The sequence below is a fragment of the Loxodonta africana genome, chromosome 22, assembly GCF_030014295.1.
Source record: "Loxodonta africana isolate mLoxAfr1 chromosome 22, mLoxAfr1.hap2, whole genome shotgun sequence".
In the NCBI taxonomy this organism is placed as follows: Eukaryota; Metazoa; Chordata; class Mammalia; order Proboscidea; family Elephantidae; genus Loxodonta; species Loxodonta africana.
The window spans coordinates 18,894,393-18,966,481 of NC_087363.1; positions in this window are offsets into that span (position 1 = coordinate 18,894,393).

Sequence of the window (72,089 nt, forward strand, 5' to 3'; positions counted from 1 at the left end):
CAATTCGTCCTTCCATTCATTGGTGAGAATTTAGTCAGAAGGCCCCACACAGATGCAAGAGGGCTGGGAAATACAGCTTAACTGTGTGACTAGGAAGAGGAAAGAGACATCAGTGGGCACCTGGCCAATCTCTGATACAAAGGCAAACCCGAACTTGTGTCTAATATACAGGCAGAGCTGCCCATTAGCTCTGCTCTGGTCGCACAAGCATTAAGTCAGGGCCAGCAGGGTCCTGAGAGGTGATCTGGCTCCACCCCCTGCTTGGACAGATGGGGAAGTGACAAAGGAAGAGCCTTTTCCAGATCATTCACTACAGCGTACAGTGGATTTTACTAAATGTCTCAAAAGAAATTCCTTCGTCCCGAGATCCCAGAAACATTTCCTTGTCCTGCCTCCACCATAGCCACCAAGGGGTCAAAGCTTGCTCTTACCCAAACCAAAAAAACCCAAGCATGGTATAATAGAAACATGGAAGGTTTCATGGTCAGATAGACCCGAGTTAAAATCCTATCTCCTTCTAAATTGGGCAAGCAGTTAGTTAGGCCCTTTGAGCATCAGTTTGTTTACTCATCTACCAGCCTAAAGTAAACACTCAACAAGCCTTAGATTCCTACGCTGTTATCATGACTTCCTACTGTAATACCAGCGATACCTAAAATTTTCCAGAAGTGACTGATAATCAACTACCTGAGGGTCCCAAGAATATATTTTCATGATTTTTTGGTGGTTAGGGCACCAAAATCAGTGAAAACTGTACAAGCTCTGAGGGTGTGGAAAGTGTCTCTTTTTAGAGATTAATTCACCTTCATATAGTAAACACTTTACTCCCAGAAAGTACTTTGCTGATTCACTAATCACGGCTCTTGCTAAAACTTGGCTAGCTAAGCTAAAAATGGAAAAATTAAGACAGACCAGCAACTCTCCAGGTCTCCAACAAAGATAATAGTTTCTTTCTAGGTTTTTTCTAGGAGGAAGTGGCTCCATTTTTGGAGGTGACTAAATTCCAGGTCCTTTGCCACCCCATGCTTGATGGACTGCCACCTAGTGGGAGACCTTGGCTTCGCCATTTGAACAAGTGAGACTTGGGCCCTTAAATGCTGTGCCTAAAGCATTAGGTAAAGTGTGTAACTCCAGGCTTCCTTTTCCTTTCAAAGAAAACTAGGCTGTTTGCAAAGACACAGCTGCGGCCAGTCCCACACCCCAAATGGTCTCTCCCATCAGCCTCAGCCTCTTCCTTTCTTTTCCTTATATTTGCCAAACTGGTTCCCACCTTAAGTTCTCTCCCTGGACCATTATTCTGTCTCCAGAGCTTCACATGGGTTTAAGGTCTCAGCTAAAATGTCCCCTCCTCAGAGAAGGCCCCCTCCTGTCACTCACTTCCCCAAACTCCTCTCTTAGGGTCCCCACAGTTTTGTCATTGACTGGAATGACCCTCTTCGTATATCAAATCCTAGTTTAACATCTGCCTCTCTTCCCTCCCCGGCCCCACCCCTGCCACCAAAATGTAAGTTCTACCGGGAGAGGGACCTTGCCTGTCTTGTTCACTCTGTATCTTAGTCATGTTGTTGTACGCTGTCAAGTGCATTCTGATGCATAGCAACCCTATAGGGCAGAGTAGAACTGCTCTATAGGGTTTTGTAGGCAATAATCGTTATGGAAGCAGATTGCCACACCTTTCTCCCAAGGAGAGGCTGGTGGGTTTGAACCACCAACCTTTCAGTTAGCAGCTGAGCTACTTAACCATTATGCCACCAGGGCTCCTTATCCCGGCCATGTCAAACCAAAACCTGTTGCCGTTGAGTAGATTCTGACTCATAGCAACCCTATAGGACAGAGCAGAACTGCCCCATAGGGTTTCCAAGGAGCACCTGGTGGATTCGAACTGCTGATCTCTTGGTTAGCAGCCGTAGTTCTTAACCACTACACCACCAAAACCAAAAACACCAAACCCATTGCCATCGAGTCAACTCCAACTCATAGCAGCCCACTAGGACAGAGCAGAACTGCCCCATAGGGTTTCCAGGGAGCACCGGGTGGACTCGAACTGCCGACCTGTTCGTTAGCAGCTGTGGCTGTTAACCTCCGCACCACCAGGGTTTCCCATAACCTAGCAATAGTAGCAGTTTAATACATATTTGTTGAATTAACTGTTAATTAAAATAACAATTGTATCATTTCTTTCACATTGTGTAATAAAACTACCAGGCTGGCTCCTGTTTAAAAAATATTTTAACTGATTCTCATGAAGACATCAGTAGAATGCCATTCGTTTTTCCCCTAGAGTTTATTTCTCTGGATTAAATTACTGTCATTCCTTTGAGCTTTCTCATCAGTCTTACTTTTATCCTCTTAATCACTTCCCAGGACCTTCCCTGGAGGTTCTCCAATCTCTCCTTGCCCTAATGAGAAGCTGAATAACCTTGCTTTTAGCTGGACCCACTGAACCTTCAGAGAAGGCAGAGCCATAATTCTGTTTGGCACAGGGGTTAAGAGTCTGGGTTTTCCAAACAGAAGTAGCTTCAGATCAGCCACTATCTTGGTGACTTTGGGTGAGCCACTTTCTCAGCCTTGCCTTTCTCCTCTGTAAAGCAGGGATGACAAAAAAATTCATAGGGGTGTGGTAAAACTTGGAGCCTTGGTGGTGCAGCGGTTAAGAGTTCGGCTGCTAACCAAAACGTCAGTAGTTCAAATCCACCAGCTGCTCCCAAGCGATTATGGCAATGGTGGTGGGATGTCACTTTGTGATTAGGTTACATCAGATAGTAACTGCCATCTTAGTGGCAGGCTCTCTTTCTTGCTAGCTTTGATGAAGCCAGCTGCCATGCTGTGAGCTTCCCTATGGAGAGGGCCACACGACAAGGAACTGTGGGCAGCCTCTGGCTGACAGCCGTAAGGAACTGAGGCCCTCAGTCAAAGAACCCACAAGGAACCAAATCCTGCCAACACCACATGAGCTTCAAAGTGGATCCTTCCCCAGTCAAGTCTCAGAGGAGTCCTCGCCCTGGCCAACACCTTGTTAGAAACCCTGAGGCAGAGGACCCAGCTAAGTTATGCCTGGATTCTTGACCCAAGAAACTGTGAGATATTAAATGTGAGGTGTTGCTGTGTTTAACTGCACATGTGTTATCTCAGTTAACCATTATTCATTTTAGATACTCTTTTTTAATTATTGTGGTAAAATATATATACAACATATAACTTTCCATTTTAACCATTTTTTAATGTACAATTGAGTGGCAATAATTACATTCACAGTGTTGTGCAACCATCGGTAGCATCTATTTTCAAAACTTTTTCATCACCCCAAACAGAAACTCTGTAGCCATTAAGAAATAACTCCGCTCTCTCTCTCCCTAGCCCCTGGTAACCTCTAATCTACTTTCGTGTCTATGAATTTGCCTGTTCTAGATAGTTCATGTAAGTGGAATAATTCAAAATTTGTCTTTTTGTATCTGGCTTATTTCACTCAGCATAATGTTTACAAGGTTCATCCATGCCATAGGGTATATTAGAATCCCATTTCTTTTTATGGCTGAATAACACCCAATTGTGTGTATACACCACGTTTTGTTTATTCATTCGTCTATCGATGGACACTTGGGTTGTTTCCACCCTTTGACTATTGTGAATAAAGCCGCAATGAATACTGGCCCACAAGTACCTGTTTGCGTCCTTGCTCTCAAATCTTTTGGATGTACTTAGCAGTAGAATTGCTGGGTCATGTGGTAATTCTATGTTGAACTTTTTGAGGAACTGCCAAACTATTTTCCACAGTGGCTGCACCATTTTACACTTCCAGCAGTGCACGAGGGTTCCAATTTCTCCAACACTTGTTATTTTCCGATTTTTTTTATAACATCCATTCTAGGGGGTTTGAAGTGGTATCTCATCGTGGTTTTAAATGTGTATTGTTTCAAATTCCTAAGTCTGTGATAATTTGCTATGCAGTGATAGATAATCAATACAAGTAGCAACAGTAATAACATGAGAGGTTGTACAGCGTGGTGGTTAAGAGCTCAAGGCTCAGAACCGGCTGCTGGATTCAAATCCTGCCTTCCTTAACCTCTCTGTGTTTAAGTTTCCTCATCTTTAGAATGAGGGTAGCATTAGTCCCACCTCATGGCCTCATAGTAAGAATTAAATGAGTTAATGAAGGTAAGGTGTTAGCACAATGTCTGACCCGTGATAAGAGTCTTAGTTATCTAGAGCTGTTACGACAGAAATACCACAAGTGGGTAGTATTTAATGAAGAGAAATTTATTTTCTCAGAGTTTAGGAGGCTAGAAGCCCAAATTCAAGGGTGGCAACTCTAGGGTAAGGCTTTCTATCTCTGCCCACTCTGGGGGAAGGTCCTGGTTTTTTCTCAGCTTCTATTCCTAAATTCCTTGGCAATCATAGGGCATTTATCTTCCCCATTTTTTCCACTTGCTTGTTTGCTTAATCAGTTCTTTTTCATCTCAAAAGAGATTGATTTAAGACACATCCTGCATTAATATTGACTCTAAGGCACTGGGCTGGGCATTTACATAACAAAGAAAACCCATGCCCAAATGGAATTGTAACCACAGGTATAAAACCAAAAACCAAACACGTTGCCATCCAGTGTTTCCAACTCATAGTGACCCTATAGGACAGAGTAGAACTGCCCCATAGGGTTTTCAAGGAGTGGCTGGTGGATTCCAACTGCTGACCTTTTGGTTAGCAGTTGCGCTCTTAACCACTGCACCACCAGGGAGACCCTGTACAGGTTAGGAATTACAACACGTATTTTGGGGGGACGCAATTCAAACCATAACAGAGTCCAATAAAGGCTAGTGATTGCTGGTCTGGGCCTGCTTGTGTTCACTCTTCACTCTAGCCTCCAAACTATTGAGACCAATTCTAAGGAGGATTACTGTGGGAATTGTAACTTTCTAAGTCATAAATTTCCATACTGCTTTGTTTTTTGTTTTTTTTTTTTCAATTTTGTATTTGGAAAAAAGCAATAAATATTTTTTTAAACATTCATATTAGCTTCCTGTTAGGCCCTTCTAAGGATAAGATCTATCTCTATTTCCTATAAATAAGGGAAATCCATGCAAACCAGCTCAGACAACGTGGGGCAAAGTTACAGGTGGACTTTGAGCTGTGGCACAGAATAGGAGGGTAGGATATGTCCAGAAGTTCGGCCTGGGGGCGGCGAGGGTGGTCAGATGCAGGCAGCCAAGGCCCTGGCCTCTTTGGCCAGATGTTCTCTATCTGTACCTCTCCTTTACCTGCCTTTGAGTTCTCTGATCCCATGGCGGAAGGTAGCAGGACACACCGTTAATATAGCCAGACATCCAGCAGAAAGTGACTAGTCCCTCCATGTTCCAATTTCAAATTCCCTGAGGAAAGAATCTGATTGGTCAAGTGAACACTCGTGGTCCCACCAGCAATGACTGGAGGGAGGGGAGGTAGGCAGGGCACCCTAGCATAAACTGGACTGCTGGGACTACCCCAGGTAGTAGCTGGACAGGTTGCAAAGAGGAAGAAAGAGAAAATACCCAAAGGGTATCTATTTCAAGCCTATTCCCCCTTTTTTTACCAAAGGACAAAGAGAATGAGAATAACGTCCAAGAAGATTTCAGAGGCTTTAAATGAAAGATCATGTCTCTCATGAACATGAAGCTCACTAGAAATCTCTCATTTAGAGAGAAATAGAGCAAGTTATTTTACTCAATTAGCTTCACCCTTTTCTCCTTGAGCTACACGGGGCTGCTGCTATCCTATTGGGTATAAAATACCAAAGGTGTAAGAGGATGGCTCTGCCCAGTCAATGCTCAGTGTGGCAAGTCTAACAAAGGTCCCCGGGGCCATAGGGATTGGTACTTGAGATGCCAGTTAGTGGGTGTATGTTATCTATAACATAACTCAGGTAAGAATGTGCCCATCCTTGCTTTGTTCTTATAAAAGTAGTAAAGTATAGGCCCAGGTCCAAGGCAGAATCTGTAATCTCATAAAGATTTTGATGCTAAAGATAAAAAATACTGTTCAACTTGCAATTATACCTAAAAAACCCTGGCGGCATAGTGGTTAACTGCTATGGCTGCTAACCAAGAGGTCGGCAGTTCAAATCTGCCCCGTGCTCCTTGGAAACTCTATGGGGCAGTTCTACTCTGTCCTATAGGGTCACTATGAGTCAGAATCGACTAGATGGCAGTGGGTTTGGTTTGGTTTTTGGTAGTAGAAACATTATCTCCAATTAGCATAATTATCTAATGAACATTCAAAGACGACAAACTAATTATTAGAATCATAGGCTCTCTGGGTTGGAAGGAACCTCACAGGTCAGGTGTAAATGCCTCTCCTCTTCCTCCATGCCAGCCCCCAGTTCTGGCTAACCACAGTTATCAGGAAACCTTGACTCAAGTAGGACTAAATATTTCTCTCATTTTTACCCATTGGCCCAACGTTGCCCAAATTTTGCCTCTGGAGCCTCATAAACAAACTTTCTTCTGTATAAGGAGCCTTCTCATATTTGAAAGATGTGGTTATATCTAGTGATAAGCATACTTGGTTGCCCAGCCAAGAGCTATTTCTTGTACTTTTTTGGGGCTGAGAGAATGCTGATTTTATTTCATTATGAGGTAGGCAGCAATGTGCTTGAGGGAAGTCCCCTTCCTTAGCCCCGGGGATGAGATCCAGTTAGTTTATGACATTGAAGAGCCAGAGGGATAGCCATATAATACAATCTGGCCAATGAGGTATAAGGGAAGCTTGCTAAGAAACTCCTGGAAATGTTTTTGCTTCCTGATAAAGGAGAAATACGTTTGAGAATAGCTTCCTGGCTCTGCCTCTCTCCACTTCTTTTTCTCTTAGGTGTGGTTGTGTAAGACGTTTGGACGATCTTTTTGGTACGATTAGATGACAAACTTAAGGATGAGAAACCAACGTGCCAAGGATAGAGAGCATAAATCTAGAAGAAGCCTGGGTGCTAGATGATCTCTTAAGCCACTGGTGCTCAATCTGGAATGTCTAGCTTAAGATGTCTTGTTCTATGAGATAATCACGTTTTTATCACCTAACCACTGCTAATTGAGTGTCCTAAAAGTTGTAATTGAACCATGTTTTAACCAATAACATGGCTCACTGGAGCTTCAGGCCTCTAGGTTCCCTCCACTAAGAATCATATGACACTTCAAGTCCCTACCTCAGCCCCACCATCGTGCTAATATAAACCCTTTTTATCAAGTGTGGTGAAGAAAACTCAGCACAGGTCCCCAGTGAGGGCTGCCCCAAACAAAGCTGTTTTCTCCTCATTCTAGCAACTTCCTAAAGTTCACACATTTCTTGGCAGCCATCTCACACCTTGAGGTTGCCGTTTACTACAACTCATGAATCTTTCCCAGACTCCAACTGAGTCTCCTACCTGCTATCCTTGTGCAACCAGCTGTTGGGACCCAAGTGCTGGACTTGGCATTTATCTCTGTTATGTTGCAGGTTGCTTGATTTGACCTGGATTTCCAGACTGTCAACACTGCTTTGGCTCATTATTCCTTCATCCAATCTACTGGCTCCACCTCTAACTCCATGGGAGCCTAGAAATATGATTAGTATGCCATCTATCCACACAGCTCTAAAAAGAAATAATAATAATACTGAATAAGATAGCAGCCAGAGGTTAAATTCAAACACAATACTAGCAGTTGATCTGACAGTGATAACAGCCCAACCAGTGTCTCCAAAAATATACCAAGTTGATACCCATTTAGACTGAAACGTCTCTGATATTAATACCAGCAGGAGAATAAGGCAGGATCCATCCCACAGGAGCTAAAGGTGCTGAGGAAAGAATGGTGAAGGGAGGCCAACATGTCTTGTGAGTGATTATTATGGCAGTTATTGGTCTCTCCATTCTGGGTGTCCTATAATTGCATTTTGTTAGGTCATGTGCAACAAAACACAAGTTGAAAAGAACTCCCAGAGATTTAAGAGCCTTGCTCTGAAAAGACTGCATTTTATAGGATGTAGACATTTGTTCCATAACAATGGAACATACTCATGATTTATAAAGCAAGCAAAGAAATAATGCCTGCCATTCTAATAATATGTTTTTATTCTAGACAAAATATGCAGACTCAAAGTAAAGAGAGCTCCTAGATGAAAGCAGATATCTGTGATACCAAGAATGTAGGAGATAAAGTGAGAAAAAATGAAAAGAACAAGGAAAAGAAAAATAAATTCTAGAAAAGTAACCAGAATAACTGCCTCTGAATTTCTTCAAACCTGATTTTTGTCCTATTCGCCATGTTCAGGCTCATCCTCAATACCTGCCACCATTTTTCCACACTGTCACTACTACTACCACTACCAATAACCCCATCACTGCCACTACCACCACCAACAGCAATTACATCACTGACACTATCACCACCACCATCAAAACCATCGCTGCCACTACTACAACTACTGACACTACCTTTGCCACTGTCGCCAAAAACCTCATCACTGCCACTTCTACCAACAACAACCCCATCACTGCTACTACTACCAACAACAACCCTGTGATGGTTAAGGTTATGTGTCAACTTGGCTGGACCATCATTCTCAGTGGTTTGGCAGCTATGTAATGTAATCACTTCCATAATGAGATCTGATATAATGTAATCACCTTCATGATGAGATCTGCTATGAGCAGCCAATCAGTTGGAAGGGAGTTTCCTTGGGAGTGTGGCCTGCATCCAGTATACGTAGACTTTATGGCAAAGCTCACTGGATTTTGCTTGCTCTGGATCCAGTAGCTGGCTCCTGTTCATCTGACCTCTGGTTCTTGAGACTTGAGCTAGGAGCTTACGTGCTAATCTTGGGATTTGTCAGCCTCTGCAGCCTGGGAGCCAGAGGCCTGCTGTCTGACCTGCTGATCTTGAATTCACCAGTCCCTGCAGCTATGTGAGTCAGGAGGAGCCTCCAGCCTAACCCATGGACTTGGGACTTTGCAGCCTCCTCAACTATGTGAGCCTTGGTACAAATCTCTCTCTCTCTCTCTCTGTCTCGCTCACTATGTATATATATATATATATATATGTATATATGTGTATATATATATATATATATATACTGCACTAGTTTTGCTTCTCGAAGAGAACCTAGCCTAAGACAAACCCATCACTGCCACTACTGCAACCACCAACCCCATTACTACCATTACTATCACCAACAAGTCCATCACTGCCACTACTACCACAAAATCCATCAGTGCTACAACCACCACCATCAGTACCATGACTACTGCTGTCATGACCAAAAACATTGTCACTGCCACCACCACCACCAACCCCATCACTCCACTATTACCAACAATGATAAAAGCATCATTGCCACTGCCTCCACCAACACCATCATTCCACTTACCACCAGCCCCATTGACAGAATTTATTATCTGTCTTGAGTATTGCTCCAGGTTCTCTAGAGGAGGACAAGCAGACCTGGGTTTTGGCTCTGCTAATTAATTGAACTGATGACCTTGGGCAAGTCGCTTTATCTCTTTGCTTCTCAGATCAATACATGCCGAATGAATGAATGAATATTACATGAACCTATTTTCATCTGTTCTTCTTAAGGTCAACAGCAATACAATAAAATTATACTCAAAGCTAATACTAGTATAGTGCTTAAGGTTTTCAAAGTTATTATTTCCCTCAGTGTACTGGGGTTTTGTGTTGTTTTTTGTTGGTTTGGTTGGTTGGTTTTCTAATCAAGAACCCGATCAAAGATCGCATATGGCAATTAGTTGCTTGCCTCTTTAGTCTGGAATAGTTCCCCCACTTTGTTTTTCATTGCTTCTCATGACATTGATTTTTAAAAGAATCCAAGCTAGCTGTTTTATAGAAATCCTTCAACTTGTATTCATCTGATTTATTCTTCACAATTAGATTTAGGTTAAAAAAAATTGGCAGGAAAATAGCATGAGTGATAGTGTGTCCTTCTCAGACTATAACATCCCATTTTTGGTGATGGCAAGTTTGATCACATGGTTAAAGTGGTGTCTGCCAGATCGTCTCCATCATGAAGTTCCTTTTTCTCTTCGTGATTAATAAGTAATATATGGGGTGTATAAGAGTAGTTTTTAAATACAAAGAGCTGAAGAAATCTGTGGGATGTATAAAAAAAAAAAAAAACTTTTTAAATATCAAGAGTCCAAGAAGTCATAAGTGTTCTAGAGGCAAGTTAGCAAAAGTATTCCATCTCTTCCCCCAGGGAACTAGAGGCTTTGGCTAAGCTGCGGCTCCCCACCCCCCCACCCCCCATTTCCACATGTCTCTAGCACAGGAATTCTTAACCAGGGGTCATGAAATCCCCTGAAGTTGTATGCTGGAAAGGGTGTGTCTCAGCAAAGAGCAGCCATAGTTTTTAGTCTATTCTGTAAGTAGTTCATGCTCCCAGCAAGACTAAGAACCACCCTTAAGTGCTTATGTTACTAATAAAGACCTAGAAGTCAGGTAGGGAAGTCAGACTAGGAGGAAAAATGAGTTTAATTTTTCACTGACAGTCTTAGAGAGGGCCATCTAGGTGGACTTGTCCCATCCAAAAAACCAAAGCCATTGCTTTTGAGTCAATTCCTACCCATAGTGACCCTTTAGAACAGACTAGAACTGCCCCATATGGTTTCCAAGGTCGTAATCATTATAGAAGCAGACTGCCACATCTTTCTCCTGCAGAACAGCTGGTCGGTTTGAACCACAGACCTTTCAGTTAGCAGCCAAGTGCTTAACCACTGTGCCACCAGGGCTCCTTCTTGTCCTATGGGTAGTTGGAAGTAGTCATTTCCTTCACGGTACTTGGTATTTTAAAGTCATTTTTTGTTTACTTGTTTAATGTCTGCCTTCCCCTTTCCCCTTAGAATGAGGTTCCTTGAAGACAAGACCTATTGATGAGTGTTTTCTTCACCCTTGTATCAACAGGACCTTGCACAGTACCTGACACACAAGAGGTTCTCCAGTAATATTTGACTGAATAAAAAAATGAGCAAATAGTTTCATCAATGAGAATGGTAGAAATCAGAACAGCTGGGAGCAGAAAAGGGAAATTTTTTAAGTTTAAAAAAGATTTGTTGAATGAATAAATGAATGAATACATATATTTTTCCAAAGAAGAAAATGGAACAGTTAATATGAATCAACTACATTAGGTGTAACCCTGAATTTCTGGAATTAATTTTTTACATATCTTGAACCTGAAATCAAAATGAAATTTTCTTATTCTCAGATACAACTAGAAATTTAAATTTTAAAAATGAGGGTAAAACTGAATGTAACCCAGTGCACGACAAGGCAGGAATTTTTGTAAAATGATCTCCATTGCTAAGAACATTCCCAACACTAGTGCTACAAGGTAAGCAAGGCCAGGCAGTACATGCCAAGTGAAAAAAAAACCCAAATCTAGCTGTTCCTCTCTGGCCAGGCTCCTTACTGTATGAGTGGGCTGCTACACCTGCTTTCATTCCCTCTCCCACAAAATGGAGAAGCCATACTTGATGGGAAGAGGACTAGTTTGGTATCTGAGGGTCAAGTACCTTCTCTGGCCCAAACCAGCCAAATGAGCTTGGACAAGCTACTGCCCTCTGTGGCCAGTGTCCTGCTGTGATAATGGAGGGCTGGTCAAGACCTCTGAGGCCCTGTCCAGAACCATTGTCTTCCAGCAGCCTCGATGAAAGGCCAAATAGCTGCCAAGCACCCCTCCTCTCTCTTTCCTCCTCTGGGCACCAATGCCAAGGACTAACCCTATACATTACATCAGGAAGCCCTTTAATGCTTGAATCATGGAAAGAGTCAGATTTGGCCTTAAGCAATGACCTTCCTTATTCAGGCCCCAAAATGGATTCTCTGGGGGGAAAAAATCTTTCTAAGCAAGGCTGGTGAAGGCTTCAGTACCACTCACACCAGACATTGATGGCTTCTCAAAGCCTTTACATAAAGTACTAATTCTACATTAAGTCAAATGTTAATGGACCCAGATTTGTGGAATACCTGAGTAACCAGTAGACAGTCAGTAAAAGGAGTGACTCTTGCCTGATATGGAAGGCCCTCTCCTGGACTAATGAAATCACCTCTCCCCATTTCACATGGCTGTTAGGATTGAAAGTCTTGAGAAATGATTGCCTTCTTAGAGATGCTCTTATCCCCTTTCTTTTCTCTCCATTAACCTGTATTCCCTACCAGGTTATTTTCAGTCATTCGGGAAGACTACAAAATCAAATCCTTATGCATTGTTCAGCAAACATGTATCACATGACAGACATTGCTCTGTATTAAACTCGTTTTCCTGAGGGAGGGAGGTATTGTTATCCTCAGGTGTATTTGAGAAAACTGGGGCCCAGGGAGGTCAGGAAGTCAATAGTCTGAGCGCTATAAACACACTGGTGAACAGCCCTGACTGAGACCCTAGCCTTGAGAAGCCAATGTTCTAGGGTGGAGTGTCAAAAATAAACAAGAGAATAAATAAGATAATTTCAGGAACAAATAAGAAGGATGAAGAAAACAAGTGGAGGAGACTTATCCAACCTTGTCCAAGGTCATGCAATATCTGGTAGGACCAGGACTGGGACTCAGACTCTCTGACTCCAGGGGTCAACCTCTGGGCACCCACATTGTTCTTCTCAAAGAAGGTGCTTGTCTGGCATTTCCAACATGACTCCTTTTGGGGAATTAAAGTGAATTATTACGTGCAAAACAATGCAGAAAAGAATTTATAAGGAGTTTATTTTTTAAAATCTTTCATCAAACAATAACTGTGAACTAAAACCCTCTTATCTAAATATTTACTTAGGATCTGTACTTCCTTAAGATATAGTTCTTAGAGCAGGATTTCTGGTTCAAAGGCTATATAAAAATCCCCTTTAAAAAAAATGAAAAAGTTACCCAAAATACAGATTCTTGGTGCCAACTGTTAAGTTATTCTCCAGAGACACTGTACCGATGCAAACTTCTGCCAACACCACTTATTAATCATTTATATAAATCATGACAATCTGAAGGGAGAAAAATTGGATCTTCTTGTTGCTTTGATTTGCATTTCTTTGATTATTAACATAATTTTTAAAATCCTTATTTTAAATAATTTCCCTTTGACTTTACCAGAGGATTTGTAAACTTGGTGAGCTGTGCATTTATGAAGGGAATAAGCACCACGTATTTCTAACTTAATTACTACACCATTAAAATGAGCTCTGAACAGTGTATCAGGAAATGGGCTTTGGTCTAAGAGACAGAGAAGGGTTTAAGATGGCTTTTTTTCCAAATCCAAGAGCTGAAGACCCAAGCAAAGCTATATGCTAGTAGCAGGCACTGACCTCCAGAAAATCATCCTGCATGTCAATCCCCACAGTCACAGCCCTGGGTGAAAAACACATCAAGCTGCTTTTCTCCAGCTCACAGGAATTACCATGCTAATTTTTTAAAGCACTGTAAACTTTTTAAAAGAGAGAAACAAGGACCATATCTTCAGTTCTCTCTGTGGCTAATATAAGCCATAGTCACACAGTAATACTTTTCACTTGAATAGCCTTTAAGATTAATTTTGAAAACAGCAGTAGCCACCTTGAGACATATTTATTGTGAGTTTTCAGCACTATACCAGTGGGGGTACAAAGAAAAATTCTAAAATAAGTACCTATAAACCTTAAATGAATTTAATTGTACTGCTAAAAATGAAAAAAAAAAAAACTAAATTATAAACCACTGAAGACATGATTAATTACATTTTTATTATACAGAAAGCACAGAAATGAAACCACCCCATGGTTTTTTCCTCCCAGATTCAGAGGTATATATTGTTGCCAGCAAGACAGCTCCCAGTGGAGGCAAACCTAGACCTGGTGTCTGCAATCAAACCAGTGAGTTTTAAACACAAAGGGCCCCTGCCTGTCTCTTCAGCCTCATCGCCATCAAGCCACCCCTCCTTCTTTAGGCTGTTGCCTGAGCCTGAAATCCCTTCCCCTCCTTGTTCCGTACTCAGATTCCCAGATGCCAAGCCTAGCCTCTCAGCATTCTCCACCTAGCCCTCTGGATGCAGGACACACCGCTGTCTTTGATCTGTCCTGCCTGACTGACACTGACACTATAGTTGGTGATCAATAAATATGCACTGAATGAATGAATGAACACAGGCAAAGTGAGCTCTCCAACATGTCAAGACCTCCATACCACATTAAGTGGAAAAAGCAGGCTATCAAACAATGGGTAGAGAGGATAATTCAATTTTTAATTTTATAAAAAGATGTGTTAATGAAAGGAAAAAAAATTCTGGAACAGTGCCCTCACACGTCAACATTCAAAGGTGGGAATTTGGGGATAGAGACAGACAAGACAATGGGAGAGAGGCTCACTCTCTTACTAGGTGAGAGTATTCCTTTCCTTTTTATTGGGGAAGAAAATGCATTACCAGAAACTTCCTGGCAGGCTTCTTCTGATTGGTCCTATGGGCATCCATAGCTGCAAGGAAAACTGAGATATTGAGACCCGGCATTCTCAGCCTCTATCACGGGAGGTATAACAGCACTGCTGGTTCAATGGTAGAATTCTCGCCTTCCATGTAGCAAACCCAGGTTCAATTTCTGGCCTGTGCACCTCAGCATAGCCACCACTTGTCTGTCAGTGGAGGCTTGCCTGCCTGTATGATGCTGACAGTTTCCAGTGGAGCTTTCAGACTAAAATGAACTAGGAAGAAATGCCTAGCAATCTACTTCCAAAGATCAGCCAATGAAAACCCTATGGATCACAATAGTCCAATCATAGCGATGGCTCAGGACTGTGCGGCATCTTGTTCTATTGTGCATGGAGTTGCCATGAGCTGAGGGCTGACTTGATGGCAGCTACCAACACAACATCACAGAAGGTGAACAAGGGAGAAAGTGGTTGGGAATAATCAACAACGTTTGTCTCATATATTCTCAGTCATGTGTTCGACAAATATTTATGGAGCCCCGCCTGTGTGCCAGGCACTGTTCTGAGTGACAAGGATATTTCACTGATCAAGACAGACAAAATTCTGCCCTCAAGGAGCTTACATTCTAGTAGAGACCAAACCCATTGCCATCAAGTCGATTCTGACCCATAGCAATCCTATATAGTGACCCTACAGGACAGAGTAGAACTGCTCCATAGGATTTCAAAGGCTGTAAAACTCGACGGCCCTGGGTAAATCATTATGAAAGCAGAATGCCACACCCTTCTCCCAAGGATCGGCTGGTGAGTTCACACTCAGCCAAGAACTTAACCACTTCGCAACCAGGGCTCCTTCTAGTAGAAGGGGCTAGACGATAAAGATAATGAAACAGTAAATCAAACAGCATGTTTGAAGGCAATGAGGACTATAGGTAAAACGATAAAGGGGAAATGTGGTGAGGAGTGCCAGGTGGGGATGGGGTTGTCATTCTAAATGAAATGACCAGGGAAGGCCTCCATAGCAAGATGGCTTGACAGACGTAAGGGAGCACACCAGGAGGGTACCTGGGGAAGGAGTTTCTCTGACAAAGCGAACAGCCAGTGCCAAGGCCCTGAAGTGGGAGTGTGCCTGGCATGTCTGGAGACCAGTGAAAAGCCTCTCTGGGAGGCTGGTGCGGAGTGAGAATCCAATGAATATCAGGCTACCTGGAGTCTTATAGGGCATCATGATGACATGGGTTTTACCCCAAGGAAATCGGGTAGCCTCTGGAGATTTCGGAGCAGAGCGGTGACAGGATTTGACAGGTTATGTTTAATAACTTTGTTATTTTTAATAACAATGATTGTGAGGATGGCGCAGGACCAGGCAGTGTTTCATTCTGTTGTACATAGGGTCGCTATGCATCAGAATTGACTCAATGGCACCTAACAATAACAACATGGAGATATAATACACATACCATACAATTCACCCATTTAAAGTACAAAATTCAATGGTTTTTAGTATATTCACAGGGTTGTACAACCAACACAACAATCTAATTTTAGAACATTTTGTTTCCCCAACCAAAAAAAAAAAACCCTGTACCCATTCATTAGCAGTCTCTCCCCCTTCCCTACTTCCTTCAAGTCCCTAGCAACCATTAATCTACTTTCTGTCTCTACGGATGTGCCTATTCTGGATATTTCATATAAATTGAACCCTATAATATGTGGCCTGTTGTGACTCTTTCACTTATGAAATATTTCCAAAGTTATGCCATGTATGAAAAGTCCATTCCTCCTTATTGTTGAAAATATTCCATTGTATTGATATACCACCTTTTGTTTATCTATTCATTAGTTGATGGATATTTGAGTTGTTTCCATTTTTTGCTATTATTTATAATGCTGCTATGAACACCCTTGTACAAGTTTTTGTGCAGACATATATCTTCAATTCTCTTGGGTATATGCCTAGGAGAGGAATTGCTGGGTTATACGGTAACTCTATTTTCAACATGTTAAGGAACTGCCAAACTGTTTTCCGCAATGGTTATACCATTCCCACCAACAATGTGCAAGGATTCTGATTTCTCCACATCCTCACCAATGCTTGTTATTGTCTGTCTTTTTGGTTATAGTCATCCTTTGTGGGCATAAAGTGGTATCTCCTTAAGGTTTTGATTTGCATTTCTCTAATGATTAATGGATGTTGAACAACTTTTCATGTGCTTATTAGCCATTTTTTTAACCTTCTTTGCAGGAATATCTATTCAAATCTTTTGCCCATTTTTAAATTGGGTTATTTGTTTTTTTATGACAAGTTTTAAAAGGCTCATTCTAACTGCTGTTGAGCTAGTATGTATAAGGGACACATATTACATTTGAAAACATAAGAAAAAACAATAAAAGCTATTTATAAAAAGGTATTGGTCTTGGAACCAAAGGGATTGAGGGCAAGTTCTGTCCCTTGCCATGCCTCACAGTCCATCGTGACTAGGTGTGGGTCCTTGGCCAGGTGTGGTGCCTGGAAAACCAGACCCTCACCTATAAATTAGAAATACTGATCCCAATTAGGACATAATGCTGAAAGAAGGTTCCAAATGAGAAAACCAAGATGACTGGGACTTGCACACGATACAAAGACAAGGCTTATACACGGGGGCAGCGGGGAGACAGCTGCATTACCCTACCATCTTAAGAACCTCAGACATATGTGATTATGCTATCGGAACTGGATTCTGCCTGTTGAGTGCTTGTGATCAAAGGTCTCCTCCAATCTAGAAGAGCTATGCAGTGTCTTATCATCATGTCTGATTAATATTACTCTGGCATTAGGAGGTGAGTCTGGACTCACCAATCCTGAAAGAAGAACACAAAATATAAAGAAAATCACAAATACCTGAGAAAGTGTATGTGTGAGAAAATGACTGTACACATACACAGGGAAGGAAGCTAGAAGGAAATACTGTCGTTAGGGAAAGGAGTCTCTGTATGGTGCAAATGCTCAACATGCTCAGCTGCTAACCAAAAGATTGGAGGCACCTTGGAAGAGAGGCCTGGTTATCTACTTCCAAAAAATCAGCCGTTGAATACTCTGCGGGGCACAGTTCTACTCTGACACACATGGGATCACCATGAGTCACAATCAATGTGGCAGCAACTAGTTTTTATGGCTTTTAGTTAGTGTCATGGGTTGAATTGTGTCCCTCCAAAATATCTGTCAACTTGGCTAGGTCATAATTCCCAATATTGTATGATTGTCTACTATTTTGACATCTGATGTGATTTCCCTATTTGTTGTAAATCCTATCTCTATGATGTAATGAAATACATTTGTGGCAGTTACACTGATGAGATCTAAAAGATTTAATGGTATCTTAAGCCAATCTCTTTTGAGATATAAAAGTGAGAAGCAAGCAGAGAGATGTGGGGCCCTCACACCACCAAGAAAGCAGCACTGAGAGCACAACACGTCCCTTGGACCTGAGGTTCCTGCACTGAGATGCTCCCAGACCAAGGGAAGACTGATGACAAGGACCTTCCTCCAGAGCTGACAGAGAGAGAAAGCCTTCCCCTAGAGCCAGCACCCTGAATTCGAACTTCCAGCCTACTGGACTGTGAGAGAATAAACTTCTCCTTGTTAAAGCCACCCACTTGTGGTATTTCTGTTATAGCAGCCCTAGGTAACCAAGACAGTTAGGGGAAGCTGCTGCCACAAAGGGATACAGCAATACAGTGGTCTGAAGAACAAAGGATTCTATTTTCCTCTCACATACCAGTTTCAAGGTGAGTGGTCCAGAGTGTCCCATGTGGGCTTCCCTTCCATTATGTGTTCCACCACCTCTGACATGGCCATCATAAGCAGGTTCCAGCTAGCAGGAAGGGGAAAGAGAGTGTATAGGATCACCCCTTCTGTCTCTGACCCAGGCCCTAGGTGGTCCACATTGGCTCCATTCAAGTTCCACAGGTGAGGACCACATCACCCTTTCACATCTAACTGCAAGGGGGACTGGGAAATGCCATCCAGCTGGACAGCTGTGGCCTGGCTACAATTCTCTTTGTATGGGAAAAGGAAAAGAATGGCTTTTGGCGGACAGTGTGGTTTCTGCCACATATACCAAAATGCTCACCGGGCTATTTCTGTGACGTGAGCTCACGAATATTTCTGTTTTCTTCTTTACACAGGTATCTGGATTTTCCTGAAATTTTCATGTTGCCATCAAGCGGTGTGCAAAATAACAGTGGTGACTATAATTACAGCTACTGGAGTCAAGTTGCATGTAAATCACTCTTACTAACTGGGTGACTTTGGACCAATGGCCTAGCCTCACTGATTCTCTGTTTTCCTCATCTGTATAACAGGAACAATAACAGAACTTACCCCATCAGGCAGTTGTGAGAATTGGAGGAATGAAGATTTGCAACATGCTTAGCATACAGCCTGGTACACAGTAATTGCATGGTGAACGGTATTGGGGTATCTTTAACATCATCATATTTATGATGGTGGTTATTAGCATAAACTCACCTGACACACAGACCCTGGTTGTTTGGACCACCACTTCCCATAAGCTCCTGTCTCCTTTTTTCTTCTCACTCCTTCATTTTCATCAGTCCCTTCAACAAATTCAGTTATTCATTGTCTTGCTATAACCGAAATAGCACAAGTGGATGGGTATAACAAAGAGAAATTTATTCTCTCATAGTCTAGTAGGTTACGAGTCCAAATTAAGGACGTCAGCTCCATGGGAAGGCTTTCTCTGTCGGCTCTGGAGGAAGGTGCTTGTCATCAATCTTCCCCTGGTCTAGGAGCTTCTCCATGCAGGAACCTCGGATCCAAAGAGTGCACTCTTCTCCCAGCACTGCTTTCTTGGTGGTATGAGGTCCCCATGTCTCTCTGCTTGCTTCTCTCTTTTATATCTCAAAAGAGATTAGCTTAACCCTGATACTAAAACCAAGTAAAGACACCAAAAAAAAAAAGAAAATTACAGACCAATATCCCTCACGAACATAGATGCAAAAATTCTTAACAAAATTCTAGCCAATAGAATTCAACAACACATCAAAAAAAAATAATTCACCATGACCAAGTGGAATTCATACCAGGTATTTTTTTTTTTTTTTAATGCAGGGATGGTTCAATATTAGAAAAACAATCAATGTAATCAACCACATAAATAAAACAAAAGACAAGAACCACATGATCCTATCAATTGGTGCAGAAAAGGCATTTGATAAAGTCCAACACCCATTCATGATAAAAACTCTCCGCAAAATAGGGATAGAAGTGAAATTCCTCAAAATAATAAAGGGCGTTTATACAAAGCCAACAGGGAACATCATCCTAAATGGAGAGAGTCTGAAAGCATTCCCCTTGAGAACAGGAACCAGACAAGAATGCTCTTTATCACTGCTCTTATTCAACATTGTTCTGGAGATCCTAGCCAGAGCAATTAGGCAAGAAAAAGAAATAAAGCGTATCCAAATTGATAAGGAAGAAGTAAAAGTATCTCTATTTGAGATGATATGATCTTATATACAGAAAACCCCAAAGAATCCACAAAAAACTACTTGAACTAATAGATTTCAGCAAAGTATCGGGATACAAGATAAACATACAAAAATTAGTTGGATTCCTCTACACCAATAAAGACAACATCTAAGAGGAAATCACCAAATCAATACCATTTACAATAGCCCCCAAGAAGATAAACACTTAGGAATAAATCTAACCAGAGACATGAAAGACCTATACAAAGGAAACGATAAGACACTACTGCAAGAAACCAAAAAAGCCCTACATAAATGGAAAAATATACCTTGCTCATGAATAGGAAGACTCAACATTGTGAAAATGTCAATTCTACCCAAAGCAATCTACAGATACAATGCAATCCTGATCCAAATTCCAACAACATTTTTTAATGAGATGGAGAAACAAATCACTGACTTCATATGGAAAGGGAAGAGGCTCTGGATAAGAAAAGCATTACTGAAGAAGGAGAACAAAGAGGCTTTACACTACCTGATTTTAGAACCTAGTATACCGCCACGGTAATCAAAACAGCCTGGTACTGGTACAGCAACAGATACATAGGCCAGTGGGACAGAATTGAGAATCCAGATGTAAATTCATCTATCTATGAGCAGCTGATGTTTGACAAAGGCCCAAAGTCTGTTAAATGAGGAAAAAACAGTCTCTTTAACAAATGGTGCTGGAATAACTGGATATCCATCTGCAAAAAAAATGAAAGAAGACCCGTACTTCCCACCGTGCAAAAAAAAAAAAAAAAAAAAAACCTAACTCAAAATGAATCAAAGACCTAGATATAAAATCTAAAACAATAAAGATCATGGAAGAAAAAATAGGGACAACATTAGGAGCCCTAATACATGGCATAAACAGAATCCAACGCGTAACTAACGATGCACAAACACCAGATGAGAAACTAGATAACTGGGAGCTCCTAAAAATCAAACATTTATTTTTATCAAGAGACTTCACCAAAAGAGTAAAAGGACAATCTACAGACTAGGAAAAAAATCTTGGCTATGACATATCTGATCAGGGTTTAATCTCAAAAATCTACCAGATACTGCAAATCCTCTACAACAAAAAGACAAATGACCCAGTTCAAAAATGAGCAAAGGATATGAACAGACACTTCACCAAAGAAGACATTCAGGCAGCTAACAGATACATGAGGAAATGCTCACAATCATTAGACGTTAGAGAAACACGAATCAAAACTACAATAATATACCATCTCACCCCAACAAGGCTAGCATTAATCCAAAAAAACATGAAATAATAAATGTTGGAGGAGTATGGAGAGACTGGAACACTTATACACTGCTGATGGGGATGTAAAACGGTACAACCACTTTGGAAATCAATTCAGTGCTTCCTTAAAAAGCTAGAAATAGAAGTAACATACGATCCAGCAACCCACTCTTTGGAATATATCTTAGAGAAATAAGAGCTGTCACATGAATAGATATATGCACACCCATGTTCATTGTAGCACTGTTCACAATAGCAAAAAGATTGGAAACAACCTGGGTGTTCATCAACAGATGACTGGATAAACAAATTGTGGTATATTCACACAATGGAATACTACACAGTGACAAAGACCAACGATGAATCCAAGAAACATCTCATAACATGGATGAAGCTGGAAAGCATTATGTTGAGTGAAATCAGTAAGTCAAAATAGGACAAATATTGTATGAGATCACTATTATAAGAATTCAAGAAAAGGTTTAAACACAGAACAAAACATTCTTTGATGGTTACAAGGGTGGGGAGGGAAGGACAGGGGAACTCACTAACTAGATAGTAGATGAGAATTATCTTAGATGAAGGGAAGGACAACACACAATACAGGGGAAGTCAGCAAAACTGGACTAAACCAAAAGCTAAGAAGTTTCCTGAACACAACCAAATACTTTGAGGGAGAGAGCAGCAGGGGCAGGGGTCTGGGAACCATGTTTTCGGGGCACATCTAGGTCAACTGACATAACAAAGTTCACTAAGAAAATGTTCTGCATCCCACTTTGGTGAGTGACATCTGGGGTCTTAAAAGCCAACGAGTGGCCATCTAAGGTACATCAATTCATTCCAACCCACCTGGAACAAAGGCAGAAGAATAACAACAAAGACACAAGGAAAATATTAGCCTGAGAGACAGAAAGGTCCACATAAACCAGAGGCTCCATCAGCCTGAGACCAGAAAAACTAGATGGTGCCTGGCTACCATGAACAACCGCCCTGACAGGGAACACAATAGAATCCCTGATGGAGCACGAGAAAAGTGTGGCGCAGAACTCAAATTCACCTAAAAAGACCAGGCTTAATGGTCTGACTAAGACTGCAGTAACCCCAGAAGACATGGCCCCCAGACTCTCTATTAACACAGAACTAAAACCATGCCCAAAGCCAACTCTTCAGACAAAGATTAGACTGGACTGTTCTTGTTCTTAGGTGCCGTTGAGTCGGTTCTGACTCATAGCGAGCCTATGCACAACAGAATAAAACTCTGCCTGGTCCTGAGCCATCCTTACAATCCTTGTTATGTTTGAGCTCATTGTTGTAGCCACTGTGTCAATCCACCTCTTTGAGGGTCTTCCTCTTTCCACTGACCCTGTATTTTGCCAAGCATGATGTCCTTCTCCAGGGACTGATCCTTCCTGACAACACGTCCAAAGTATGTAAGACGCAGTCTCGCCATCTTTGCTTCTATGGGGCATTCTGGTTGCACTTCTTCCAAGACAGATTTGTTCGTTCTTTTGGCAGTCCATAGTATATTCAATACTCTTCGCCAACACCACAATTCAAAGGCATCAGTTCTTCTTCCGGTCTTCCTTATTCATCGTCCAGCTTTCACATGCATATGACGCGGATGAAAATACCATTGCTTAGGTCAGGCGCACCTTAGTCTTCAAGGTGACATCTTTGCTTTTCAACACTTTAAAGAGGTCCTTTGCAGCAGATTTGCCCAATGCAATGTCTTTTGATTTCTTGACTGCTGCTTCCATGGTTGTTGATTGTGGATCCAAGTAAAATGAAATCCTTGACAACTTCAATCTTTTCTCCATTTATCACGATGCTGTTCATTGGTCCGTTGTGAGGATTTTTGTCTTCTTTATGTTGAGGTGCAATCCATACTGAAGGCTGTGGTATTTCATCTTCATTAGTAAGTGCTTCAAGTCCTCTTCACTTTCAGCAAGTAAGGTTGTGTCATCTGCATAACGCAGGTTGTAAATGAGTCTTCGTCCGATCCTGATGGCCCGTTCTTCTTCATATAGACCAGCTACTTGGATTATTTGCTCAGCATACAGATTAAATAGGTGTGGTGAAAGAATACAACCCTGACGCACACCTTTCCTGTCTTTAAACCACTCGGTATCCCCTTGTTCTGTCCGGACAACTGCCTCTTGATCTATGTAAAGGTTCCTCATGAGCACAATTAAATGTTCTGGAATTCCCATTCTTGGCAATGTTATACATAATTTGTTATGATCTACACAGTCAAATGCCTTTGCATAGTCAATAAAACAGGTAAACATCCTTCTGGTATTCTCTGCTTTCAGCCAGGATCCATCTGACATCAGCAATGATACCCCTGGTTCCACATCCTCTTCTGAAACCGGCCTGAATTTCTGGTGTTTCCCTGTCATTATACTCCTACAGCCGTTTTTGAATGATCTTCAGCAAAATTTTGCTTGCGTGTGATATTAATGATATTGTTCTATAGTTTCCACATTCGGTTGGATCACGTTTCTTGGGAATAGGCATAAATATAGATCTCTTCCAGTCAGTTGGCCAGGAAGCTGTCTTCCATGTTTCTTGGCATAGGCAAGAGAGCACCTCCAGTGCTGCATCCCTTTGTTGAGACATCTGAATTGATATTCCATCAATTCTTGGAGTGTTGTTTTTTGCCAATGCCTTCAGAGCAGCTTGGACTTCTTCCTTTAGTACCATTGGTTCCTGGTCATATGCTACCTCTTGAAATGGTTGAACATTGACTAATTCTTTTTGGTATAATGACTCTGTGTATTCCTTCCATCTTCTTTTGATGCTTCCTGTGTCGTTTAATATTTTCCCCATAGAATCCTTCACTATTGCAACTCGAGGCTTGAATTTTTTACTCAGTTCTTTCTGCCTGAGAAATGCCAAGCGTGTTCTTCTCTTTTGGTTTTCTATCTCCAGCTCTTTGCGGATGTCATTATAATACTTTATTTTGTCTTCTTGAGCCACCCTTTGAAATCCTCTGTTCAGTTCTTTTACTTCATCATTTCTTCCTTTTGCTTTTGCTGTTCAACATTCATGAGCAAGTTTCAGACTCTCCTCTAACATCCATCTTGGTCTTTTCTTTCTTTCCTATCTTTTCAATGACTTCTTCCTTTCTTCATGGATGATGTCCTTGATGTCATTCCACAACTCGTCTGGTCTTCCGTCACTAGTGTTCAATGCGTCAAATCTATTCTTGAGATGGTCTCTAAATTCAGGTGGAATATATGCAAGGTCATATTTTGGCTCTCATGGACTTGCTCTGATTTTCTTCCAGCTTGAACTTGCATATGAGCAATTGATGGTCTGTTGCACAGTCGGCCCCTGGCCTTGTTCTGACCGATGATATTGAGCTTTCCATCGTCTCTTTCCACAGTTGTAGTGAATTTGATTTCTGTGTGTTTCATCTGGCGAGGTCCATGTGTATAGTCACCATTTATGTCGTTGAAAGAAGGTATTTGCAATGAAGAAGTCGTTGGTTTTGCAAAATTCTATCATTCGATCTCCGGCATTGTTTCTATCATCAAGGCCGTATTTTCCAGCTACCGAGCCTTCTTCTTGGTTTCCAACTTTTGCATTCCAGTAATTATCAATGCATCCTGATTGCATGTTTGATCAATTTCAGACTGCAGCAGCTGATAAAAATCTATTTCTTTGTCTTTGGCCTTAGTGGTTAGTGCATAAATTTGAATAATAGTTGTATTAACTGGTCTTCCTTATAGGCGTATGGCTATTATCTTACCACTGACAGCGTCGTACTTCAGGATAGATCTTGAAATGTTCTTTTTGATGATGAATGCAACACCATTCCTCTTCAAGTTGTCATTCCCAGCAGAGTAGACTATATGATTGTCCAATTCAAAATGGCCAATACCAGTCCATTTCAGCTCACTAACGCCCAGGATACCAGTGTTTATTCGTCCCATTTCATTTTTGATGATTTCCAATTTTCCTAGATTCATACTTTGTACATTCCAGGTTCCGATTGTTAATGGATGTTTGCTGCTGTTTCTTCTCATTTTGAGTTGTGTTACGTCAGCAAATGAAGGTCCCGAAAGCTTTACTCCATCCATGTCATTAAGGTTGACTCTACTTTGAGGAGGCAGCTCTTCCCCAGTCGTCTTTTGAGTGCCTTCCAACCTGGGGGGTTCATCTTCCAGCACTATATCAGATAATGTTCCTCTGCTATTCACAAGATTTTCACTGGCTAGAAGGACCCTAGAGTCTACTTCTGAATAGCATTAGACTGAACTATAAGACATAAAGTGACACTGATGAAGAATATGCTGATGAAGCAGATACATGAGACCAAATGGGCAGCTCCTGCCTGGAGGTGAGATGAGAAGGCAGAAAAGGACAGGAGCTGGTTGAATGGACTTGGGAAATCCGGGGTAGAAAGAGGGAGTGTGCTGTCACATTATACAGATAGCAACTAGGGTCACGTAACAATGTGTGTATAAATTTTTGTACGAGAAACTAAACTTGAGTTGTAAACTTTCACTTAAGGCACAGTAAAAAAAAAAAATAAGAGATTGGCTAATCTTGTAGCTCTCATCAACATAACTGCCACTAATCCATCTCATTAACATCATAGCGATAGGATTTACAACACATGGGAAAATTACATTAGATGACAAAATTGTGGACTATCACACAATACTGGGAATCATGGCAAAGCCAAATTGATACACATATTTTTGGGGGACACAATTCAATCCATGACATTCAGTAAGCACTCAAGGCACTGCCCTCTCTATTTTCTCATTGTCTTTCTTTTTTTTTTTATTATTTGTATTGTGCTTTAAGTTTACAAATCAAGTCAGTCTGTCACATAAAAACTTATATACACCTTACTACATACTCCCAATTACTCTCCCCCCAACGAGGCAACCCACTTCCTCTATCCACTCTCTCTTTTCATGTCCATTTCGCCAGCTTCTAACCCCCTCTACCCTCCCATCTCCCCTACAGGCAGGAGATGCCAACATAGTCTCAAGTGTCCACCTGATTCAAATAGCTCACTCCTCATCAGCATCCCTCTCCAACCCATTGTCCAATCCAATCCATGTCTGACAAGTTGGCTTCGGGAATGGTTCCTGTCCTGGGCCAACAGAAGGTTTGGGGGCCAGGACCACCAGAGTCATTCTAGTCTCAGTCAGACCATTAAATCTGGTCTTTTTATGAGAATTTGGGGCCTGCATCCCACTGTTCTGCTCCCTCAGGGGTTCTCTGTTGTGTTCCCTGTCAGGGCAGTCATCATTTGTGGCTGGGCACCATCTAGTTCTTCTGGTCTCAGAATGATGTAGTCTCTGTTTCATGTGGCCCTTTTTGTCTCTTGGGCTTGTAATTACCTTGTGTTCTTGGTGTTCTTCATTCTCCTTTGATCCAGGTGGGTTGAGACTCATTGATGCATCTTAGATGGCCGCTTGCTAGCGTTTAAGACCCCAGACGCCACTCTTCAAAGTGGGATGCAGAATGTTTTCTTAATAGATTTTGTTATGCCAATTGACTTAGATCTCCCCTGAAACCATGGTCCCCAAACCCCTGCCTCTACTTCACTGACCTTCGAAGCATTCAATTTATTCAGGAAACTTATTTGCTTTTGGTTTAATCCAGTTGTGCTGACCTCCCCTGTACTGAGTGTGATCCTTCCCTTTACCTAAAGTAGTTCTTATCTACTATCTAATTAGTGAATACCCCTCTCCCTCCCTCCCCCCTTTTATAACCACAAAAGAATGTGTTCTTCTCAGTTTAAACTATTTCTCAAGATCTTATGATAGTGGTCTAATACAATATTTGTCCTTTTGCAACTAATTTCACTCAGCATAATGCCTTCCAGTTTCCTCCATGTTATGAAATGTTTCACAGATTCATCACTGTTCTTTATAGATGCATAGTATTCCATTGTGTGAATATACAGTAATTTATTTATCCATTCATCCATGGATGGCCACCTTGGTTGCTTCCATCTTTTTGCTATTGTAAACAGTGCTGCAATAAACATGGGCATGCATATATCTGTTTGTGTAAAGGCTCTTATTTCTCTAGGATATATTCCGAGGAGTGGGATTGCTGGGTGGTATGGTAGTTCTATTTCTAGCTTTTTAAGGAAGTGCCAAATCGATTTCCAAAGTGGTTGTACCATTTTACATTCCCACCAGCCTCTCCACAGCCTCTCCAACATTTATTATTTTGTGTTGGAGTGAGATGGAATCTTACTGTAGTTTTGACTTGCATTTCTCTAATGGCTAATGATTGAGAGCATTTCCTCATGTATCTGTTAGCAGCCTGAATGTCTTCTTTAGTGAAATGCCTGTTCATATCCTTTGCCCATTTTATAATTGGGTTGTTTGTCTTTTTGTGGCTGAGTTTTAGCAGAATCATGTAGATTTTAGAGATCAGGCGGTGGTCAGAGATGTCGTAGCTGAAAATTTTTTCCAAGTCTGTAGGTAGTCTTTTTAGTCTTTTGGTGAAGTCTTTAGATGAACATAGGTGTTTGATTTTTAGAAGCTCCCAGTTATCTGGTTTCTCTTCGGCATTTTTAGTAATGTTTTGTATTCTGTTTATGCCTTGTGTTAGGGATCCTAACGTTGTCCCTATTTTTTCTTCCATGATCTTTATAGTTTTAGACTTTATGTTTAGGTCTTTGATCCATTTTGAGTTAGTTTTTGTGCATGGTGTGAGGTATGGGTCCTCTTCCATTTTTTTGCAGATGGATATCCAGTTATGCTAGCACCATTTGTTAAAAAGACTATCTTTTCCCCAATTAACTGACACTGGGCCTTTGTCAAATATCAGCTGCTCATATGTGGATGGATTTACATCTGGATTCTCAATTCTGTTCCATTGGTCTATGTGTCTGTTGTTGTAAGAGTACCAACCAGGCTGTTTTGACTACTGTGGTGGTATAATAGGTTCTAAAATCAGGTAGAGTGAGGCCTCCCACTTTGTTCTTCTTTTTCAGTAATGCTTTACTTATCCTGGGCTTCTTTCCCTTCCATATGAAGTTGCTGATTTGTTTCTCCAACACATTAAAAAATGTCATTGGAAGTTTGATCGGAAGTGCGCTGTATATATAGATGGCTTTTGGTAGAATAGATATTTTTACTATGTTAAGTCTTCCTATCCATGAGCAAGGTGTGTTTTTCCACTTATGTAGGTCGCTTTTGGTTTCTTGCAGTAGTGCCTTGTAGTTTTCTTTGTATAGGTCTTTTACATCTCTCGTAAGATTTATTCCTAAGTATTTCATCTCCTTGAGGGCTACTGTGAATGGTATTGATTTGGTGATTTCCTCTTCGATGTTCTTTTTGTTGATGTAGAGGAATCCAACTGATTTTTGCATATTTATCTTGTAACCTGAAACTCTGCCGAACTCTTCTATTAGTTTCAGTAGTTTTCTGGAGGATTCCTTAGGGTTTCTGTGTATAAGATCATGTCATCTGCAAATAGAGATAATTTTACTTCTTCCTTGCCAGTCTGGATGCCCTTTATTCCTTTGTCTAGCCTAATTGCTCTGGCTAGGACCTCCAGCACAATGTTGAACAAGAGTGGTGATAAAGGGCATCCTTGTCTGGTTCCCGTTCTCAAGGGAAATGCTTTCAGGCTCTCTCCATTTAGGATGATGTTGGCTGTTGGCTTTGTATAAATGCCCTTTGTTATGTTGAGGAATTTACCTTCTATTCCTATTTTGCTGAGAGTTTTTATCATGAATGGGTGTTGGACTTTGTCAAAGGCCTTTTCTGCATCAATTGATAAGATCGTGTGGTTTTTGTCTTTTGTTCTATTTATATGGTGGATTACATTGTTTTTCTAATATTGAACCATCCTTGCATACCTGGTATGAATCCCACTTGGTCATGGTGGATTATTTTTTGATATGTTGTTGAATTCTATTGGCTAGAATTTTGTTGAGGATTTTTGCATCTATGTTCGTGAGGGATATAGGTCTGTAATTTTTTTGTGTGTGCTGTTTTTAGCTGATTTTGGTATGAGGGATATGCTGTCTTCATAGAAGGAGTTAGGGAGTATTCCGTCCTTTTCTATGCTTTGAAATACCTTTAGTAGTAGTAGTATTAACTCTTCTCTGAAAGTTTCATAGAATTCTGCAGTGAAGCCGTCCGGGCCAGGGCTTTTTTTTGTTGGGAGTTTTTTGATTACCTTTTCAATCTCTTTTTTTGTTATGGGTTTATTTAGTTGACTACTTCTGTTTGTGTTAGTTTAGGTAGGTAGTGTCTTTCTAGGAATTCATCCGTTTCTTCTAGGTTTTCAAATTTGTTAGAGTACAATTTTTCGTAGTAATCTGACATGATTCTTTTAATTTCAGTTGGGTCTGTTGTGATATGACCCATCACATTTCTTATTCGTGTTGTTTCCTTTCCTGTACTTCTTTAGTCAGTCTGGCCAAGGGTTTATCAATTTTGTTAATATTTTCAAAGAACCAGCTTTTGGCCTTGTTAATTCTTTCAACTGTTTTTCTGTTCTCTAATTCACTTAATCCTGCTCTAATTTTTATTATTTGTTTTCTTCTGGTGCCTGATGGTTTCTTTCATTGCTCTCTTTCTACTTGTTCAAGTTGTAGGGACAGTTCTCTGAGTTTGGCTCTCTTCTTTATGTATGTGTGCATTTATTGGTATAAATTGACCTCTGAGTGCTGCTTTCGCTGTGTCCCAAAGGTTTTGATAGGAAGTGTCTTTAGTCTCATTGCATTCTATGAATTTCTTTATTCCCTCCTTAACGTCTTCTATAACCCAGTCTTTTTTGAGCAGGGTATTGTTCAGTTTCCAAGTATTTGGTTTCTTTTCCCTTGTTTTTCTGTTATTGATTTCTACTTTTATGGCCTTATGGTCTGAGAAGATGTTTTGTAATATTTTGATGTTTTGGATTCTGCAAAGGCTTGTTTTATGACCTAATATGTGATCTATTCTAGACAATGTTCCATGTGCACTAGAAAAAAAATTATACTTTGCAGCTGTTGGGTCGAGTGTTCTGTATAAGTCTATGAGGTCAAGTTGGTTGTAGCAATTAGATCTTCCATGTCTTTATTGAACTTCTTACTGGATGTCCTATCCTTCACTGAAAGTGGTGTGTTGAAGTCTCCTACTATAATTGTGGAGGTGTCTATCTCACTTTTCAATTCTGTTAAAGTTTGTTTTATGTACTGTCATTGGGTGCATAAATATTTAATATGGTTATATCTTCCTGGTAAATTGTCCCTTTAATCATTATGTAGTGTGCTTCTTTATCCTTTGTGGTGGATTTAACTTTAAAGTCTATTTTTTCAGAAATTAATATTGCCACTCCTACTCTTTTTTGATTGTTGTTTGCTTGATATATTTTTTTTCCATCCTTTGAGTTTTAGATTATTTGTGTCTCTATGTCTAAGGTGTGTCTCTTGTAGGCAGCATATAGACGGATCGTGTTTTTTTATCCAGTCTGCAACTCTCTGTCTCTTTATTGGTGCATTTAGTCTATTTACATTCAGCGTAATTATAGATAAGAATGAGTTTAGTGCTGTCATTTTCATGCCTTTTTTGGTGTGTTGTTGACAATTTCATTTTTCTACTTACTTTTTTGTGTTGAGAAGTTTTTCTTTGTAAATTGTGCGTTCCTCATTTTCATAGTAGTTGCATTTATTTTTGCTGAGTCATTATGTTTATCTTGGTTTTTGTTTTGAAGTATGGAATTGTTAGGCCTCTTTGGTTGCCTTAATATTTATCCCTATTTTTCTAAGTAAAAACCTAACTTGTATAACCTTATATCACCTTGGTTTCATCTCCATATGGAAGATCTATGCCTCTTGTATTTAGTCCCTCTTTTTGGGTTATTGTAATCTTTTACATAATGACATCAATGATTCCCTGTTTTGAGAATTTTTTTTTAATTAATGTTATTTTGTTTTTGTGATTTCCGTATCTGAGTTGATATCAGGATGTTCTGTTCTGTGGCCTTGTGTTGTGTTGGTATCTGATATTATTGATTTTCTGACCAAAGAATTTCCTTTAGTAAGTCTTGTAGCTTTGGTTTGGTTTTTACAAATTCTCTAAGCTTGTGCTTATCTGTAAATGTCTTAATTTCACCTTCATGTTTGAGAGAGAGTTTTGCTGGATATACAATTCTTGGCTGGCAGTTTTTCTCCTCCAGCGCTTTATATATGTCATCCCATTGCCTTCTTGCCTGCATGGTTTCTGCCGAGTAGTCCAAACTTACTGATTCTCCTTTGTAGGTGACTTTTCATTTATCCCTGGCTGCTTTTAAATTTTTTCTCTTTATTTTTGGTTTTGGCAAGTTTAATGATAATATGTCTTGGTGATTTTCTTTTGGGATCTATCTTGTATGGGCTTTGATGAGCATCTTGGATAGATATCCTTTCATCTTTCACGATGCCAGGGAAGTTTTCTGCCAACAGATCTTCAACTATTCTCTCTGTATTTTCTGTAATCCCTCCCCATTCTGGAACTCCAATCACACGCAAGTTATTCTTCTTGATAGAGTTCCACATGATTCTCAGAGTTTCTTCATTTTTTTTCAATTCTTTTATTTGATTTTTCTTCAACTGTATTGGTGTCAATTGCCTTATCCTCCATCTCCCCCACTCTGCATTCCAATTCCTCAATTCTGCTCCTCTGACTTCCTATGAGTTGTCTAATTCTGTAATTTTATTGTTTATCTCTTGGATTTCTGAATGCTGTCTCTCTATGGATCCTTGCAGCTTATTAAATTTTTCACTATGTTCTTGAATAATCTTTTTGATTTCTTCAACTGCTTTATCAGTATGTTCCTTGGCTTCTTCTGTAGATTGCCTTATTTCATTTCTGAGTTCATCCCTGATGTCTTGAAGCATTCTGTATATTAACTTTTTATATTCTACATCTGGCAATTCCAGGAATGTATCTTCATCTGGGAAAGATTTTGATTCTTTGATTTGGGGCGTTGTAGAAGCAATCATGGCCTGCTTCTTTATGTGATTTGATATCGACTGCTGTCTCCAAGCCTTCTATAAGATATTGTAATGATATCTTTTATATTTTCTCACTGAGTCTTATCTTCTTGTTTTGTTTTGTTTCAGTACACCCAGATGGGCTACTAGATTGCACTATCTTGTTTGTTGTAGCCTTTAAATTACTTATGTCCTGTTACCAGCTGGTTTGACCTGTTACCAGGTATATAAGCCTATGAGTCCATTTGCTATTCTTGAATAGAATCAGCTTAGGTGTCCTGATGGTGGGTCACCTAGTGTGTGTTGTAGACTGTCACCTATTAACTTAGTGGAGTAGGGGCGATGGTTGTATGCACCAGTTTTTAGAATGTGGCAGGGGGTCACACTCTGAGGTGGGCAGGATGCTGACAGCCTTTCCCCACGTGCCAGTGAGGTAGGAGTGTCTCTATTCTCTAGAGCACTCTGATGGGTGGGCTCTGCAGCTGTACTTTAGGCATCCAGTGTTTGTACCTCTAAAGATTTGTAGGTGTCACTATCCTCAGACTCCTTTAGCTAGGTGATGTGGGTGGAGCTTCAGCCCTCAGTTCCCTGCTGTGGATCAGTGAGGGCTCTGTTTAACAGGTAAAGAGGTATCTGACACCCAAAACTTGCCTTTCCACTGCTCAGCTAAAAGAACTACAGTCAGATCTCTATCAGAATTGCTTTTGCATTATAATAGCCACCTGGTTCCCTGTAAAGGTGAAAGCCAAAGACTGTGGATCTTTTATGCCTGGCTGGAGCTGGTTCTGTATTATTATTCCTATTTAAGGAAGTCAGGGAAGGATTTTTCCACTGACTGTTAATTGCTGATTTTCTCAGGCCAGGAGAATGGGTTAGAAAAGAAAAAAAAAAAAACCCACAGAGCACTTCACTCCCTGGCCCAGGGAATTCCAATGTTAATGAAGCCAGCTGGGGCAGGGAGGAGAAGGATCAGATAGGTAGGAGAGAGTAGCGTGGCAAGATAGACAAAGTTACTTATCTTGTTTGATGAGGACTGTTCTATCTGAGATTCCAGAGGGGTATGTAGCCTGTGTGCGCTGGCTGGGTCCTCACGAAGATTACTCCAGAGGGTTAGGGCTGCATCCCGTGCTTGCCCCATCTCGGTAAGCTGCAATCAACCCCACCACTCTAGCACCAGGGAACCGCAAGGTCTCAAGGCTGCGGTGCGGCACACCAACTCCGAAAGCAGTCACTGCTTCAGCATGCGGCTTTTTGCTCCCCTGTCACTCAGGTCAACTCCTTAGTTCTGTGTTTGATGGTCAGGGTTCATAGATTGTTATGTATGTAATAGATACACTTGTTTTTCGAGTCTTTATTGCAAGGGGGATGAGTGGAAGCTTCTGTCTAGTCAGCTATCTTGGTCCCGCCTCCTCATTGTCTTTCTTTATCATTACCCTCTAACTCTGGTTTCTCCTTTACCATCCTGCAGACTTCCAAGGTTTAGGGGGCACCTATGGGGTCCTGGTTAGAAACCCTGGTGGTGTAGTTGTTAAGTGCTATGGCTGCTAACTTAAAGGTGGGCAGTTCAAGTCTACCAGGCGTTCCTTGGAAACTCTATGGGGCAGCTCTGCTCTGTCCTATAGAGTCGCTATGACTCCAAATTGACTCGACGGGAATGGCTTTTTTTTTTTTTTAATGGGTCCTGGTTGGAAGTAGAAATAGTAGCTGACTGTCTGATCTCTGAGATTATTTAGATCTGATCTCAGGGGGTGAAACCGTGCTCCCATTAGGATCCCTGGGACATTTCTGGAGAGAAGCTAACCCTTGAGCTCGCTGCCTTCCTGTGGTCAAGTTAGTGGGACTGACATCTCTCTGGTCTGTCCCCTTCCTCCCTCTGCTTCCTCCCTTTTCCTCCATGCACCCAAACGTGTGCAGGCTTGGATGAGCACAGATTCAGAAGCCTTTTAAAGAGCTCATTAAAACTATTAAAAGCTGAAACTTGACCTTGGGGTATGACTGTGCAATAGCTTTATTAGATTGCTTGGGGGGAAAAAGTTAGAAAGCCTGGCTGTCTTACTACCGATTTCTCATGGCTCTCCATATAGCTTCTAAATTTGGATCTCAAGAATTATTGAGCTTCTACTGGAAAAAAAAAAGAATCTGAAGTTCTGCCAAAGCCCAGAGTCACTCTCCAGCTCTTTCTTCCAAAGTCCTTGGAAAGGGAAGAGGCCAGGTTGTTAGATCTGGAAAAGGAAGCCTGCTGTAGCTGTTGGCTTTTTGTGGGAGGACATGCGTGGAGAGATTGAGGATTCTCTATTAAACTGAGCTCTTTCTTAGTAACCCTGAAACGAATTTATACAGGCACTCATGATTGGTGGAAAGTGGCGGGGGAGAGGGGTGGTAGTGGAAAAAACGCCAAAAACCCACCTGCTTAAGTAAAGCAAATGATTCAAAACATATTTCAGAGACAAAGGAATAGGAGCAGTTCTTTGTTCTGTTTTCTAAAAGGTGTATTGCGTGTTGGGGGTGGGGGCTGGGCACTCATGGAAAGGAAATGGGAGCAGAGAACACACAAGTACAAAAGCCCATGTGTGTCTGAAGGACCTGGGCCTACTTCGGTCTGGTATGGGGGTCAGAAGGCTGGGTTCCCAGGCCAGCCCTGCCCTTAATCATAGCAAAGCACTATACTCATCCCCATCCGCTCCTCCCGAGGACAATAAAAACTAAAACCAAACCTGTTGCCATGGAGTCAATTCCAACCCTCAGTGACTTTATAGAATAGAGTAGAACTGCTCCATAGGGTCTTCAAGGAGCAGCTGGTGGATTTTAACTGCCGACCTTTTGGTTAGCAGCCGAGCTCTTAACCACTGCGCCACCAGGGCTCCATTGTCCCAAGAACAATGAGCAAAGTGAATACTGGACCTCCAAGATTCTGTCACCTCTAGCACACCATGAAATGTACCGGATCCAATTCTACCAGCACTTCCTGAGTACCTCCTATGCACCAGCACTGCACTAACTTCTATACTCATTTCATTTAATCCTCACAGCATCTTTTACAAAAGGATCATTGGCCCCATTTTTCAGAGGAGGAGGCTGAGACTTAAAGAGGCAAAGTAACTTGCCCCAAACTACACAGCTGTGAAGTGACAGTGCCAGAGCTCAGACCCACCTCTTCCAAGTGTTTTTGCACCATGTGGTGTGGGCGTGTGTGTTAATGGGGAGGGAGTCTGGTTTGTGATTTTTGTTCATTTTCAGTCACCCAATAACATGCTTCTCCTCCTTTAGGAAGACCCTCAATAAGATGGATTGACACAATGGCTGCAACAATGGGCTCAAGCATAACAACAGTTGAGCAGGACCAGGCAGCGTTTCGTCACTATGAGTCGGAACCTACTTGACAGCACCTAACAACAACAACCTCTTTGAGTAAGTGCTGGCCCTGAGCATGGATCCCCACTGGATCCCCAATATCCAGCCAAGTATGGAGGAAAGAGGAGGACAGAAGACAAACCTGAGTTCCTGCCCTCAAGGTGTTATGGGAAGCCAGCCTTTAAGGACCTTTTTCCTCTAATACCAAGCTTTGACCAAAATCCATTTTGTGGAAGACCCACAATCCATTTCTTGGCTGACGTGCCCTAATGGGACTGGATACACTGCAGCCTCGGTCCAGCTATTCCTCAGGAGGCGTGGGGCCTTGGAGAGGGGCTAAGATGACTGGTAATTCAATCTCCTCTCCTAAAGAATGGCTAGAATGAGAGCTACCACACTCCTTGGAGTAATGGTGTAAGGCTAAAACTGTATGTTGTATGTAGAAAGTGTCCAAAATGATATTTCAGTCACCAAAAGTGTTTGACAGAAGGAAGCTCATTTAGAAGTCTGAATTTGACAGTTGTGTGTTTCTGAGTTGGTTCCTCTTTTCTAAAGTCAGTTTCTCATTTCATCTCTTCTTCGAAAAAATGGAAGGGAAGAAAAACATGTTTTCTAACATCATAAAAATGTTGTTTTGGCAACTGTCATTGAGTCAGCCCCTAGTCCTGCACCATTCCCATGGATTGGACTGTTATGATCCATGGGTTTTTATTGGCTGATTTTCAGAAGTAGATCGATCACCAGGCCTTTCATCCTAGTACCATCTAGTCTGGAAACTGCTGAAACCTGTTGAGCATCATAGCAATATGCGAACCTCCACTGACAGTCTGGAGGCTGTGCATGAGGTGCATCGGCGGGGAATCGAACCCGGGTCTCCCACATGGAAGGCGAGAATTCTACCACTGAACCACCACTGCCTCTATCACAAAAATAAAAAACTAAAAAAGGATTTTTTTTTTTCACAAAAATAGGGATTCCAAATTATGCACAGGAACCATGTACAAGTATGGGGCTTTGGGAACACTGGGCTTTGTTTTACATCTCCCAAGATGCATTGTCCTTGGCCTGGGCCCTCCCAACCACTAGCACAGGCTGTCATGGAACCAGCTGCTGTCAAGGAAAGTTTCTGAACATAGATTACTGAGGTCCAAATCCTGGTTCTTCCATTTCCTTGCTGTGTGACCCTACACAAGTTTACTCAACCTTTCTGTACCTTCGTTTCCTCCCTGTAATAGGTAATATAACACTACCTTCCTTGCAGAATTGTTTGAAAACTAAGTAAAATAAAATACACCCACTCCTCGCTTATCTTGTTATATGACATTTCAGGTTTACAACAATAGCAGAAAATCTACTCTCTGGCTATTTTGTGCATTAACAGCATACATCTGGCAGTAATGAATGCCGTGGTGCAAGGTGAGAGTAATGCTAGCTGTGATGGTTAAGTGTCAACTTGGCTGGGCCACAATTCTCAGGGGTTTGGCAGTTATATAACGATGTAATTTGGCAGTTATGTAATAATGCAGTTATCCTCTATTTTTTATCTGACATAATCATCCTCCATTTTGTGCTCTGATGTGGTCATCCTCCATTTTTTACTAACGTCAATTTTTACATAATGACCTGGTCTTTGGAACTTAACCATGTCAATAAGTGAGGAGTGGGTGTAATATATGTGTTGAATGTTAGCTGGCAATATTACTATTTCTATGCAAATTGCTTCTTGCTTCTAAAAAAAAAAAAAATTTCTTTTTTTCTTGCTTATACAGACTGAGAATTCTCCCTGACCCTATTTTTTTTAAACTTGGTTTAAAGAAATGAAAATTACAGTGAGATGCCATTTCTCGTCTATCAGATTGGCAAAAATTCAAAACTCTGACACTATAACCCCTCGGTAAGGTTGTGAGAATGCAAAATAATGCAACCCTTTGGAGGGGAATTTGATAACATCTAGCAAAATGACACATGACCCTACCTTCTAACACAACAAAATCACTTCTAATAATTCCAGAGGTACACTGTCAAAAATACACTCATGTCTTTTACATAAGAGACATAGCCAATTGCAATGTATGGACCTTATTTAGATCTAGATTTGAACAAATCAATTGTAACTTAGAAAACAATCAGGGGACTGTGAACACTGATTGGGTATTTGCTATCCTAAAGAATTATTATTCATACTTTTAGTTGTGGTTATGGTATTGCGGTTATGTTGTTTTTGTTGCTGTTTTAAGACTCCTTAAGACACTTACTGAACTGTTTAGGAATGGAATAAAATGTCTAGGATTTGCTTTAAAATAATCCAGGAGCAGGGAGTGGACAAGTGACAGGTACCTGGGGTTTATTACACTGTCCTAACTTTTTACAGATTAGAAAGTTTCCATAATAAAATTAAGGTGTTACAGATAAAATGGAAATCCCCCTTCACCCAGTACTAACACCAGGAACCACCCTTCCCCCCAGGTAACCACTGTTTTCAGCTTCTCTGAAGCTTTCCATACTTTGGGGGAGCATTTTAGTATTACATATGTACCCACAAGGGGTGGACAGGATAATTTTTTTTTTTTTTGAGGACTGAGTTTTCCCATTTGCGGTAATGATACCATTCCGTGTGTATTACCTTGCCTCGTGCTTGCTCCCCAGGCAAATGTCTTGGAGAGCTTCCATGTCAGCACACAGAGATCTATTTTGTTCCTCCATTGCTGCACACTGTCCCATGGTAAAGGCATACCATAGATTATTTACCTATTCCCGTAAGGATAGGCATTTGTGTTGTTCCCAATTTTTTTGCAATTATATGCATTGCTGCAATGAACATCCTTGTATGTATCTCCTCATGAACAAGAGAGTGTTTCTATTTGTAGATAGAAGAAATGAAATTGTTAAATCCTAGGGTATTTTCAGCTTTGTTTAACAGACACTAAGCCCGTTATCACTTTACTCTGTCTTCTATCACTAAGATCTCCGAAGATTCCTCCTTAGGCAAATGGGGCACTCAGAAATGAGAAACGCTATTTTTACTGTTATTGCCAGCATGCCTGTTGTTTCATTATTTTGTCCCCAGCTCACCTCCTGCCTCCTTCATCTCTTAGAATTATTGCTTTACTGATCTAGTCAGATCCATTCTCCCCTGCTTCTACAGTTCTGTCTGCCTATCTAGAAGACAAGACCCCTTGTCATGGCCTTATACCATCTGGTCCATGCCCACCTGTCCAATTTCATCATGTGTCACCCATATTCTCCCTGCTCTCTGTCTCTAGCCACATGGGTCTGTCTCTCCTCAGATGCACCTCAATGCTTTGCACAAACTGTTTCCTATGCCTGGAATACTCATCACTGCGTACCCAGCATCCACCAGAAAGAACACAATAGGGCCTCAGTATAAACTTGTTGTATAAATGAGTGAATATATGAAGGAACCATAAAATGCTTATTCACGTATGGACAACTTCCTTCATTTCGTATTTTAACTTGACCCCTATTTCTATCAGAAGACAATTCACCCATGCGTGGCAGAAAAGATTCAGTAATTTAATAGGGCCTCAGGCAGGATTGCCTTCAAGGCCGTTTTGCAGATCTGAAGTCCATGTTTTTAAATAAAACAGCAGCTCCTTCATGAAATACTTCTCTGGGTAGAAGACATGCCTTGCAGTCATCTCTCAAAAGCTACGGTACCTCTCAATGCACCTTTAGTGGTTTATCTGGTATACCATTATTCATATCATGCCTCCCTGTTGGCCCCGGTGGTCAGGGTCTGCATCTGCATCATCTTTACCTGTCCTGGACCTGGTGGGTACACTGCTCCTAGCACTCAATAAAATATCACCTAGTGAGAGGGTAAGTGAATGAGTGAATGAGCTAAGGAATGACTGTGAGGCCCTTAAGTACCAGTTCCATTCTAACTGTGGGGTCTCCTCTGAACCCTGATCTAAGAGCTAAATAATACCCCAAAGTGCTGCCAGGAAAACAATCCCGATCCCCATGCCAATTCCTTCTGCACCTCAGTCCACTTCTGCCTGGTGGCAATGCCATGCCCCAGTGGCTCTTTGTCCCCACAATGCAATGTTGGCCCTGCCCCTCGTTGCCAGGCCTGCCTTTGCCACAGGTGAGGGCTCCTGAGGTGCTCTTTAAGGTCTGGGCATCTTCTTCCTGTGCAGTTCCTTCTTTCATTTGGCTTCCAGGATGTGGGTAAGACCAGCAACTTTTATAGCTGCTAAATCAGTTTTACTCCTCTTTGTCCACATCCCCCCCCCCTTTTTTTTTTTTTGGTTTAAAAATTCTTATTTCGTCAATTTTATTGTTTTTGTAAATTACTTCAAATTCAATTCAGAAAAAAAGCTAGATAAATATACTGAATAAAATTTTACATCTGAAGTCTCTACTTTCTGGTTCCACCCACATGAATTTGGAAAGAATCTCAAGATGAAATGACCTCAGGGGACATGTAGTCCACTCTCCACCTTCAGAAAACTGCACTCTTCTTTGGAGAAATGGTTGACTCCAGGGCTGGGGCACAGACAGTACAAGATGAATCTGGAACATCTTGTTGTGCCAGAAAGTAGGGAAGTGCTGAAAGAATGTTATGGACACATCAAAATTTTGCCCAGCTTGAAGGGGCCAAATATGAGACAACTGGAACATCAAAATAAATACTGACAGCAAACGAATATAACCTACTTAATCAAATGAGAAAGTCTATACTTAATAAATTAATTACCTAATTAATTAATTTGTTGAGGGAGAAGTCTCCTGACAACAGAAAAATCACTAACAAATGTAAACAGAACAATGAAATTAGAAAATCACCATTTGGCAACCACCATACTGATAACTTTCAGGCAAGAATCATCAATGGATGAAAAAACTGATGGGTGAAAGTTTGAAGAGTAACAGAACATTTATACCATCTCAAAGTAACTCCACAAAACATACAAAGAAATTACCAAGGGGGGAGGTGACATCACAGTGAGAAAAAGCTGGCAGAAACTACCTTACCTAAGAGATAAAAGTAATGAGAGAAATCAGTATCACGTGCCCCCTGATAAGAAGCACAACGTCCCTTCTGTGATAGTCCTGCCAAAGAAGCATAACCTGAATGTAACCACGAGGAAATATCAGACAGATGCAAATCGAGGGTCATTCTACAAAGTAACTGGACTGAGAACTGTACCCCTAAAAAGGGCAAATTATACTGATATAGATTTCACCTCAATAAACCTGATTAAAATAATAATAATAATAACTGGCCTGCACTCTTCAAAAATATCAATGTCATGAAAATCAAAGAAAGACTAGGAACTTCTTATTAGAGGAGACATATTAGAGGGGCAATTAGATATGACAACTGAATGCACCATGTGATACAGGGTTTCCCTTTGCCATAAAAGACATTGTTGGGACAATGAGTGAAGTCTGAATAAGGTCTATAGAGTTGACCTTGTTGTTGTTATGTGCCATCAAGTCAATTCTGACTCACAGTGACCCTATAGGACAGGGCAGAACTTCCCCATAGGGATTCCTAGGCTGTAATCTTTATGGGAGCAGATTGCCAGCTCTTTTCTCCCTTGGAGTGGCTGGTGGGTTCAAACCGCCAACATTTCAGTTAGCAACTGAGCACTTAAGCAGTGCCACCAGGGGTCCTTGATTCGACAGTATGGTATAAATGTTAACTTCCTGTTATTGATAACTGCTATACAACTATGTAAGAGAATAATTTTGTTTTTAGATATAGATTCTAAGGTATTTAGTGTCAAAGGAGCATCACACCATGGCTGCAACTTAAGCTCAAACATTAAAGAGAGAGAGGGATACATAAAATAATAAGGTAAAATGTAACATTTGGGGAATCTTGGTATTATATGGGAATACTTTGTACTACTTTGTAACTTTCATATAAGTTTGAAATTATGTCAAAGTAAAAAGTTAAAAGAAACCACTCTTTGAAAAAAGAGAAAGGTTTGCTCCCAAAACACTTTCCCCTGACGGGGTAAACTCCTAATCTCTACACCATTAAGGGGAAAACCTGACTTATTCTCTTGGAAGCTAGCACTGGTTTGCCACCACACTCACTCTCAATAAACACTAACTTAAATCCTTTCTATTATAATTTGAACCCATCTCCACCATTATGGATACAGTCAGGACCAGCCATGTGGCTATGAAACAATGGTCCATCTTCTCCTCTCCTGGCATTGCCTGCCTCTCCTTCATGGCACAGATCATGGCTATAATTTCTTATGGGTTTGTGTCATGATTGGATTCGTGTCTGTCTCTCCCACTACACCTTAAGCTGCAGGAAGAGAGGGAGTGTGTTTGGCTTTGCTGAGCATTGTACCCTATGTGAGACCCAGTGCAAAATGAACAGGTAGGGTTTTTTGTTGAAAGAATATTAAAAATTAAGCTGTGAGCAGCCATCTAAGATAACTCCACTGGTCTCACCCTGTCGGGAGCAAGGGAGAATTAAGAAGAACGAAGACACAAGGGAAAAATGAATCCAAAGGACTAATAGACTACAACCACCACAGCCTCCACCAGACTGAGTCCAGCACAACTAGATGGTGCCCTGCTACCACCATCTACCGCTCTGACAGGGATCACAGTGGAGGGTCCCAGACAGAGCTGAAGAAAAATGTAGAACAAAATTCTAATTCACAAAAGAAGACCAGACTTACTGACCGGACAGAGACTGGAGAAACTCTGAGAGTATGGCCCCCAGACACGCTTTTAGCTTAGTAATGAAGTCATCCCTGATGTTCACCCTTCAGCCAAAGATTAGACAGGACCATAAAACAAACGGAGACTAAATGGGCACACCAGCCCCAGGGGCAAAGACTAGAAGGCAGGAGGGGACAGGAAAGCTGATAATAGGGAACCCAAGGTTGCAAAGGGAGGGTGTTGACATGTTGTGGTGTTGGCAATCAATGTCACAAAACAATATGTGTACTAATTGTTTAATGAGAAGCTAGTTTTCTCTGTAAACCTTCATCTAAAGTACAATAATAAAAAAAAAAAGAAAAATTATTAAAAATTTAAATGTGGCAACAGCAAAGCAGCACACCAAGTGCAAGGTCCTTCTGAGCATGGGCCTGTGCAACTGCATGGGTCACTCACACGTTAAGCTGACCCTTGCTCAGGAAGGGGCTCATACACAAACGAATGAATGAAGGAAAGCTCCTTGAACACAGTCCTAGGCTGAATATAAAGCTGAGGTGTCCTGCAATCAAAATTCATCATATTGATAAGCGGTGTGGGCCTCCATGAACCAATTCTGAATGGATTCTGGACTGCAGGCATGCCAATTCCTACCACACAGCAGGGAAAGCAGCAGGGACAGTGTTGCGCCTCCAGTATGCCACACCTACCTCCCTGCAGTCACAACCTGGGCCCAGCCAGCCTGAGCTCTCATAGCCTCTGAGTCTCCACGGAGGAGCACAACTCCTGCCAGCCTCCCCTTCTTGTACCTCCCATCTCTCCCTCCCCCTCCTCTATGTCTCCTCCTCTTCTAACTCAGTCCTGGTACAGAGTGTTCTAACCGAGGAATGAGAGCCCCCCAGGAGCCCCCAGCATCAACAATCCCCAGCTATGCCAAACTGGGCACTGAGATGAAGCCACCAAATCCCTTTTCACTTGTGACCTACATTGCCATTGGTTCCATGGGCTGTTTGGTCTGCAACTCAAGAGGGAAAACGTTACTATGACAACGGCTCCTGGAGCTGCAGGGATACAAAACACCTACTTAAAAAAGTTCACTTACCCATATGGCAAATGGACTTCATTAGTTGTTTCTAAATCAAAGATCCAAACAAGGTGGGCTGAAATGTGAATATTTTTAAACGGCTAAATCTGATTGTAGCACCTGAGCTACCCGTTGACATCCAAGAGTGAAGGTGGAGGACCATGGTTTTTTTGTTTTGCTTCTTAAAGACAAATATTATTGCAAATTAGCAGTGTGCTTTTTTGGTTTGCTAACAGCTTTCTCTGACCTCCCGCGGCACCAGGTGGGGGGCCTCCCTCACAGCCTAATTTGATTGTGCTAGAAGTCTTTATTGATTGTCTGTGTCACCCACTGTTATGGGTTGAATTGTGTCTCCCCCAAAAAAAGTATGTTGGTGTCCTAACCCCCTGAGCCTCTGAATGTGGCCTTATTTGGAAATAGGGTCACTGCAGATGTAATGAGTCACACTGGAGTAGGTTGGCCTCTAGCCTTATGATTGCTGTCCTTGTAAGAAGAGGAGAGACACAGAGGAGAATGCTATGAGAAGGCAGAGGCAAAGATTGGAGTGATGCTGCCACAAGCCAAGTAATACCTGGGGCCACCAGAAGCTGGAAGAGACAAGGAAGGCTCTTCCCCTAGGGCCTTCGGAGACAGCATGGCCTGCCCGTACACTGAATTTGGACTTCTAGCTTTCAGAACTATAAAAATAAAATAAGAGAATAAATTTCTGTTGTTTTATGCCACTAGATTTGTGACACTTTGTCATGGCAGCCCTAGGAAACTAGTATAGCCACTTTGGCTCTGACTAGGCTCCTCAAAGACCAGCTTCTGATACCCTCCCCTTCCCTGCCCCCAGACCCCGGCACCAAATCAGGCATATCATAAGCCAGGTTCTGTATAGTTAAAGTAGCTGTAGAGCCAGCGTCCTCTGTGGCTTTGCATTTTTTCTCATGTTCCTAGTACAATCAGTGAGCTCAAATCACAATCACTTCCCAGTGACGGCTCCAGAATTCCCCTGTGGGGGTGCCTAAGAGGGGTCCCTGGCCGGGGGCTGGGGCGCACGCGGTGAGCAGCACTCTTGTTTTAAGCCGATCGCACTGGTAAGTCCGCCTTGCAGAGCTGAAGCTGCGTTTGCACGGTAAGCACTGTTTTTGTCCGGAATATTTGTATGGGGGGACTTGAGAGGGGTGTGAGTGGAGACCACGAACAAGTCTAGCTCTCAGCCCCCTTTGAGGCCCCAGGCCTCATCGCCTCCCAGCCTAGCATCTGTTATGTGAAAACCCAATAAGATCCCACATAGTGACCTGTGACATCCTCCACCTTCCTCCACAAGCACAGCTTCCTCTTATTTCCTTTCTAAGTGGAAAGCCCAGTCCCAGGTGAGCTCTACAGAGAAGAAAACCATCAAAACAAAACAGGGCATCCAAACCCTGGGAACCTGAGCCTACAGCCATGTCACTCTTCCTTAATTTCAAAGCCTCCGTCCCCGGTGGGGCTTGGAGAAACGTGGAACACCATTCTGGTAATCGTTTCTGGACACAATTATGTTCTAGCTGTAGTTACTGCCGACGAGGACTTACTTGGTATTTCTCATCTTACCCTGATTGCATTCAAAGCTTGATTAGATTCTATCGATTCTGTCATAAAAAAATAAAGACGGCCTGATTGTCCCCCTGTAGTCTTTGACTTGCATAATACAAAAACGCCACCTGTGCCTCATAGGCTTAAACCCGCACAGCTCTGCTCCGCCCCACTGCCAGTTCTTTCCTCTCTCAGCACTGACATCTCCTTTCAGTCTTGAGTATGGCCTTCAGTCTTTATTGCTGTTATTTGCTGGCCTCTGTAAGGGCTATTTGCTCTTCCAGCCACTAGAAGGGAAAAGAGAAATATCTCTCCAATTTCCAGATAATGTCATTGCCCAAACAGTTTTTCAATGATTTCTCCTATATTTATTGGTTCCAAGCCGGGACAGAGTACCCAATAAGCAAGGTACACACGGGCTTAATTGTATTTACTTACTAATCTGTAGTGAAATTGTGCACTGGTTCCAAGTGTTATTTCTTCCCCTTATAAGAAACTACTTCCCTTATGATGAAAATCTGACAGTGCCCTGCAATAGTGTCAGCCACCTCGAGGGGCTCCTATTCCCACTCTACAAGGTGTGGTAAATGCTCACTCGTCTTTTAATATCCCTACCGTGTGAAGTCCACCTTGGCTTCCCCACGCAGCTGAAAACAAATGAAAAAGAAGAAAACCATGCTGAGGACCCAAAATGGAGCTATGACTGAAGCTCATGCAGGTAACAGCTGTAAAGCGCTCACCATGGCCAATGACAAGTGAGACCTGGGTTACACTTTTCCCCAAATTTCACTTACTTATATACTTTTTTTTTTTTTTTTGCCATATCTGAGTATCACTTGTTCTCTTATTTACTTAGAATTTTTCTTAGTCTACTTGTTTTCTCACTTTCTGTACTTAAATCTATTTTTTAAAGAAATCTTATCACTACTAGGGTCTCCTTCCATAACTAGAAGGTAAATAGATGATTTTAAAAATAAATATGGTGAAAACAAAACAATGGGATAGAATTTTTATCCTGCCAGGGTTCTCACCCTGAGGCCTGCTCTCCTCTTGCCAAACTGGGAAGTTAGGCACTGTTAGGTATTCAAGATAATCCATCACTAAACCAAGACTGGTTTCTTAAAAAAAGAAAAAAAAAAAATCAGGAGGGCTCAACAAGAAATGAAAAGGAAATCACTTTCTCATCAAGTGATTCATGATCATAACCAAAACCCATTGCCATCGAGTCAATTCCAACTCAAGGCGGCTGTATGGGACAGAGTGAAACTGCTCCATAGGGTTTCCACATGGGAACTGGTGGATTTGAACTGCTGGTGTTTTGGTTAGCATCCAAGCTCTTAACCACTGCGCCACCAGGGCTCACAGGGAAAAAAACAAACCACTAGTTGTCATCGAGTGGGCTCTGACTCACGGTGACCCCGTGTGTATCAGAGTAGAACTGTAAAAAACCACTAGTTGTCATCGAGTGGGCTCTGACTCACGGTGACCCCGTGTGTATCAGAGTAGAACTGTGCTCCATAAGGTTTTCAACAGCTGATTTTTCTGAAGTAGATCACCAGCCCTTTCTTTCAAGGTGCTTCTGGATTAGCCCCATCCTCCAACCTTTCAGTTGGCAGCCAAGCATGTTGACCATTTGCACCACCCAGGGGACTCCTCAGGCTCATAAAACACCATCTAAAAATCACCTCATGAACCTAAAATCCCTCCACACTTTGAGAAACAAGTTAAACGCTCATAGAAAGACTGTTCAGAAGCAACATAACTTCTGATTCTAAACTACTCAGGAATTGCTCGCATATTCCATGTTTTCCAACCCTTGCTCAAGGCTCCAGGCCTACAAACTCCAGAAGGTCTGAGCTGGGCCAGAATTCTAGCCATAGATGCACAGATCAAAAAAAGGAAAAAAATCCAATTTAGCTGCAAAACCATTGCTCTTTCCTACCCTTACTAAGTGTTTGTCCTTCCCCCTTCTCTGGAGTGTTCCTGACTACCGGGTATCTTAAACCAGAGGAAAATCACTCACGAAGAGTCTGTGCAGATACTATTCCTCAGGAACACCAAGCTTCACAGGATGGAATCGTTTAGTGGGTGTGCAGTGCTATAATAAATATTGTATTACGAGAGCCAAAACCAAAAAAAAAAAAAACCAAACCAGTTGCTATCAAGTTGATTCGACTCATGGTGACCACATGTGTGCAGAATAGAGTAGAATTGCTCCCCAGGGTTTTCAAGGCTGTGACCTTTAGGAAGCAGATTGCCAGGTCTTTCCTCTGAGGTACTTGTGGGTGGGTTCAAACTACCATCTTTTCAGTTATAGTCAAGTGCTTAACTGTTTGCACCACGCAGGAACTCTTTATAAGAGCCAAAGGTGGAAAAATCTAAACTCCCAGCAACGGGGTATTGGTTCTGCAGGTCATGGAACATTCATACAATAGAATTCTACGCACCAACCAAAAATTGTGTGTTAGGAGCACAGAACTGACAGGAAGAGCTATTTACATTGTAGAACCAATTCAACCAGTCTATGTAGTACAACTGTGTAGACTAAATATGACCTAGGACTTAAGAACAAGTATTCCTCAGCCTCCTCAGCTTCTGTGGAACCTTTGGTCCCTTGAGTTATAGAAAATAAGGATTCCATGCTCAGGTACATTTGAAAAACTCTAGGCTAATCAGTGAAATGAGCTTCTTTGCTATTATATTTTTAAAAAGAATAGATGCACAGTGACGTTAAGAAAGCAGAAAATCAGGACCACAAAAGGAGAAAGAGATAAATACACCAACCACAAAGGTTTTTACAATGCTTACAACTGAGCATCAAGAGTGTCTGAGCTTCCTGGCAGCTAGGGCAAAGCAGGAAACACAATGGTAAATGGCTATTATCAGAAAGGAGACAGCTCGGTATTGTGGTTGACTTGTGTCCTTCTAAAATATGTGTTGAATTCTCAGCCCTTGTACCTGTGGATGTGTTCTGTTTGCAAATAGGGGTTTTCTTTTGTTATGTTAATGAGGTCATACCAGTGTGGGCTAGATCAGAGACCTAATCACTTCTGAGTTATTGAAAGACCAGAATAGACACAGAAATACACGTGAGGGGAAGACAGATGCTAAGGAACCAAGGGACGCCTGGGGTTACCAACAAAGAAGGAATCAGTAAGGCCGAGACCCTGATTTGGACTTCTAGCCTCCAAACCTGTGAGAAAATAAATTTCTGTTCCTTGAAACAACCCACTTGTGGTATTTGTGTTATAACAGCACTAGGTAACTAGGAAATGTGGTATAACTCGAGAACTAAAGTTTTTTTCTCTGGAACTTAATTCTAAATTTTTCACATGAACTTCATACATAGAACATTGATATACAAAACAGGCAATGCCCTAGACTACAATTTTATAACAAATTCACAATAAAGATTTTCATACAGTTTTTCAGTATTTACTAGATGAAACAATAAGTAAATGAATAAGAGATAAAACCCTACCAGCTCAGCTGCATTCTCGTCACACAAAGCTTTCATAGTTATTAGAGTTAGTACGTAAAACTAAACACCCAATGTGGATTACACTCACTGCTAAACTAATAAAGAAATTATTTTTTAAATAAAACCTAAAATGTGTGGCAGGTATTAAATATTTTAATCAAATGAAAATATTTGGAAAGTCTGGACTATCTCCTGATAGCACTAACATTTACAGGAAAATCACGAGTCTTTTACTATCTAATTGCTTTATAATTTTAAGAGTGTTTATGATGAAGGGTCTCCATTCTTCATTCTAGATGTGCACGAGACTGTTTAAAGCTCAACTTTTTAGCTAAAGAAGATTTTCAAGTGTTCTTGGAATGTATCTAGTCTCTAGGCTACAGAAGTATGAAAGTTGGAGCAGCCAATTAAGTACACAACTGCCTTTTAGGCTGCCTGATTCTGTCAGCTGAGTGAACTCGGTCCATTCAAAACTCCGACCCCTCAGTCATTCTTAGATTTATAGAGAAGAAATGCTGCTACCCAACCGAAGTTCCATGATCTTTCTAAGCAATAACCTCAAGACGAAGGCTCAAGAACAATAATCCTCATTTTCCTCTGCTTCTGGCCTCTTTAAGGTGTGGAAGAGCAAAGATGTCACCTTGGAGACTAAGGTGCGCCTGACCCAAGCCATGGTATTTTCAATCACATCATATGCATGTGAAAGCTGGAGACTGAAGAAGAAATGATGCCTTTGAATTGTGGTGTTGGCGGAAAATATTGAATATACCATGAACTGCCAGAAGAATGAACAAATCTGTCTTGGAAGAAGTACGACCAGAATGCTCCTTAGAAGAAAGGAGGGCGAGACTGCGTCTTACATACTTTGGACATGTTGTCAGGAGGGATCAGTCTCTGGAGAAGGACATCACGCTTGGCAAAGTACAGGGTCAGCGGAAAAGAGGAAGACCCTCAACGAGCTGGGGTAACACAGTGGCTGCAACAATGGGCTCGAGCATAACGATTGTCAGGATGGTGCAGGACCGGGCAGTGTTTCATTCTGTTGTGCATAGGGTTGCTATGAGTCGGAACGGACTCGACGGCACCTAACAACAGCAACCTGGCCTAAGAAAACACCCAAAGTCACTATGCAAAGTTATCACAAATAAAGCACTGAGAGGAAAAGTTCTCAAAGATATATCCAAAAAGTTGACAAGTTTCTCTCTGGGTGTTGACATTACAGACTTTTTTTTATTTTAAAGTTTGTTTGTTTGCTTTTCTGTAAGGTCTAATTTTTCTCTAATAAACCTGCATTACTGATTTATAGAAAGTCGTTCGGTTTTAATAAGAAAGAAACAGTGGTTAAGAGAACGGGTTTAAAGACAGAGGAGGCCTAGTGTGGAACGTGGCTCGTCCCCTTAATGCTGTGACTTTGAGCGACTCCCTTACTCTCTCACCCATAAGCCAGGGATAATCATTCCCACCTCACAGATGTGCTCTGAGGATTAAATGAGATAATGCAGAGCTCAGTGGCTCAGATTAAGCACATGCTTATTATGTTATAAATATGGTATCACAAATAGTAGCTACTACATTAGCATTATTAAATTGCTTTTATTTTGTGGAAGGGCAGAAACATGAACATAACAATAGAATCTGAAATAATAACAATCATCTAAATCCCATTTCCCCCAAGAAATGAAACTATTTTACTTTGCCCACAGCCTCTTCAGTCCTTGCCCATACTCCTGACCTGCATGAGTCCTGCATGAAACCACAGTTATAACCATATTGCAGATGCAATCTGGCATTCTAATTTTTTCTTCTAACATTATATGATAAGCATTTCCTGCTACATATGAATCATGAAATAGCGACTTTAAAAGCCATAAGTAGTCAGGGACAATAAGATACAGTGACCCTATCTATAGCGTAAGCAGTCTCCTTCATATTTTCACATGCACATAAATGAAAATCCTTCAAGATGCCTGATGCTGGCCCTTGAAGTAACCAAACTCTGGTGTAAGAAAACCAATGTCACAAGAAGACAAGCAACTCAGGGCATTTTGGGTGACGATGGAGCATTAACCTTTGATAAGCTGATGGGTTTCACTTTGCTGCAACGTACAAATGTACCTGAGAACATGATCTGAGGAGTGTACTGCCTTTCTAAATGTGAGTGCAGAATCTGACCTCCAGAACCAAGCCAAGAGTACTTGACGCCATCAGTTAAGGAAGGCCAGGCCTGGCATGCAGGCTGCTGTTCTTCCCTGCCCCAGGTGCAGAGGTTCAGGCAGGTGTAGGTGGGGGAAGTACAGGGCCACAGAAGAAATGGTCTGAGTCAGCCAGAGCAAAGAGGTGAGAGGGCATGGAACTTGCTTAGGGATGAAGACAGAGCCACTGAGACAGGAACACCGGGTGTGGGCCAGGAACTAGTGAGAAAAATATGTGGTCAAAACTGGCTGGCCTAGAAAATAGAAAGCCTCAAACTCTGCTTAAGAGCTTGAATGTGATTGAGTGAGTACTGGGGAGCCCTTGAAGGTTTTGAGTAAGAGAGTGGGCCAGCCAAAGTGCTAAGTTGGAAAGCAACAAGAACAAAGTAGTGGGAAGACAGAGGAGAAAAAGCCCTTTCGGGGGTACAGAGGAGAAGGGGATCAAAGTATAGGTGAGGGCTGTGCTCTGGGATCTGTTCCATGTCTTTTATGTGTACCCAGTAATTGAATCCTCATAACGATCCTCTGATTTGGATATTATTGTTATATTATAATCCCCATTTTCCAGATGAAATACCAAGGTCCAGGAGTATTATGTGACTTAAGTAACTCGCCAAAGTCACAAGTAATAAGTGGCAGCCCCAGGATGGAAAGCCAGGCAGCCTGGCTCCTGAGCCTGAGAGCCAACCACACTCCAGATTGCCTGTACAGAAGAATGAAACCTGTGACCCTAGACCAAGTGAGAGCTCACCAAGTGGAGGGATGAGGTAGAAAGTAGAGAGGTAATAAAAGGTGCAAAGGCACAGAGGTGAAAATGTGCTACTTATGGAAAAAGGTAAAATTCTCACCTTCCATGCAGGAGGCCCAAGGTCTGATTCCTGGCCATGCGCCTCATGCGCATCCACCACTCATCTGTTGTTGGAAGCTTGTGTGTTGCTCTGATGCTGAACAAGTTTCAGCGGAGCTTCCAGACTAAGACGGACTAGGAGGAAAGGCCTGGTGATCTACTTTTGAAAATCAGCCAATGGAAACCCTATGAATAACAGTCTGATCTGCAACAGATCATGGGGATGGTGCAGGACCTGGTAGTGCTTCATGCCGTTGTGCATGGGGTCACCATGAATCAGGGACCAATCTGATGGCAGCTAACAACAACAAGAGTTCCAAGGAAAACCTACACCATGGAAGATGAAGATGGAAGGGCCAGAAAAGGAAATCTCAAATTCTTAAATCCCTGTGACTTGCAGAGTGGTAGGGACTGTGACAAAGGCCAGGAAGCTCCTATGCCCCTCCTTGTTCCCTGGGATGGCTGCCTCTCAGCAACCTGCACAAGAACTTGGTTTAACTTAATGTTGGTAATGAGTACTTTGGTTGAGAGTGCCTCCAATCGGGCTGGCCTAGATATAGTCATTTATTTATCTAACAAATATTTAGTGAGTGCCTCTCATGCTCCAGGCACTGACTGTATTAATAAAATTCCCCCAGTGCCTACAAAAACCCCTGAGGTGAGCTAACTTCCTTCTGCCCAGCACGTAGCTAGCTTGGGTCTCCACACATGGTACATCAAAACTCTTTGTTCTGTCTTGGGGGAAACTCATCCTACAGGGAAGTGAGCTCCCATAAGCTGCTTCCTGCTGGAGAGAATCAGGTTTTACTCACTTGTCACTAATAAAATCAACAGCCAGGGTAAGTAATAACTGTACAGGAACCAGATGACCCAAACAGGTCTTTTCTGCTATAGTCAGAATTCGGAGCCCAGAGCATATCCAGGGAGCCAGCCTCTCTCCCCTCTAGGTCCCTGAGCCAAGGCCCTCAAAAGGTGGTTCCCATCATGACCTCTGAAGATGGTGGTGCTGCACGCCCAGTTCCTCTAAGTCTCAAGGGTGCTTATTCAGGGAGAACTTGGAGGCTCTCTCAATGGTGGACTCTAATGGCAGAGATTCAGAGCTCTCATTTCCCTGAAGTTTGACCATCCATCAGGACACAGTTTGAAAGCCACTGCTCTAAACTTGTTTTCTGCAATCTTTCCAACGTCCCATGTTGTGAACATCCAACTGTTCATTTCTCCAAATGACTGCTTCACTTACTTCTTGGCTCCAGGCTTTTCAGGTGGCATCATCAAGACTGGATTGAACTTGCCCCGAGTGAGGGGAATGCTGAGAACTGCTGAGCCTTTTGTATAAGCAGCAAATGGCCCAGATAAAACTCGATACACTGATGAGCAATTATCATGGAAATAGAGGGGCATTTAGAAAAGCACAGAGGCAGCAGCAAAGATTTGTCTAGCACAGGTTTAAAAGGGACCTACATCTCTACTCAAGAAAGAATTCCTCTTATGCAATTAAAATGAATTTTCCATCTGTCTAAAAACCACTTACATAAAGCATCCCCTCTCTCTCCCGCCTCTACAGGTTTCTCATCTACATGCCAGGTCATGCTTTTTGGCCAGCATATGCCAGACCAACAGCTAATGTGGGTGTAGCAAGGTACATGCCAGAGCTAACTGCTAGCCAGAGAAGTCCCTTAGTGGATGACTCGCTTTAAACATACATAGGAGCAATCCTTATGAGGGGAGCTTGCTTTCCCCACATTCCGTAGCATATAGTTCCATCTGCACCCCTGCTACAAGCAGTTTGGAAGTATGATAAAGTCTGAAAATATTACATACATATATCTTTACACACTTACACAGAGCATGTTTTTGAGCAGAATGGATAAAGAGGTGGTTTTACTGGAAAGGGCTCAAGTCCTCCCTCTCTCTACCTACACACAGACACACGCTCGTTTGTCTCTTCAGAAGAAGAGGATACTGACAGAGTTGTTTCCCAAGATGGACTTTCAGACTCCAGGATAATACTGGTGGCCTCTGTGTGCCGCCCACATCCCAGAGCTGGCAAAGCAAACCAGCCGGCAGGGGCGAGGGTGCACTTGTGTCTCACAGAAAGCGGCAGAGATGTGCTCCTCAACTTTTCCTGAGAGTCTGCCCTCTAGGCCAACCTCAGGCTCCCACTCCTCCTCCTCCTCTCTCTCTCCCATCTGTGAAAAGCCACAGTGTGCCACAGTACAGGGGCATAAATGAGTCAGTGAAGGGAACAAAAGCCTGAGCTTCAGAGTTAGGTAGAGGTGAACTCTATCCTGGCTCTACCACTCACCAGCTATTTGACCTCCATATAGCTCACCTAACCTCCCCAAACCCATTTTCCTCATCTATAAAATAGGGAAAATGACACTTACCTAACATCATTGTTGTGGGCATTAAATGAGATAATGCACACAAAAAGTTTAGTTCAGTAAGTAAGTACACAAGTGATAGCTCTCACAGGGTTTGCATTGCTTTGTCGTCATTGCCTGTTAACTGTAATGCTCTCTCACTGGACCATAAGTGCTTTGAAGACAGGGTTACAGCTTGTCTTAAAAACGACCAGTTGCTGTCTAGTTGATTCCGACCAATAGGGACCCTATGGGACAGAGCAGAACTGCCCCCATAGGGTTTCCAACGATCAGCTGTTGGATTTGAACTGCCGACTTTTTGGTTAGCAGCTGTATCACTTAACCACTGTGTCACCAAGGCTCCAGACTCCATAATAACCCAAATCTGTTGCTGTCAAGTCGATTCATAGAGTCCCTTAGTGGTCAGTAAATATTCGTTGAATTAATAATTAATTATAGACCTGAGCTTATAGTATCTAATCTGCTAATGGAGAAACTAGCCAAAAGGGTATGCATTTACTCTCCTTTGCCTAGAAACATGATTAATACCAGTTTCACAGCACTTTTATGGGCTTAAATAGCCATCAGTCACACCCACTCAATCAAATCTTCTCATTTAATCCTCACACAGCCTTAGCAGCTAGGGGAAAGTCAGCTTCAGAGAGGTCAGTTAACTTTTCCAAGGTCCCATGGAAGTAGACTGCAATAAAAAGACCAATTCTTCACCTCGCTGCTTTCAAACCCTTTGCTATGAAACTCTGTAGTGTCCCTCAACTCCAACTCTGCATTCAGTCACGTGACTTGCCTTGGCCAATGGGATGTTAGAAAACGTGATGCAAGTGGAGACTTGAAAAGTGCTGTGAGCTGGGCCTATTCTCACTCTTGGTTCTACCATCGCCATGAGAACGTGCCTGGGCAAGCTTGCTGGAAGATGGGAGAAATGTGGCACTGAGCCAAGACACCTCGTCACTCCAGTCTAGGCCATTCTGGATCATCCTAGATGAGCTGACAGTCACTACCCATCAGATATATCAAGATCAGCAGAGCTAATGTGTCACTAGCCAAGGCTTTCTAACTCCATAGGCTGTGTTTTTCTCAATGTATTGGAGAGTATTTGGAAGCCATCTGAAGACAGGCCTCCAGGTTGGGGCAAAACTTTTACAAAGTTGAGAAAAGGATCCTTTACAGCTGAGTTATGAGAGAAGTGTATGCCTACCAGTCACAGGCTGCCTATTGTGGGTTGAATTATATCCCCCAGAAGATATGTTAAAGTCCCAACCTCCACAACCAGTAAATGTGATCTCGCTTAGAAATAAGAGTCTTTGAGAATGTTATCGATTAATTTAACATGAGGTCATACTGGAGTAAACCCATTGCCGTCCAGTCGATTCCAACTCACAGTGCCCGTATAGAACAGAGTAGAACTGCCCCATAAGGTTTAAAAGCCTGCAATCTTTATGGAAGCGGACTGCCACCTCTTTCTCCTATGGAGCGACTGGTGGGTTCCAACTGCTGGCCTTTCAGTTAGCAGCCGAGCACTTTAACCACTGTGCCACCAGGGCTCCTTATACAGGAGTAGGGTAGGTCCTAAGTCAATATGAGAGGTATCCTTACAAAAAATAAGAGACAGGGAGACACACAGAGGGCAGAGGGCCATGTGAAGAAGATCGGAGCGATGCATCTACAGGCCAAGGAAGGTCACCAGAAACCAGGAGGGAGGCACAAAACAGACTGTCTCTCAGAGCCTCAGGATCAACGTGGCCGACACTTTGACTGCAGACTTCTAGCCTCCAGAACTGTGAGAGGTTAAATTTTTGTTCTTATAAGGCACTCAGTTGGTGGTACTTTGTTACAGCAGCCCTAGACACTAGTACACTGCTTAACAGGCAGTCCAAGTGCAGGTGCCAGGCACAGCCTAGAAAAGTAGGCACAGCAACCCAAAATGAAAAACTGTTTTAAGAGCTTGATATTTCAAAAAATAAGCATGAAGTGGTCATCATAACTTTTTTAGAATTCCTTATGTTATTTTATGGTTTAGTTTTTTTTTTTTTTAAGACAAGAATTACATCTTGAGAGGTAGGTGTGTCCCCAGAATCCATTGCAGGTTTAGGGCCTCTGAAAGGCCAGTGCACCCTTGTGGGGGCCAAGGACTACATTTAGTGGGAGCAGCCTCTGCAGGGCACCCAGGGAGCAGTGTATGAAGCAGCTCAGTGTGCAGAAGCCGCACAAGAAAGAGGAGCTGGGCCTCTGCCATCTGCTTCCAATGCTTCTGCCTGTGACTCATCTACATCCACACTCCCTCACAACCCGCATGTTACATAAATAATGTGCAAAATGAGCAAAGTCGAGCCACCACCATGGACGAGCTTGACCTTGAATTATCATGGAGGAGCTAGGAGAGAGGGCTGCTATAGAGAGTTGTAGGCTCTCTTCAGAAGGGCAGGTTTTGCTTGGCTTCTTTACATCACTAATAGCTTTTTAAACAGTCAGTCTCCTTCAAGTCCCCAGTCCTTAGGAAGCTGTCCTCAGTGTCAATCTCTCACCCAGTAAAATCTCTGAAAAGGAAAATAAAATTAAGTTCACATTAGAAGAAGGAAAAGGAGCACAGAGTGTCACAAAGGATTTGGAATACTGGGGAAATTCAGCTTAGGTTGAGGGTGGTGGGAGGAGGGGTGTTCACTAATTCAAAGGGCAAACATTGCAAATGCTGGACTCTTGTAAAATCTGGGGATATGAACCTTCTCTGAACATTCAAACGCTATGCAAGAATGTTACTGCCAGGTTGGACTGAACGTGGCCCGGAGAGTTTTCTCATTCATTCCCACACTCTAGCTTGCTTCCTGGAGATCAGCTGAGGAAGTGAGCAGAAGAAAACCCTAAATCCAGTTTAATTAGAATTATGTGAAGGGAAAGAAGAAGAAAGAGGAAGGAAAGGGAGGGAAAGAGGAGGGGGAGAAATTTCTACCAAGCACTTACCTTTTTGCTGTGATGGTAAAAAAAAAACAAAAAAACACATATATATATATATATACACATATATATATATATATATATATATATATATATAACATAAAATACAACACTTCCCGGTTAAACATTTTTATGTGTACAATTATATTGATTACTTTGTGTTAAGCATGATCTCATTCAATCTTCCCAAAAAACCTATGAAGTCATCATTATCATCATCATTATTATTACTGTTTCCATTTTATAGATGAAAAAACTGATGCTCAGAAAGCTTAAGTAGCTTGCCCAAGATCACCTGGTTGGTAGGCGTCAGAGCTGAATTCAGAGCCCAGACTCACTGACTGAAATCCCATGGGCCTATTCTGGCTCCTGACAAACAGCTCAGCCTAAGCTCTTCCCTTGACACGTATTTAACTGTTACCCATTTACAGAAATGCATCTAGAGCTGCAAAAAACTTTACTCTGTATCAACACAAGAAATGATTTATTCTCAAGACACAACATTTATTTTTGAAGTAAACTGGATTTAACAGAGTCTTCCTTAGCATGCTTTAAATAAATACCACATGAACTTATTTTGCAACAGGAGAGCTCCTTCCCCAACTTGCAAACCCTGGTAACTTATATTGTCCCCTTCATTCACTCATTCATCCATCAATCCATTCCACAAATACTGAGTCAGCATCTACTAAATACCAGGCACCATGCTGACTCCTAAGATGCAGCAGACGAGGTTCCTGCCCTGAAGGGGCTCACAGTCTGTATCTGCAGTTGTTCAGGGTGAGTCATCCAGAACTACAGGTTACTGGTGGGTTTTTAGGTGTCAGCAGCAGACCCACAGCACAAGAAAAGAAAAAGTAGAATCTCTGGATCCAGGGTCTTAACCAAATGCAGCTGTCACTAAATGATCAAATGATTACTGGAACTCCTGCTAAGTCACCCACACTCAAAAAATAAAATAAAATAGCATTGTGCTCAAAACTCACTGCTTTCTCATTTGATCCCATCAGTACAGCACACTCCTAAAATAAAACAAAGAGTCAAACGTTTCAACTTTCCAAAACTGGACCAAAGCCAGTACACTGGGCCACTGCTGTAGAATAACCAAGACCCTTTCTGTAAACCTATAAATAAATTTCAGCAGATGCTTGGACTCAAAGGGCCCAAGCACAAAATCAACCCACTGGCCCTCAGAGACATGTGTGTCCTTCTCCTGACTCCTCTCCAGCTTCAGAGTGCTGTGCTTTGGGAAGCATTAGTGCAGAACACAATGTTTCTAAAATGATGGGTTGCCCCAGAAAACTCTATGAGGATGGGCAGCCCCACAGAGAAGTAAGCAAGCACTGTGTTCCAAGAGGTCTTTGCTACTACTCTGAGGTTCCAAGGAAGTGAGCAACGAGAGAGCGCCACTAGACAGGCCTCTTTCAAGACGCTGTGGTGAGCTCCCTGCTGAGCTGCTCCATCTCTGTCACTGACCCTCAGAATGCCAAATTACCAACTGTTAATGCCAAGGTGATCCAACAGAATGCAGAAATATCTAACAATATCATTAATATCACACTCAGGTAAAATTTTGCTGAAGATCATTCAAAAGTGGTTGTGGTAGTACATCAACAGGGAACTACCAAAAATTCAAGCCAGACTGAGAAAAGGACTTGGAACAAGGAATGTCATTGCTTATGTAAGATGCATCCTGGCTGAAAGCAGAGAATACCAGAAAGATGTTCACCTGTGTCTTATTGACTATGCAAAGGCATTCGACTGTGTGGATCATAACAAATTATGGATAACATTGTGAAGAATGGGAACTCCAGAACACTTAATTGTGCTCATGAGGAACCTGCACAGAGACCAAGAGGCAATCATTTGAACAGAACAAGGGGATACTGCGTCAGGGTTGCATCCTTTCACCATACTTATTCAATCTGTATGCTGAGTAAATAATCTGAGAAGCTGGACTATATGAAGAAGAGTGGGGCCAGGATTGGAGGAAGACTCATTAACAACCTGCAATATGCAGATGACACAACCTTGCTTGCTGAAAGTGAAGAGGACTTGAAGCACTTACTGATGAAGATCAAAGACCACAGCCTTCAGTATGAATTACACCTCAACATAAAGAAAACAAAAATCCCCACAACTAGACCAATAAGCAACATCATGATGAACAGAGAAAAGACTGAAGTTGCCGAGAACTTCATTTTACTTGGATCCACAATCAACATCTTTGGAAACAGAAATCAAGAAATCAAATGACGCATTGCACTGGGCAAATCTGCTGAAAAAGACATCTTTAAAGTGTTACAAAGCAAAGATGTCACTTTAAGGACTAAGGTGAGACTGACCCAAGCCCTGATGTTTTCAATCACCTCATATACATGTGAAAGCTGGACAATAAATAAGGAAGACCAAAGAAGAATTGACGCCTTTAAATTACGGGGTTTGGTGAAGAATATTGAATATACCATGGACTGCCAAAAGAACAAAAAAATCTGCCTTAGAAGTAAAACCAGAATGCTCCTTAGAAACGAGGATGGTGAGACTTCATCTCATATATTTTGGACATGTTATCAGGAGGGATCAGTCCCTAGAAAAGGATATCATGCTTGGTAAAATTGAGGGTCAGCAAAAAAGAGGAAGACCCTCAATGAGATGGATTGATACAGTGGCTACAAGAATGGGCTAAAGCATAACAATGATCATGAGGATGATGCAGGATCAGGCAGTGTTTCATTCTGTTGTACATAGGGTCTCTATGAATCAGAACCAACTAAATGGCACCTAACAACAACATCAACAATGCCAACCTTACCCTTTCACAAGGTTAAAATGGGCATTAAGTCATTGGTTTCCAACTCTAATTTTGCAGCATCACCGGGATGACCACGTAGGTAAAAGGAGGCACATAATTTCAAAACAAATTAACTTTAATTCGTTTAATTTGAAGAAAAAAAAAATAAGGAGCAAGAAGTCCTTTTAGGAGGGAAGAAACCCTATAAAAGTAATAAACCCTATAAGTGTTCATAAGAGTAATAAACAACAATAATAATTAGAAACAATTAGAACATATCAGAGTGCTCCTTAGAAGCAAGGATAGCTCACTTACTTTAGACATGTCATCAGGAAGAGCAGTCACTAGAAAAGGACATCGTGTTTGGTTAAGTAGAGGATCAGCAAAAGCAAAAAAAACCTCAGTGAAATGTATTGACACAACAACCATGACAATGAACTCAAACATACTAATGATCATGAATATGGTACGGGGCCATGCAATGTTTTGTTCTGTAATACATAAGGTCACCATGAGTTGGAGCCAACTCAACAACAACTAGCAGCAACAACAGAACATAAGCTTCTTAAGGGCAGAAACCATCATGAATCCACTGTGCCTGAACATTCAGGTGCTTAATATATGTTCACTAAATGAATAAATAGATGATACTAATAAGGAGTGAGTACCATATCCCAGACACTTCACCCTCATTGTCTCATTTAAACCTCTCAACCTAATAACCAGAAATCTGTACAATACCCAGTTTGTCATGGTGAAATTGAGATTCAGAACATGTACACCATATGCTTAGAGTCACCCAGTCCAGGGCAGATCCAGGTTTTGTGGCATCTTAAACTTATACAATTTGAGGATGTCCACTTTAAGGAAAATAATACAAAACTACAAAGGTAAATTTAGGTATGTAAGTAAATACCTATTTATAATAAGAAAAAATTGCAATGAATTATAAATGTAAAATTATTACAAATATCTAACAGACACCTAGACCAATGGAATAGAATTGAGAGTCTAGAAATGAATTCTATACATCTGTGGTCAACTGATTTTCAACTGTGCTACGTCAATTCAATAGGGAATAAAGAGTCTCATCAACAAATGGTGGTGAGAAAACTGGATTTCAACATGTAGAAGAATGAATCAAGATCCATGCCTCACACCATACACTAAAACCAATTCGAAATGGATCAAGAACCTAAACGTGAAAACTGAAACCATAAAATTCTTAGAATATAGGGGTATGTCTTCAGGACCTAGTTTTTAACAATGGATTATCAAATATAATAACAAAAACACTAGAACAAAGGACAAAATAGATAAATGGGACCTCAAAAATACTTTCGTTCATCAAAGGACTTTATCAAAAAAGTAAAAAGCCGTCCTACAGATTGGGTGTAAATTTTTGGGAAACATGTCCAATAAAGGTCTAATATCCAAAATATAAGTACAACTTAACAAGACAAAGCTAAATAACCCCATCAAAAATGGGCAAAGGACTTGAATAGGTACTTCACCAAAAAGGATGTTCAGATGGCCAAAAAGCACATGAAAAGATGCTCAGTGTCATTAGTTATAAAAAAAAAATTTTTTTTTGAGATGTAAATGAAAACCACAATGAGATATGACTTGACTCCCACTGGGATGGCTAACATTAAAAAAAAAAAAAAAGGAACATAACGAATGTTGGTGAGGATGCAGAAAAACTGGAATCTTTATACACTGCTGGTGGGAATGCAAAATGATACAGCTGTTATGGAAAACGGTTTGGCAGTTTTTCAAAAAGTTAAACATAGTACTGCCATATGATTCAGCAATTCCACTCCTAGGTATATACCCGAGAGACTTGAAAGTGGCAACCCAAACAGATACATGTACATCAATGTTCATTGCAGCACTATTCACAATAGACAAAATGTGGAAACAACCTAAATGCCCAACAATGAATGAATGGATATACAAAATATAGCATATACATACAATGGAATACTACTCAGTCATAAAGACAAATAAAGTCCTGATACATACTACGTTGTTGTGTGCCTTCGAGTCAATTCCAATTCATAGTGACAGACAGGACGGAATATAACTGTCCCATAGGGTTTCCTAGGCTGTAATCTTCACAGGAACAGATCGCCAGGTCTTTTCATACACAGAGTGGCTGGTGGGTTAGAGCCACCGACCCTTCAGTTGGCAGCCAAGCACTTGATCATTGCACCGTCAGCACTCCTTCAATACAGGCTACAGCACGGATGAACCCAAGAACGTTATGCTGAATGAAATAAGTCAATCATAAAAGGACAAATATTGTATGATATTACTTATATGAAATAACAAGAATAGGCAAACATATAGAAACCAATGTTTATTTATTACATTAGTAGTTTCCAGGGGTTGGAGGGAGAGGGAGATTTCACTGTCTAGGAGGTGGTGAGTTTCTGTCTATGGTGATGGGAAATTTCCCAGCGATTATGAGCGATGGTTGCACATGATTAATGAAATTGATATCACTAAATTATACACCTGAAAAATGTTGAATTGACAAATGTGGTGTGACATATATTTTTACAACAATAAAAACACAAGATTAAATTAAAAAAGGAGAAAAAATACATTTAAAAAAAAACTATTACAAACACCATTAAATCCAGAAAAATAACACAGTATTTTATCATATGCCTGACATATAGTAACATTTGTTGGCTGCATATTTTTTGCTATAAAGAGAACAGATAATTTATCTTTCTTCTAGTGTGCTTGATCAAAAGTTGTTTTTACTATTGATAGTTGAGAAAATTTCTTTTGGCTTCATAACTCATTATAGATGATACTGGATGAATTCTTAGGGTTGTCAAATCTAGGGAAAGCCCTATCAAGTTTCTTTCACATTCGAGCTGCAGAGTTTCAGGGCGTTTCAAGCTTCCCTGCCAATGACTAACCTTGAATCAACATCACTGAATTGACAACACTCATTAACCTTCATGCTATCTTTGTTCTGTGTCAAATCGACAAGAAATTTAAATCTTTTCCCAATATGCTCATATGATTCACTTCTCCTCATTAAATGGGTTTTCAAAAATCCAAGAGCTTCTTCATTATTTCTAGTCAGTATTTCTCTCTTGCTATAAATGAATAAATTTTTTCTTTCTGTTAATGAGTTTGATATGATGCAAAAAATTTTTGTCAAAATATGATTCTCAATGTCTGTTGATTTTATTGCTGATCTTTGTCACTTCTATTTCACTTTTCTATCTTTATGTGGATTTTCTTTCAATTGTTTAATTAGTTTAAAGATGATCCCCAAAAATGTACCATTCACATACATCCAAATCAGGAGTCTACAATTTCTCACTTGTTTACTGAAACATTCCAAAATGGCTTTCCAAATTGCAGTTAAAACAACATAACACCCCCAAACTTCCACTTGGCCAGATCTCCAAAATGGTGTTGGCTATTCATGCGCCACCCTACACAAAGAAAAGGGAGATCAAGAGCAGTCAGTGTGAAGAGAGACAGCAGTCTTACCTGATTGACCATGTTGATCACATAGGGAGGGTCCTTCCCAGCACCTTGGAAGGGATGGGTCCTACAATTTAATTGTCATCAGATTCATGGTAACAGTGATGTGTGATGGAGCTATAATCCAAAATTGGTTTGGTTTCTAGCCCTGAGCACCGAACCTTTGGCTATCTGAGAAATTAACCAAACAGTGTGTACAACTCAAGAAAGTAAGCATCCCTCCTCTAACAATGGTCTTCCAAAGGAATTACCCTAGGCTCTTTCTGTAAAGTTACATATACATAAATAAAATTTTCAAGGAACCCTTGGGGCCAAAAGGGCAAAGCTAAATTCCAAGTGAAGGAAGAGCCCTCAGACAAAGTCAAATTCATCAAACACCAAAAAAAAATTTGGTGAAAAGGAAATGGAATCATCTTTGCATTCCCTTGTACTCTTTGTTTAGAGAAGTGCAGCTGGAAGGGCCTTCTGGTCAACCAGGGCTATAGCCAGCCCTTCCTTCTCCCAAGTGGTTCCTGCCTCTTAGCACCTGCAGGCCCCTGTCAACAAACTGGTTCCCTGAGAGCCATCATGATCCCCAGCCCTCTAAGAATTGTAAACCTTCCACTCAGTGCTAGAATCGAGGCTACAGCTGCTCCACTTCTACAAGGGCACAGTGGGATCCCCACTTCTCTCAAGGGTTTGTGAGTACGTGTGTGCATGTGTGTGTGTGTTTTAATGTGGCTCTTTAAATTTTGTATGTGTCCTGGAAACCATAAACAAAACAATTAACTGAAAAACAACTGTTTTACAACTGAAACGTCTATTTTTTCCTCCTACAAATTATTAAACATATAAATGGAGCATGTATTCTCGATCTAAGAGTCACCAAAACATGCATTGCATGTGAAAATTCTCATTATAAAATTATTTTGTAACTCAGCTCTTAAAATCATATCCTTAAAATAAGAACTCCACCTACTCATGCCAATGGGAGATCCACTGCTGAGAAAACAGAAGTATGTATCTACTCTCAATAAATTCACTGCCTAGCAAAGGAGTGAAGACATGCACACAAATACCTATAACACCATGTGGAAAGTGACCAATGGCCAAAAAGCAGGCCTAACACAGAGGTGGGGCGGTTCAGAAGAAACATATTTCCAAAGAGAAAATACCAGAGGCATTTAAAGCAACCTCAATAATCTCAATCAGAATTGTACTAAAAAAAAAAACTAATACAGTTCAGATAATTTGAAAATATCTTGAAAAATAGAAACAAAAAAGAACAATGACAAAGCATCCTTTTTTTTTTCCAGTGGTTGATTGTTACACAAAAAATCAATATTGTATTTATTCCGTGTAATTGTGCTTCACTAATCAGAGATTCCTTCCTACCATCCCCTCGTTTATCTTTTTTTCCTGCCTATTGGCTTTCTGCTTCCAAACTCAGGCAATATTATTCTACAACATTACCTCAAAGTAAATTTTAACTGAATTTGTGATTTGAAATCATTGTTTTTTTTTTTTTTTAAGTTTAAACAAACAGAAGTAACTGCCAGATATTTCATTAAAAAAATCTTCTGAAAGAGAGTATTAGAGTGTTTCATGGCAATCTAGTCTGCAGGGAAAAATGCTAAAGAGTTAGAAATATGGAATTTTAAAATGAATGTGAAAACTGGACAATAAGCAGAGGGGTAGAGGGCAGAGAATTTTTCCATAGCTGGAGGAATTTGAGATGACCCTCAAAGAAAAGAACTTTGCCATGAGACACTCTGAAACCATTCACATGTCTTGCAACCCCGATTGGCAATAACTTGCTTTTAAGTTCACTGACTGGAGAGGCTGTAAGGAAATTAGGAGGCAAAAGACAATACTTTGAGGAGCCAAATAAAGGTTTACTCTGACAGAGCGAGGACTCACCAGCTGCCAGGGATGGGTCTACAATGGCAGAAGAGGCACCAGCACCAATGTGAGAGATTGGAGTCAGTGCAATGGGAAAGAACAACATGGTGAAACAAATAGCCCATACAAAAGGAGTGGGGGGACAGCGATGAGGAAGAGGGAGCAGACCTGAAGGGGTGGCAGGAGAATTCTAATGACAACTTGAAGAGAATTCAAGAATCCTAGGAAAAGAAAGGAAGGGGAGAGGAGAGGAAGAGAGAAGAGGGAAGGTGAGGGGTGGGGAAGGGAGGACAGGGCTTGAGGATGTTGGATTCCAAAGATGATAACGGGTGGGGACTTAAAGCTAGGGACTATTACTATTGCCACTGGTTGCCTTCCCCAAGTTAAGAAACAAAGAGAGAATTCAAAGTAACCTGAGCTTCCCCAAACACAGTATAGTCATCTTAATAAAACCCCAATTTCTTTGGCTCTTGTCCCACTCAAAGTCCTACTCAGTTACTTCTGAGAGATTCTGAATATCTTGCTTGAATCACAAACAGCTCTTTGGTGTTCTTCAACTCGAGCCCTTAGTTCATGTCTGCTCTGCAAAGCCGAGTGAAGGCTGAGACTCACCCCTACCATTGCTGTTGGTGTCATACATAAGAACGCTGATATCTGTGTCAGAGTGCTGGCTACAGATATTCTCAGAGTGATACCTCTCTAATGCCAAAGCAGGGCCAGACTCCCAGGAGTCTTCAGGGCATCAAAGCAGCTCTTCTGTCCCGCTCTGCGTTTCCCTGCATCTCTAGGTCCTGGAGTGGCACTGCTTGGATTACCACGTACCATAGGCCCTAACGAAGGCCACTCCTCTGCTTGTGCCTGCAGCAGCCCTCTGCAAAGGGCTTAGACAAGGTCCAGGAGCCCGGTGGGAGGCCCCATAATTGAAACATACAACATGCTGTTTTCCTGTTCTCCCCTGTTCCAGGTGTACAACTTCCTCTCTGGCCAAGACTCTCTTCCCCATGTAAATTAACCCCCGCAAATAGACTGGCCACCTGCCCCACAGACTCATCAAACATACCCTGATCCATCAAATTCCAACCACAGGCCCAGCCTAGGACTTCTCCTGAGTTACTGACCATTACTGTGACACCTAAGTACTCAGGTTAAACATGGGATGGGGTGCCATCTCTGAAATGCAAAGAGTGAACACAAACTCTGGACTGTTACCAACAGCTTTTTACGCTTTATGTCCTGAAGCTAGTGGAACCAGAAGTGGTGGGGCTTAGAGGCATGAGAAATTCAATCAACCAAACTGCTTGGGCATTCCAAAAGGCTGGTGGAGCCAGAATAATTTTTGCCAGTGCCAGAGTAACTTTTGTTATTCTAAATTTACTAATACATTTTTGGGTCAAATAACAGTTTTCCATCATGCACCACAACCCACCCACTTATCATACAAATGCGCATTATAAGAACTTCCTGGAGAGTAAACAAAAGTGAATTACACCAGTGAATCCCAGAGATGAAATTATTAAAACTATTTTGCTTTGTAAATTCACGGAACCTGCCAGGCCCAGATGGATAATTGGTAATTGATATTTATAAACAATACTCTCCGCAGCTGGGGGAACCTGGCTGGCACATGGTGAGTCACCCACTTGTAGCAGGCCCCACTTGCACGCTTCCTGCATGCCCAGCTCTGGAGTCAGAGCCCCTTGAACGGTTTTCCTGGGTGTCTTTGGCTGTGTGGCTGTTGATAGCCATTTGCTTGGAAGTGGTTTTAGGGCCTGAGCAGCGCACTGCACGTTCCTGTTCCACTCTGTATCACCCAGATTCTGTTCATGCTTGTCAAAATCTTCATTCACAGGAACACCCTGAACCAGATTCTTTGGAGTTCTCAGAGATCTGGGATGGAGAGTCAGCTCTGCTGCCAAGACCTCAGAAATAGCACAGAATGAAATCTGCCAGCTTGCAGCTTAAGAAAAAAATCAGCTTACCTTTCTTAAGAGAAATTGAGAAATTAGCACATAGTAAATGAAAATCACTAATGTTCCTATTCATCTGGTGTATTATTCCTCTTTGGTACTAAATGGCTGTTCTCGAGGCTGCAAATAACGGATGCCTTGACCTCCGCAGCTCTAACTTGTGAGCCGTGAACCACGTCAGGTCATAACAGTGAAGGACTTAGAGCAAGGGTGGAGTTGTCGAGAGCCACAGCACTGGCTTTAGCTCTCCACTAACCATGTTACGCAGGTCCTTTCTTCCTCTGGGACTCAGTTTCTCCAGCTCTGCTCAAAGCATAAACAAAATCTCCTGCCCTCCCCCTCCCGAGGAAATTAAGATGCTATAGGGTCGCTGTGGGTCAGAATTGACTCGAGGGCAATGGGTTTGTTTTTTGTTTTGTTTTGTTTTTTAACGTGATCTACAAGATCACAACAAATGTTAAATTCTTAAAAGGCAAGAAAGGGAATCTGACCTGGGGCTGATTATTGGTTGAATTACTTGTTAGCTGTGTGGCCTTTGGGAACACTTATTAACCAATCATCCCCCCTTTCTCGATTAACTGAAAAATTCCAGCTTAAAAAGAAAAACAAAACCAATGGTTTTGAAGCTGATTTGGGGGTGGAGAGAGGGTGCCCAGGATGTGTAAGACTGACCTTAAGGCAGACGTGTCAGAGCAGGAAGGGCCAGGGAGGCCCTGTTATATTTAGGCTACCTTTTTTAATACTGGAAATGGTGGTTCAGTGGCAGAATTCTTCCCTTCAATCGGGGAGACCTGGGCTAGACTTCCAACTGATGCACCGCATGCGTAGCCACCACCCACCTGTCAGTGGAGGCTTGCGTATTGCCATGATGCTGAACTTGTTTCAGCGGAGCTTCCAGATTAAGACAGGTGAGGAAGAAAGGCCTGGCAATCTACTTCTGAAAATCAGCCAATGAAAACTCTGTGGGCCACAATGGTCTGATCTGCAGCTAATTATGGGGATGGTACCACACCAGGCAGCATTTTGTTCTTTTGTGCATGGGGTCACCACAAGTCAGGAGCCAGCTGGATGGCAGCTAACAAAAACAACAAATACTTGAAATACAAAGTACCAAACAGAAAAAGCAGGACCTGATCATCTGTAGTATAAAGGAATTCTTAGTACAAAAGAGTGTATCAGCACCAATATAGTTAAATTCTTGTGTTTGTGGACAGACTGGGGAAACATCCGCGGACTGCCTCCACCACTAAGAGCTAATTATGGTGCTGGGTGCTTTCGCACTCACTGTCCCCTTTAATCCTTTAAACCACTCTGATAAATGGAGATTCATCCAGGTCACAGAACTTGCCTAAAGTCTCCTAAATAATAAGTGCTGGTAAGATTTCAACTCTGACTTCAAGGCTCATGTTCTTCCTACAATATCACAGTTTCTCAGGGACAGAGAGGCTCAATTTAATTAACATGTAAGGATTTGTGAACATTCAGTTTGTGAACATTTTTCATAAAATTACATATAAGTTAAGGGAAAATAGGATTCTAGTAAGACAAATATTTCATTTAGATACTTTTTAAAACCCAATTATTGTATAAAGTAAGGTTCACCTGTACTGTTCCATTGTTGAAACATAGATTTTTGTCCTCCTCTGATAACTGCCATAAGAGAAAGGGAAGAAGTGTACTTACTCGACAAACTCCCTGTTTACGATGGTTTGCTCTCAGCACTAAGACTTTCATTGCAAATTTAACACAAAACTTTTTAATTTCCCCCTAGAAAATATATATGTATTTATATATGTATAAATTTATAAATACATATATTTATATATAGTTTTTTCTTTTAAGTGTTAGCACTTACACCAAAGGGAAGAGCCATGAAGGAAAACTGTATAAAATTTTTGCATCACAAAAACACTGTAAATAAAGTTAAAGGGAAGTGACAAGCTCAGAGAACTATTACAATATATGATAATCATCACTTATATATTAATATATAAATAGACTGTTTGAATTTTTTTCTTGAATGACTATCTCACTAGAAAAATGGGCAAATCCTCAAAAGGCAATTGGTGAGTAATCAAAGATGTACAAATTAATGCATTTTCACTTATCAGATTGGCTGACAAGACAACAGACCAAGAGGGAACTGGTAAGAACATAGGGAAACTGACAACTTCATACACTGTGGTTATTTGAATTGGCACATTTCCGAATGGCAATATGTATTAGAACTGTTTATATTTCCATGACGTTTGAATTTTTTTTTCAATAAGCATACATTGTTTTCACAATAACAAAAAAATAGGTAATATTTTTATATGTGCTCACCATTGACCTGGCACAATTATTTCCTCAAGATAAATTCTAAGGAAATAATCATGAATGTGTAAAAATATTTCGCTAGAAGAAATACATGATAGTATCAATTATAATGGCAAACACCTGGTGTGGCAGAAACATACTGTGCTGTACAATATCTATTCTCCCCTTTTTCCTTCTCAGTAGGACTCTTCTGACTCCCCTTCCCAGCCTCCTTGCAGAGGAGTATGACCAACTGAACTGGGGAACTGCTTCTATAAAGATAACAGCCAAGAAAACTATCAAGCTGTTCTTCTCTGTAACACATGGTGTTGCCATGAGTCAGGGGTTGAGTCGATGGCAGTTAACAACAACATCGCCAGCTAAACAAAAGCAGAAGTACTGTTTGGAATTTCCAGTAAGGCTACTTAAAGGCAACTTACCTGGCTGGAGATGGGCCCTCTGAACCCTTCCTTCCTTTCTCCTTCCCACTGCCTAGAACTCGGATGTCATGTCCACAGCTCCGGCAGCCATTATGGACCAAAAGGAGACCCTGAGGATGGAAGCTATCCAGAAAAAACAATGGAACAAAAAAGTAGAAGGAGCCTGAGTCCCTGATGACTGCCATAGCAGCCCTGGACTGCCAACCTCTGGACTATCTTTACCTTAAGGATAAACATGCATCATGTTTAAGCCACTATTATTTGGAGTGCTCTATACAGGTGAACCTAATTTTTTTTTTTATACAGGTGAACCTAATTCAGCTAATACATGAGATTAACAAACTAAAAGTCCAGCAGTAGAAAACAAGTTAAATTATGTGAAATCCATACGGTGAAACTTCAGTGGCCATTTAAAATGGTATTATACGGAAACATGTTCACAACATGTTGGTATTTGTTAAAGGCAGGTTTAAAAACAATGTGTAAAGTATGATCTCATTTTTGCAAAAAACAAAACTCGTATTTATGCATTGAAGAAAGGCTGGAGAATTATATACCAACATGTAATAATAATTATATTCGTTGGAGTATGGAGATTAGTCTATGTTTTTATACAAAGTAATTAATTTCATACCGTGAACATGTATTATGCATATGACCTGTGTAGGACACTGGCTATCACCTCAAAACCTATTCACTTGCAGTTGAAAAGGGGAAAAGAGTAATATTTTGTCATTACTCAAGGCAGTGTTGCCACACGGCATGTGGAGGACACGGAGGAAGCCATGGCTAAGTTTTAGGAGGTACATTCACTCTGGCAGATCATTAGGGAGCCATTAAATAAATTAAAGCTCAACTCCATAAAACAGTTCCTTTAAAGGCCTGAAGGGTTAAATAGGAAGGAACATTATTTTACGGAGGCCATATGTGTCTCAAGCAAAGGAAGGAGCCTGCAGAGTTGCTTCCAGATGTTCAAAGGACAAGTTTCCAGGTCTACAGCTGTGGTTTATTAGGGGGCTACATTCAATAATCATAAGAATTTGGCATAACTTATTGGAGAAAATGTTAACATGCACTGAAAGCAGATTTAACATCTATGGGGGGGGTGCGGGGGAGGGTTTGGTCATCCACTCGAGAGAGCACAGAAATCAGCCTAAGTTAAAAAAAAAAAAAAAAGTCAAACCAGTTACCATCCAGTCAATTCCAACTCATGGAGACCCCATATGTTTCAGAGTAGAACTGTACTCCATAGGGTTTCCAATGGCTGTGATCTTTTGGAGAAAAAAAAAAAAAGATTACCAGACCTTTATTCTGAGGTGCCTCTGGGTGTGTTCAAACCGCCAACCCTTTGCTTAGTAGTAGAGCACTTAACCATCTGCATGACCCAGGGACTCCTAAACAGTCTAATACCAAAACAAACAAACAACAACCAAACTCGCTGCTGTCCAGTCGATTCTGACCTGTAGGGCTGAGTAAAACTGCCCTATAGGGTTTCCAAGACTGTAAGCTTTACAGAAGCAAACTGCCACATCTTTCTTCTGCAGAGTCACTGGTGGGTTCGAACTGCAGACCTTTCAGTTAGCAGCTGAGCGCCTAACCACTGTGCCACAAGGGCTCCCTAAACAGCCTAATGGATGATTTAAACAGTTTCTGTGGGTTTTTTTTTCTACTTGGTAGGTATCTTCCACTTCTCTCACCATGGAACTCAATTCCCTGATACATGAGGCAACGGATGACTCCACTCAGCTAAAGGGAATTGTCCAAGGGACCCTGTGATTAGGATGTCACCTTGGCATTGGCATAATTAAAGGCTTCCTCAGAGGCTTCTATTGCAAGCCTCCTATTTTCAAGGGTTATGAGTTTTTGCTCTAACATATCTTCTTTTCCAAATAGTAGCAATGGGGCTGGCAGCATGAACACTTTAGCAGCTCCTCTGTGCTGTGGTCAAATCATTTTCCAACCATGTGAGAATCAGGAAAAGACCATTGGGGTTTCAAACAGCTTTATGCTCCCATCTGGAGTCCAAAAAAAGGCTCATTTAACTTAACACAGCCACATTTTTCAAACACCTGGTTCTTCATTGGCATTCTGTTGAAATAAGTTCTTCCAAAACAAGAACAAAATCTCAGTTATCATTTAACCGTTCCTCAGTGTGTGTGGTGAGAAATACTCCCTCTCCATGTGTTGAAACCTTTCTGGTATGGAGCTTCAGATCTGACAATAATAATAATTTGCTGTACTCTGCTACTACTCTCCACCACCCCCACCACGTATGGAGAGCTTACACTGTCTGCTAGGCACTGGCTAGATCATTTACATCCTACAGCAACCCAGTGAATTAGGCATTATCATTTCCATTTTAAACATGAGATCTCAGAAATTCAGAGACCTTAAGTCACATGCCCAAACATACAGGTGGGAGGTGGCAGAGTTAAGATTCCCACCTCTGTCTGCTTCCCCCTTTTCATCACAGCAGACTCTGTATATACAAAGTATGGTCCCAATTTTATACAGATCTACTGGTACTAGTTGCTATCCAGTTGATTCTGACTCATGGCAACCCCATGTGTGTCAC